A 72,089-nucleotide genomic window follows, 5' to 3' on the forward strand; every position below is an offset into this window, starting at 1 on the left:
TTCCTAAAAAATTTCACTATCGTGGAGCAATATAATTTGTACACACTGTAAGCCATTATTAACTATTTAACCTATAACAATTTACATTGGAGTTTTAGAAAAAAAAGGGTAATTAGCATATAATTTGTGGAACTTGAAAAGAACAAAAATATTGTCTTAGATTCAAAGAGTGAGCCAAGCAATTAAATTTTTTTTGCTGGATCCCCTCTTTCTAGATTTTATTCTGTATCTTACATTGTTCTAATCCCAAAAGTTCAGAATCCTCAGAGTTTTGACAAGTTTAGGCCTATTAGTCTTTGTAGTGTTATCTACAAAATTTTTTCAAGGATTATTGTTGCAAAGATGACAGATTTATTGTCTGCTTTGATTTCTCCAGAACAGGGAGCTTTTATTTCTGGTAGAAGTATATTTGAAAATATTTCTTTGGCACAAGAAATGGTTCATTCTCTGCATAAGAAGTCTAATGGTGGAAATGTAATGATTAAAGTGGACATAGCTAAGGCACATGATAGGGTCGATTGAGATTTTTTAAACTTAGTTTCTGAAAAGCTTTGATTTCTCACGAAGATTCTGTGGTTTAGTGGCGGAATGTGTTTCCTCTCCTTGGTTCTCCATTATGATGAATGACACTTATAAAGGGTTCTTTAAACCTTCTCGAGGGCTTCGCCAAGGAGATCCTTTATCTCCTTATCTATTTATTATTTTACAATAAGTTCTCTCTCGTCTTCTAAAGAAAAATTTTATGGAGAATAAGATAGGGGCTTACTATCATCCTCGTGGGGCACCTTTGGTATCTCACCTTCTCTATGCGGATGACATTCTTATTTTTGCCAATGGCAAGAGAAGTTCCATTCGAATGCTTATTGAGACATTGAAGTAGTATGAGGATTGGTCTGGTCAATTGATAAATAAAGAAAAGTCAAGTATTTTTTTGTCAAAGAGAATTGCTTTTACTCGGAAGAGATCTCTGTCAAGGACGACTGACTTTGCGGAAGGAGGTTTTCCTGCTATATATTTGGTTGTTCCTTTGGTATCGGGTCGGCTTACGGCCCGTATTTTAGAGCCCCTAGTTGATAAATTGAGGAAAAAGATAGCGGGTTAGAAATTTAAGCTTTTATCTCAAGGGGGCTGCCTAATTTTAATTAAGCATGTATTATCATCAATGGCGGTTCATCAATTGGCGGTATTGGACTTTCATACTACTGTCTTCAAAAAGATAAATTCTATGTTATCAAAATTTTTTTTAAGTAGAGTAAATGACAAAAGGAATTGGTGTTCCGGGTCTAATATATGTAAGCATGTTTGTGAGGGTGGTTTGGGTGTTAGGGATTTGGATGAGGTAAAAAAATCATTGCATATGAAGTTTGTGTGGAGATTGTTAACTATGGATAATCTATGGACTCAATTCTTTAAAGCCAAGTATTTGTATAAGAAAAACCACTTGAGAGAAGTGAAACTAGAGAAAGGAACCAGATTTTGGAGATCGATTGTTCGTGTGATTCTTGAAGTTTTAGAGCATGTCCGTGTTCGAATTAAAGAAGGGTCGGCTTCTTTCTAGTTTGATCGTTGGTTAGCCTCCGGACCCCTTTGTGCTAAGGTTCAGGAAATCAGTAACCATAAGCTTCGAACTTGAGATTGTTGGGATAGAGATGGGTGGAATGTTGATTTATTAGTGGACCTGTTGGGTGAAGATCAAGCTAAGGAAGTAATGAACTCTTCTATTTCTTGCAAGGAAGGTCCATATATAGTAATTTGGGAACCTTCAACTAATGGGAAATTCACCACGGCAAGTGCTTGGGAAATTATAAGGGAGCATAAAGAGAAATTCTCAGTTGCAAAATGGATCTGACATCCTATGTTGCCAAAAAGGGTGTCAATTTGTATGTGGAAGTCTTGGTTCACTTGTCTTCCGGTTGATACTCGTATTAAAGAAGTAGGTGTCCAGATGGCCTCTCGATGTGATTGTTGTTCAAATGCCAAGATTGAATCTCTAGAGCATGTGATTTGCACTGTATCTCTTGCTCAAGAGGTATGGAAAAAAGCAGCAGCGGCGTTGGGTGTTAGTTGTATGGCAACGAGTATATGGAAAGGCAGAGTTAATGTCTAGTTTAGTTGTGCAAGACGGGCCTCACAGTTAGGCATTTTGGTAGGTCTTATACCTAGTCTCATCATTTGGAGACTCTGGATTCGTCGATGTAGAGCCAAGATGGAATCAATTCATGATTCGGTGAGAACTGTGTGACTTGATATTAAATATTGGCTGAGATCCATTTCAGACAAGTTAAATAAATGTGTACCTGCTTTTTGCACGAATATTACAGTATTTCGTGTTATGGATATTCAAGTAAAAAAATGTGGGGGTTCGTCTTCCTCGTGTAGTCAAATGGTGTAAACTTGTGATAGGTTGGGTTAAGTTGAACGTGGATGGGAGATGTAGAGGTAACCTAAGGAATTGTGGTGGTGGAGACGTGATAAGAGATGAAAAAGGTTTATTTAAAGCAGCTTTTTCCTCATTATTGGGTTATAGAACAAATAACATGGTTGAATTGAAGACAATTATTTTAGGGATTAATCTGTGCAAAGATCTCGGATTTGAACAAATGGAGATTGCATGTGACTCTGCTTTGTTGGTTAAGTGGATAAATTATGGGAAGTGCTCGGTTCGGAACTTATGGGAATTGTGGGAAGAACTTATGCCAGCATTAAGAGGCATACAATTCAAAGTGGAACATGTTTACAGGAAGGCGAATAAAAATGCAGATTTCTTTACCAAATAGGGTGAATTTGGTATTTCTCGATCATATAGTTGCCAAGATGATCTCCCTCAGCAAGTCAAGGGAATGATTCGATTGGACTTGTTGGGTTTTCCTTCTTTACGATCATGATGTTTTGTGTTATTGCACTTTTAGTGGTTTAGTTTCTTAGTTTTTTTGATTGCTGGTGTTTGGTTTTTTGGTTTGGTTTATGTTGGTTAAGTTAGTTTTAGGGTCTTGAAATTTTGCTTTTATTGTCTCAAAGTCTCAAAATTGTAACCACGGTTTTCATCTGCCATAAGTGAGGGGTTTTCTAATAAAGTTTAGGATTTGCCGTCCTCTTTTACCCAAAAAAAAAAAGAAGAGCCAAGCAATTAGTGCTTAGGGTAGCTAAATGGATCAAATCCAACAAGTAACATGTTACCCACTTGTTTAAACCAGAATCGAGTATATGAGGAGGTGACCCATTTATAAATGGATCAATCTAAACCCGATCCAATTAATAAATGAGTTAGGCAAGTTAAAGTTAGGAGTCAGTCTAGCCACCCATCTAAGTTTTTTATAAAATAATTATTACATTTTTCTCGTAAACATTGATACATATTTTTTAGGAGATTTGTCTACAGCTTCAATTGCATTCTCATTTTCACAGTCGCAGATGCAGCCTTTAGTGCTTCACCATTGCTCAGCCTTCATCAATCAGCGATTCATGGCCTTCAGCAATCACCATTCACCCCTTACCTTCACTACTATAGCTACGGCCACCGCTTGCTAGCCCGCCGACCACAGCTACCACCAAATGTCCAAACCTTACAACTAGAACAATGGCTCGCTTCTTTTTTAACATAACATCTCTTCAACCCATGGCCATGACTTGTGAACAGAACAATGGCTAGCTCCTTATCTTCATCTTCTTCTTCAATTTAGAACCTCCTCTAATCCTCCACAATGCCTAGCTGCCTGCCTCTAGTACTAGCTCACCTCCTCTGGGCTCTACCTTACCCCTCACCTCTTTAGCTATTCCCCAATAGCCAACACCTATGGCATCTCTCTCTCTCTCTCTCTCTCTCTCTCTAGGTCTATATATTCCTATTTTAATCTCTGCAAGTGCACAGATTGTTCTCTCTTTATATATATTTCAAAATTTAAATTTGTTATGCATGGGGTATCTAATGAATCAATTATTCAATCAAAGAAAAGCATTTAAAAAAAACATAGTACGTATTTTTTTATGCGTAGCCATTTATGACCCGTTTATTAATTGGACGATTTGGGTTTATAGTTTCTTCACCCATTTATAAAGGGTAACCCAAACCTGTTTAAGTCTTACCCATTTGTGACCATCCCAAACCTAACTAATCAATCCACTTTGCCACCCTTTGAAGTGGTAAAATTTTTTTGTCCATCGAAAAACTAACATGTTTACACCACCTCATAAAGGATGATGAATCCCCTTATACCGAGCCTTCACGTTGATATATTGCCTTCCTCACTTCTTCTATCATGGTGTCCACATTTCATAAACCAAGGGTAAAATAGTTTATCAATATTAGTTGCTTGAAGCATTATTACTACCCAAGCAAACCTAGTATCAACTATTGCCAACAATTTGAGTCGCATATACTCCTTAAAAATCAGTAATCTCATGGAGTGATTTATGGCAAAAGTGCGAACGAATTAAGCATCTCCTCCACATCAGTGATCGAACTACACCCCCCATAAGTATTTCATTTTTCTAGATATTTGTTTGCTACACATATACTCTTTAAGAGAGATTTAGTGTGTGCACCACACATGGAGCCCAAAAAAAAAAAGAGAGCGGATAATTAGACTCTACAATTGATTCATTTTCAATAATAATTTGGATCACATTTTCAAATCCATCATATCTAAAAACATCCAACATCTAAGCAATGTAATTCTTGTCCTCACATTCTTTAGTGCTACCGACAAACTTCAAGAAAATTGGATCCCCTCCTTCTACAGCCATAAAATTTATCAACAACCTTTCGTGGATGAATCCACTTATCAAACACAAGACCCACCCCTTTTTCCTTTCCAAATCTCCCTAATTAATTACAACTTCCTCTTAGAGTGTGCCTCCTCCTTTTTGTAAAAGAGTTATGCTCAAAGAATAATATCCTAGAGGAGCAAACCAATAATATTATTGTTAGTGGCTTAACTAAATGGTTCCACACAATATTGATTTCCATAAAATCTGAAGGATAAACCACTCGAATAAAACATCCTTGCAATCAAACAATTCGAACGTGTCTCTTGCCTTTATTTGAAATTTCTTCTCCAATGGAGAATTTTCAAGTGCTTTTTTTGCTCTTAAATGATCAAGACGAATCCAAGGTTCTAGTTTGGCCAATAAATGGTGGGGAAGTTGGACAAGACGACAACACTTGCTTAGTGTTTTTCCTATTTTCTGCTTCAGTTTCCAATCTCTCAATCTCAACAAGATACTCCATAGACACCTTAGGATATGCCTCTATTCCTATCCCTGAATTTTTCAAATGAACTTTTACTTTAGAATACAAGTCATTCTAAGATTTCTGGTAGTAGTTGCACCGAAAATTGGATTTTCCTACTCCCTCACCGAATTTCCCTAATTTAGTAACATAAGCCCGAAGAGAGACATTATCATCCAATGCATCAGTTGTAAATTTACTGGTGATAGAAGTAGAGGATAAGAACTCTCTAAAGCCACTATTGTCAAATAATATCCTCTAATTCGGTACACTCTAATCACAATCAAATAAAGGCTACAAGAAGTGAAACAAATTAATTTGAAAGATCATAACTAATATCATATTATGATCAATATCATCATCCACCAATTTTTTTTTTTGTAAAAAAAAGTTACACAAAAATTGGTAGAGTGGCAGAACCATGTTCCAATTTTCGCGTTTTGTATTTAACCATCAAAATAGGCAAAGCCATGGCAAAACCATATTCCAATTTTGTTCATCATTCACCCCCCCCCCCCCCCTTTTTTTTTTATATTTGTATTCAACTATCAACTACTCAGCCTGAAACACCACACCACATAAACAACTGACCAGCAAAAAGAAAGAGATTCTTAAACAATTTGAAAAGTAATTGTTGGATTGGCTTCAATGGTATTTCTAATGCAAACTTATTGAAACTACTAATGAGATGGAGAAGAGGGAGGGAAGGAGGGGAACAAGGAAGAATAGAACAAGAAATGCACTGAGAAATATTTCATTAATTGAACATACTGAATACAAGACAAGAGGGGAAGGCAAGAGATCACTTGTACAAGAGGGGAAGGCAAGAGAACTATTACAAGAGATTCTTAGTTCTTCCTTGCTCTGCCACTTTTGGGCTAGAAAACACCTCATATAGAATGGAGAAAGGGTATACTTTAGTTGTAGCATATTCCATTACAATACATGTGACTAAAGCCACTTTTCTAAAGCTATTATTTTAAAGCTAAAGCTGACAATACAAGACCAATGACATAAAGTTGAAAATAACAATACAGGAGCATTTAGAACATGTGATCAAGATACAAGAGAACAAAGAGCCGAGCTAGTGCTGCCATGGAATCTTATAAATCATATCTTACCTTGTATTCCTCTTCTTCCTCTATAGGATAAAGGGTCATGACTTCAAGGACATAAATAGTTCCATTATTGCTAGTTTGGTCCACATAATACAATGTTAGTCTGTTTGTTATATAGGTTTTATAGAAGTAGGGGAACATGATTGAGAAATGGGTGGTCTTGTCTCTTTCATAATCTTGGTAATGCACTGGGTTGAATAGGTCTTGTGGTAGCTTCTCTGGATCAACATTATTAAAATAACACATATTCTTTCTTGTTTCAACCCAAGTGAGAAGATGATAGGTGAGGGTCTACAAATGGATTTTCTTTGAAACTTCTTATCCTTTCACATATGGGAAAGATGTTGACACATCTCTCCCCTCCTTGAGTTTGGACTTCGCCCTTGAAATATAAAGTGACCAGTAAATATGGAAATCCTATCATGAAATCAAGCAAATTTATGCACTCTTCCTCAGTTTTAAAAAACAAGAACCAATCTTTTAGATAGTTGTACTGTTTGGGTTTTTTCCTTCTATATTTGTGATGAAAGCATATGTCCATGGCTTGTGCAAGACCATAGCAATACGACATAATCTGGCGAGATACCAAAGGAAAAGGATGGCCTATTTAATTTATGGAAATTAATATACGACAAGGTGGTTACCTATAGCCCATTGAGGTAGGGTCAGAGTGGGTACTAGTCATGATACTTAAGTGGGGCGACAACCAAACCATAGTTGGAGAGAAGAATGGACTAGAGCCCTTGTATCATTTTGGTGTTTCCTTTATCAATGGTATGACAAAAATATTGTCCTGGATATCACTGGAGAGACTTTGGATTCTTTTTATGAAGTTGGATGATTTTGAAGAAGATGAGAACGCCATGACGAAAAGAACTTGGAGGTTAGTTGGTCTCGAAAGGAAGTCGTTAAGGATGTTATGTTTTCCTTTAATGTGTTTCACCTCGAATTTATACTGTGAGAACTAATTAGCCCATCTAAGAAGTTATGTTGACTTTTTGAGTTCGATCCCTATTTTGATGTTGACAAAACACTAGTTTCTCATGTGTGTGCTTAGCACTTGCACATGTTCATATTTCAACTCACACAAAAGGATAAGGGGAATGGAAGCCAATGAAGGACTTAAAGCTCATACTCCTGGCGTATTCCAAAAAGACTGAAGAGCAAAAGAAAAGAAAACTTATGTTTTTATTTGTAATGCATTTAGAATTTGGTCTGTAATAATGCATTTCATGCATGGTGTGGATGGATGCTCAGAATGACCATAGACTAACCTTAGGGAACCAACCTTTTGACGAAAAACCTTTCACATGATTTGTTAAACACTTACAAAGGTTTTAAAATAAACTTAGGAGGATATTGGATGTATGATGCATATTTTGTGATGTAATGCTTTGCATTCTTGAGGGGGTATGTATTCCCCCTTTGCCTAGGTATGCCCAGCATAGTTGTATATATTCAATTTGATCAATATATTTACATTTACGATAAAAAAAAAAAAAAAAACATGGCTAATCTTAGTTTTTAAGTAACCTTGGTCGACTGACCCTTACTAGTTAAAATTAGCTTAGTCGACCGACCATGCCTTAGGCCAAAAATCAAAAGAATTCCAAAGCTCAGTCGACCAACCATTTTAGGCATTTTTTAACCTCAGTCGACCAACCATCAGATATCAACTGACAGATTATCAAGACAGTCGACCGAGTATCGAAGGGTTGAAAATCGTCTTTGGCCAGCCGACCAGCTCTTTCCTCAATCGACCGAGCTCCTAAGAAATTTGAATTTTGGCTTAGCTCAGTCGATCGGCCAATGCCTTAGTCAGGCAAACCCTCTCGAGTTGCCCAAATTCTAAGCGCTAAAACGTCGTTAAATTTTTATTAAATAATTTTAAAAATACTCTCCGTGTCCCTAACGGTCATATCTCTTCAAGACTCTATAAATAGCTCCTCATTACTTATTTTTAAACAAATGCTTAGATTGTAAATCCTCCCAAAATATTTTGTGCTTAAATTTTATACTCTCTTACTCTTTTCTTTGAAAATCTTTTTTGTAAGAGCGCATTTGATTTCTCCTTCACTCTCTTATTTAAAAATTAATTGCTCTTGAGGGATTGTTGAAAGGAACATTTGTTAGCACATTTATTCTAGCATTTAAAAGGCATTTACTCTTAATCACTTGTTCATTTTAAAAATCATCTTGTGAGAGTAAGATTAAAGTCTCTCCCACATCTTCTTTGATAAATATTTTTGTGAAGAAATTGTTTATAACTTGTAAATCTTTGCACATTCATTGCAAGATTCAAAAGCTCACTTATATTTATGTGCAAAAATCCTTTGAGCATAAACTCTAACCCCAAAAAAAAATTAATTAATTAATTATTAAATTATTATTAATTAAACAATAAAATATAATAATATAATAATATAATAATATAATATAATATAATATAATTATATAAGAATATAATATTTTATATATACATCAGCCTCTAGATGCTTTGAGAAGCATCTTGAGCCATCCAAATTTACTTCCCCTCCTGGCCGAAATTCTCTCTCTCTAAAATATCTCTCCATTTCCTGGGCAAATCGAAAAACAAACATCATTTTCGGGTCCTAACTCCGCTCCTGAACGTTTTAATCAGAATGATTTTTTCGTTTTGATGTCGCAAGCACCACTCCAGGGTTAAGGTAAGGGGAATAAATTTTGTCAAGTTTATTTTAAAATATTCCCGATTAAATTTGAGTACGTGAATTTAATTAGATATATATATAAGCCTTAGGATGCTTTGAGAAGCATCCTAAGCCATCCAAATTTCCCCCCCCCCCATGGCTGAAATTCTCTCTCTCTCTAAAATTTCTCTCCATTTCCCGTCCAAATTGAAAAACAAACATCATTTTCGGGTCCCAACTCCGCTCCTGAACATTTTAGCCAGAGTGATTTCATTGTTTGAACGTCGTAAACACCACTCCAGGGTTTAAGTAATGGGAATAGATTATGTCAGGTTTATTCTAAAATATTCCCAATTAAATTTGAGTACATGAATTTAATTAGATCTATGTTAATTAAAATATGCCCAATTTAAATTGAGTATGTGAAATTAATTATATCTATATTCAAATTTTATTTTAAAAATATGTCTTAGTTAAATTAAATTGTAGGGATTTGATTATATCAGATTTTGGGAATATTTTGGAATTAAATTAAACTGCAAGGATTTGATTATATCATATTTTTGGGAATATTTTGGAATTAAATCAAACTGCATGGGTTTGATTATATCGGATATTTTTTTGAAATATAATGGAATTAAATTAAATAGGTGAAATTGATCATACCCGCGTTTTTATTTAAATTTACTAAATATATGTTTGTGAAAATTTTTGGGGTACTTTATGAAATTATAATTATTATATAAATTGTGCGGCATGAGAATGATTTATTTTTTTTTTGTGTATAATTAAACATGTTGGAATTTCTATGGTATTATATGGCAAGAGTTGTGGTATCATACTGATTTTTGGAATTTTTTTGGGAATAATGCAGATATTGTGAATTTGATGGTTTAATACCGTTCACGTGGAGGGTTGAAAAATTTTGAAAAGATTATTGTGAATTATATGTTAAGAATTATGTTCATGCTATCAATTTTATGATGAAATTGCAATATATGGTTTAAACACCCTGAATGATCAATTGTATGGAAAGCTCAACGTCGTAGCTAGTGAATGAGTTAGTGCAGCCACACTGTTTTAAGAGTGTTGATGTATGGATAGTCAATTTGGCCTAAGAAGGGTAGTGCCCACCTATTTCTAGACCAGGATGGGGAGACAAATCATACTTACAGACATGTTAATTTGAATTAGCATTGGTGGTAGGTCAGCCAAGGCTAAGTCCAGTCTTCAGACTGTACAACCCGATCATGGGGATTATACATGATGTTAGTTCATTCATGGGGGTGTTTCTACGCATATATGTAGATTTATGTAACAGAACTATTGAACCAAATTATGTTCTAAAAAAAAAAATACGTATTTTCAAATAAATAGGCAAAGGGGGACGGTAATATGTAACGCCCCAATCCTCAGGACTTTAGCACGAGGGCTTGCTGAATTAGGGAACAACGATATGTAACGCCTCAATCTCAGCGAGTGCTTGATATGTACGGATTATGTGATTTCTAGATTTATATAAATGGGACCAAGTATGGGCCGATTTTTACAAATGAAAAGGAAAAATGTATTTTTTTTCAATTAAATTGGTGTGAGTACAATTTTATATGCTATCTTAGTTAAAGTTTAATTTAATGGATATATTTTCCTACATAAAAACTTATTTTCTACACACTAATAATAACATATTCTATCTTACTGAGAGGTGTCTCAACCCAATAAATATTTCAACATTTTAGGACCGCCAAGAAATCAAGCCTAGGAGCTTCGAGGTGGAGTGTAGATAATATAGTTCGGATAAGTGCTGATATGGAGCTGTGTATATATGTTTTTGGTAATTTTTGGGTTACAGTATTGTTTTGGGAAATTTTATCATAATGGTTGTGAGATAGTACTCTGGTATGTATGGTTTTGGGAGGTTTATTTTGCTTCCGCTGGCTGTTGGTTGTTTATAAATTCTGTTATGGAAAGGTTACACCCGAGAGCCCCCTTCTGGGTTCGGATTGTTACAGATGTGGTATCAGAGATATTATGTAATTATATGTATTACTGTTACTATGTTATGAGAATTTTTGGGGCGTTACAATTTTACTCCACATCAAAGATCATATATATTTATTTTTACAAAAATCTCATTGAGAGCAAAACCCTAGGTTTTCCTACTTTATATTGAAAAACTTTTTGGAGAAAATTTTATTAGGGGTTAAACCTTTGAAGTGCTTATCATATATATGTTTTTCAAAGATTGCAAAATATTATTGAGGAAAATACCCTTACTCTACTGAGCAAAATTCACATCATACGAGAGTGCATTTTATAACTTTCATATCAGACATCTATACTTATTTTCAGAAGCATTTATTTGTACAAAAAATTGATATCTTTGTATTCCCGACATGTGGTATCGTCGAAAGAGGAGGTCACCATCTTGTAACTTGTACTAGTTTGGCTCAGCCTGGTAATTGAGTTAAGGTGACCCCGCCTTCGTTTGGTTCCGCCCGATAAGTGAACCAAGGTGACTCTGCCTCATAAGGAAAAACCAGTTTAGCTCATCCTGATAATTGAGCCAAGGTGGCTCCGCCTCATGAGGAGAACTGATTGTGGCTTAGTCCCGTAATTGAGCTGAGGAGACTCTGCCTCGTAAGGAGTATTGTAAACAGTGTCACTCTACCTGGTTAAGTGAGCAAATAGTGGAATCCTCTTGCTGGTTAGCTTGAGGCGGGGTCGTAGGTTAGTTTGGCCGAATCTCGATAAAAATATTGTGTCTCTCTTTCTCTTGGCTATTTATATTTCCTGCACATGTATGTTTATATTTGACTTATTGTGAATGATGTGCATGATTTATATATTTCCATATATTGTCATTTGAATTGATAAATACTTAGAGAAACCCTAGATTGAGTTCTTCTAATTATGGATTTTAAAATAGAGATAAATTGACTTAAAAAGTATATTTATAGTGGTTCGATTAAACATGACCTACATCCACTCCTAAGGTAAACTCTGTAACGACCTGCTCCTTTTTTGCATATATTTTTTTTATATATATAAATAAATTATCATCACATCATACATTCCAGCTCAACAGGTCACAATCCACCTGGGCCCGTGGGCACCAGGGATATAACAAAACATACAGCAGAAGCCTACGCAGCAGAAAGTACAAAATCATATACATCTCATCATAATGTGCATAACACATACCAGAGTCACTATAATTACTATCTCACAGTATATACATCTCAAAAATGAAATCTAGGGACAATCCCCACAAAACCTAACTGTCCCTACCAAAAACTTACCCTTCCGAAGAGGGCAAACAACTGATCTAGATCAGCGGGGCTTTTCCCGCTCTCCTATTAGGGGCTCCTGAAAAATGTATAAGATTTAGGGGTGAGACACCTCTCCGTAAGGGAAATAAACTAATACTAGTGTGTGGCAACATGAGTATTCTGTGTTCTACATATACCATACATAATATATTCAATACTGTTTATCAAATCTGGGAAAACATATGCATATCAAAACATGGCAGAACATACTGCATTTTCATAAACATTTATCATCTCATATCATAATAATAATAATAACATAAAAACAATCCTGGTAGGTTAGCTGGCTGTTGTCATGTATTACCCCCACATGACTGGGTTGTGTGGCCCGAAGGCGGGACCTGACAATGGTTGGCCGACCACTGCCAAGTCAAACAGTAGTCTGTAGGTCCGATGGGTCTACCCAGACTGGTCCATACACCAGGAGCGATAACAGCACACTTCTTGAAAATAACCACATCGACCATCCAATCTCACACCATTCCGTATAGCGGCGTTAACATAGATATCATGATCACGAGGACCATGGACACATAGCAACGGTACCGTGCAAGTGCTAGCCTAGACCAAGCTAACCAGGTTCTGATATCATATACATATACTAAAACCATGATACATAAATATCTCATATCATTTATTTTCACATCAATCATATCATTTCACATATATACGTGTATCATGAAAATCATCAGCTCGTACGCCAGTATTACACATTTTATCATAGTTCGGCCCGTACGCCGGCAAATCACATTGCACAGCCCGTACGCTGGCAAACCACATAGCACGGCTTATACGCCGGCAAATCACATAGCACAGCTCGTACGCTGACAAATCACATAGCACGGCCCGTATGCCGGAAAATCACATAGCACAGCCCGTACGCTGGCAAATCACATAGCACGGCCCATACGCCGGCAAATCTCATCCACATAGCACGGCCCATACGCCGGCAAATCACATATACATATAAAAATATCTCAGCCCGTACGCCGGTTTTCCATCATAGAAATCCATATCGTCCCCATTCAAAAAAAAAAACAGTATTTCACAACATTTTTATACTCATGCCACACTAAACAAATTTTCTACGTATTCAACATATCATCATTTAAACAGTATTTTCCAAATATAAATCATATATATAAATATATTTATTTTTCCTGAAACCAGATGCTACATATATATACATACATTTTCTCAAAACAAAACTAGCTTAGTTTATCCCCTTACTTGATTCCTGAAAAGCCCCTAAGAAAATCTTCCCCGTACCCACAAGGTTCTTAACTCAACACCCTGAAAATGAAAACTCGCAGAATTAAAGTTTAGTATTTTCGTACGTACAACATTTTCTATAACTACCATTAAGTCAAATTCGACTTAAAAAGTCTTACATCAACTTAGGGATGATTCCCAATGTTCTCAATCAACACCTTGGAACTGAAAATTTTCAGTATTAAAGTTCAGTATTTTTACGCGTATATCACTTTCTTCAACTGTCAAAAATCCAAATATTGAATTTAAAGCCTTACCTTGGATTTGAGATGAAATCCAACTTCGTTTCCCTGACGATCCACTCCGGCAGACTTGTAGAGAACTTCGCCAAGAGCGTCGTGGTGGCTTCGGTTTGTCGATCCGGCATAAAATTAGCCCGAAATCGAAGAGAGAGAGAGAGAGAGAGAGAGAGAGAGAGAGAGAGAGAGAGAAGAGAGAGAGTGAGAGAGAAAGAATGCACTCACGCACACAAAATCCAATTAAATTTGGATTGACTTTCAAAGCTTCTTAAAGAAGCTTGTGCTAGTTTATAAATATATATAATAATAAACCTTAAGTAAGGTAAAGCTTCTTTAAGAAGCTTTCATACTTTATATATATATATATATATATAGACACACACACACACACACACACATATATATATATATACATGCTTTAATATTTATATATATATATATATATATATATTTGTTCCTTATCATACTATTCATTTTACTTGTTAATTCAATTAATTAATTTTATTTATTATTATTATTATTTTAAATTTTTATTTTTTTCCCGGTTACTACATTCCTCCCCCCTTAAAAGAATTTCGTCCTCGAAATTTACTGTTTCCGTAACTCGCCATCCTTTAATTAGGAAAAAGGGTCTACTCATTTTATTACCTACCCTCACTTATGGCGGAGGAATACCGTGGTTACATTTCAAGTCTTGGAAGATTACATATACAAAAGAAAACCATTCTCCCAAAACTAAAGTACTATACTATTCAAACATTACATGTAAATGCAACAGAAAACTACTTAACTATTTACATTTATTCACTCAGACTTCTTGAAATAAATGCGGATACCTCTGCTTCATCTGCTCCTCAGACTCCCAAGAAGCCTCTTCTACTGCATGATTCCTCCATAAGACTTTTACTTGAGGAATCGTCCTGTTACGTAGCTCTTGCACTTTCCTATCCAGAATCTGTACTAGTACCTCCTCATATTCTAGTGAATCACTAAGCTCCAACTCATCATAATTGATGACATGAGAAGGGTCTGGGACGTATTTCCTCAACATAGCAACATGAAATACTTTGTGAATCCTGGACAATACAGGTGGCAAAGCTAGCCTGTAGGCTACCGGTCCCACTTTATCTAGAATCTCAAATGGACCGATAAACCTAAGACTAAGTTTACCCTTCCTCCCAAATGGCATAACCCCTTTCATCGGAGCTATCTTCAAAAATACGTGATCACCTACATCAAACTCTAAATTCCTGCGGCGATGGTCGGCATAACTCTTCTGTCGGCTCTGAGCTGCACTGATCCTATCCCTGATAAGACGAACTTTATCACACGCCTGCTGAACCAGCTCTGGTCCCACTACTCGCCGCTCACCCACTTCATCCCAAAACAAATGAGAACGACATCTCCTACCGTACAGAGCCTCAAATGGTGCCATGCCAATGCTAGACTGATAATTGTTATTATAAGCAAATTCTACTAATGGCATGAACTGAGTTCAACTACCCCCAAAGTCTAGTACACACGCTCTGAGCATGTCCTCTAATATCTGTATCGTCCTCTCAGTCTGCCCGTCTGACTGAGGATGGAATGCCGTACTAAACGATAACTGAGACCCCAGAGCCTCCTGCAAACTCCTCCAAAATCGTGATGTGAATCGTGGGTCTCGATCCGATACAATAGATACAGGCACCCCATGAGAACGTACTATCTCCTGAATGTAAATCTCCGCTAAACGGCTGAGGGAGTAGCTGATCTTGATGGGAATAAAGTGGGCGGTCTTCGTCAATCGATCAACAATCACCCAAATGGCATTATGACCATGTAACGTTGTCGGCAGTCCTGACACGAAGTCCATCGATATGTGATCCCACTTCCACTCCGGGATGAATAATGGCTGCAACTGCCCTACTGGTCTCTGGTGCTCAGCCTTTACCTGCTGGCACGTCAAACACTGCACTATATACTCGGCAATCTCTCTCTTCATACCACTCCACCAGTATGACTCTCGCAGATCTCTGTACATCTTCGTACTACCGAGATGAACTGTATACAAAGATCTGTGAGCCTCTTCTAGAATAGTCTTCCTGATCTCAGTATCGGCAGAAACACATAATCTGGAACGGAACCGCAAAGTTCCGTCATCTGCGATACTGAACTCCTCCCCCTGCCCACTCTGTACTCTGTCAATCACCTCCACTAGCTCTGGATCTTCCTTCTGGGCAACTTTAATTCTCTCCTGCAGGGTAGGCTGTACCACTAGGCTGGCAATACATACTGGGAGATCACTCTCCACCAACTCTATGCCGAGTCTCTCCAGATCCATTATGATCGGATGCTGGATCCCCATAGCCGCCAACACTGGCTCCCTGGATTTCCTGCTCAACGCATCAGCTACCACGTTTGCTTTCCCTGGATGATAACTGATGGTACAATCAAAATCCTTAATCAGCTCCAACCACCATCTCTACCTCATATTCAGTTCTTTCTGCGTAAAGAAATACTTCAAACTTTTATGGTCGGAGAAGATCTCACACTGCTCACCGTACAGGTAATGCCTCCAAATCTTCAGTGCGTGTACCACTGCAGCCAGCTCAAGATCATGGGTAGGGTAGTTCTTCTCATATTCTTTCAACTGCCTGGATGCATACGCCACTACCCTGTCATGCTGCATTAATACACAGCCAAGTCCCTTCAAGGACGCATCACTGTAAATGGTATACCCTTCACCCCCACATGGGATGATCAACATTGGTACTGTGACTAGTCTCTGCTTCAGCTCCTGAAAACTCTGCTCACAACTATCGTCCCACTCAAATCTAACATTCTTCCTCGTCAGTCGTGTCAAGGGCCCTGGCAAAGCTGAGAATCCCTCAACAAAACGACGGTAGTAGCCTGCTAGCCCCAAGAAACTCCTGATCTCCTGGACATTTCTCGGTCTAGCCCAATTCACTACAGCCTCAATCTTGCTAGGATCCACAGAAATACCGCCTCCAGATACAACATGCCCCAAGAACACAACCTTCTCCAGCCAAAATTCACATTTACTGAACTTGGCGTACAACTTCTTTTCCCGAAGTGTCTGCAAAACCTGCCTCAAGTGTCTCTCATGCTGCTCATAGTTCCTAGAATAGACCAGTACATCATCAATAAAAACAACAACAAACTGGTCTAGGTATTGGTGGAAGACTCTATTCATCAAGTCCATAAATACCGCAGGAGATTTGTCAAACCAAACGGCATCACTAGAAACTCGTAATGCCCATACCTAGTCCTGAAGGCCATCTTTGAGACGTCTTCTGCTTTCACCTTCACCTGATGGTAGCCAGATTTGAGGTCAATCTTCAAATACACCCGTGTACCCTGGAGCTGGTCAAACAAATCATCGATACGGGGTAGAGGATACCTATTCTTGATTGTCACTTTATTTATCTCCCTATAGTCTATACACATCCTCATAGTCCCGTATTTCTTTTTCACAAATAAAACTGGAGCTCCCCACGGAGATACACTGGGCCGTATGAAGCCCTTATCTAGCAGATCTTGCAACTGATTCTTCAATTCTGCTAACTCCACTGGCGCCATTCAATAAGGTACTTTAGAAATCGGTGCTGTATCGGGAGGTAGATCAATAAAGAAATCCACCTCACGGTCGGGTGGCAAGCCTGGTAACTCATCTGGAAAAACATCCACAAACTCCTTCACTACAAGCGTGCTAGCAAGTTTTGACTCATTCTCTGACATCTCTTTCACAACCGCCACAAACCCCTGACAACCACTCAGTAGTAGTCTCCTGGCCTGAATAGCTGAGACTAGCTGAGGTGGGGATTGTACATGCGACCCTACAAACTTGAATTCTGCTTCCCCGAGGGTCTAAATATCACCTCTCGTGCACGACAATCTATGCTGACAAAATTAGTTGCTAGCCAATCCATGCCAAATATAACGTCAAACCCATGCATGTCTAACACTATCAAATCAGCAGACAATGTTTTCCCCTAAATCTCTACTGGGCAGTCGCGGAGTACCCTACCACACCTCACTACCGCCCCAGTCGGTGTAGATACCAACAGTTCAACATCTAATGATTGTGTTTCAACCTCACATAATTTAATACACCCCAAGGACACAAACGAGTGTGTAGCTCCTGAATCAAATAATGCAACAACTTTAAAAGAAAGCATAAAGACCATACCTGTCACCACGTCACCTGACGCCTCAGTCTCACCCGGTGTCAGAGTAAACACCCTAGCTGGAGCCGTATTCCTCTGCTGGCCCCCTCGTGATGCCTGATAACCTCCCTGGTATGGTCTAGGAGCTGAAACTGCATCTGGTGGAGTAAGACAGTCTCGTACCATGTGCCCCGATCTACCGCAGCGATAGCATACCGGAGCTGCATCTGGCGGGGTAGAACAATCTCGCACTATATGTCCCAATCTACCGCAGCGGTAGCACACTACACCACCAGCTCGACACTCTCCCCAGTGTCTCCTACCACAAGTCTGACAAACTGGAGGACCCTGCCCTGTCTGCACCTGGCGTCCTCCCTTCTCCTGTCTCCGCCCTCTACCATGATTACCTCTCCTCCACTGACTCGGCCTGTGACCCTGCTGGTAGTTCGTAGATGCAAATCTCTTCCTCTGTCCCTGCTCATCCGCATCAAGACGCTCACCAATCTCTGCCAAGGCCGCCCTGTCGACCAACTCAGCGAAGTCCTGGATCCGCAGCACCACCACCTGCCTAAATATACTCCGCCTCAAGCCTCTCTCAAACTGCCTCGCCTTCTTCACCTCATCAGGAATAATGCATGGGGCGAATCGAGAGAGCTCGATAAAACGTGCTGCATACTGCTAGACGGATAGCTGTCCCTGCTTCAGACTCAGGAACTCTTCTACCTTAGCCTCCCTCACAGTAGCTGGAAAATAGCTGTCAAAGAACAGATCTTTAAACCGGTCCCATGTCATAGCTATTGGAGTCGCCCTTTGCTGCTCTAATAGTCTCACCGCAGTCCACACCTCTCAGCCTCTCTTGTCAATTTATAGGTGGCAAAGAGGATCCTCTGTTCCTCAGTACATTGCAGCACAGCCAAGATTTTCTCAATCTCCTGCATCTAGTTCTCAGCGGCTACAGGATCAACTCCACCTGAGAACGCCAGAGGATTCATCTTCGTAAATTTCTCTATAGTGCACCCATGGCCTGTAGATGGACCACTCTGCTCCCTCGAGCTCCTAGCAATCTCAGCCATAACCTGCTGAGCCACGCTACGTAATACCGCATCAGAGTCGGTCCTAACTGTACCTGATGGTCCTGCTCCATCACTGCCACTCGCATGGGCACTATGTCCTTCTAGATCCATCCTGGAAAATAGCAGTTGCAATTCAGTAATCCTATTCTCATAATTTACCCACCTATCCTCACCACTCATCTCAATATTTCTAACTCATTGTTAATCCCCAGTCCTACATTCTAGGAACACAACCGGACAATAGCTTACTATGGTTTTTCCTGAAATCGTCACCCTAGGAAAAACACAGAAACTACCACGGAAGTCCTGCTTCTAGACTGTAGAACAAAACCTCAAATCATTTCCTAAACTCTGGTATTGTTCCTGCTGCACTTTAAAGTCTACAGAACCTAGCAACCTAGGCTCTGATACCAACTGTAACGACCTGCTCCTTTTTCGCATATATTTTTTTTTATATAAATAAATTATCATCACATCATACATTCCAGCTCAGCAGGTCACAATCCACCTGAGCCCGTGGGCACCAGGGATATAACAAAACATACAGCAGAAGCCTACGCAGCAGAAAGTACAAAATCATATACATCTCATCATAATGTGCATAACACATACCAGAGTCACTACAATTACTATCTCACAGTATATACATCTCAAAAATGAAATCTAGGGACAATCCCCACAAAACCTAACTGTCCCTACCAAAAACTTACCCTTCCAAAGAGGGCAAACAACTGATCCAGATCAACGGGGTTTTTCCCGCTCTCCTATTAGGGGCTCCTGAAAAATGTATAAGATTTAGGGGTGAGACACCACTCAGTAAGGGAAATAAACTAATACCAGTGTGTGGCAACATGAGTATTCTGTGTTCTACATATACCATACATAACATATTCAATACTGTTTATCAAATCTGGGAAAACATATGCATATCAAAACATGGCAGAACATACTGCATTTTCATAAACATTTCTCATCTCATATCATAATAATAATAACATAAAAACAATCCTGGTAGGTTAGCTAGCTGTTGTCATGTATTACCCCCACATGACTGGGTTGTGTGGCCCGAAGGCGGGACCTGACAATGGTTGGCCGACCACTGCCAAGTCAAACAGTAGTCTGTAGGTCCGATGGGTCTACCCAGACTAGTCCGTACACCAGGGGCGATAACAGCACACTTCTTGAAAATAACCAGATCGACCATCCAATCTCACACCACTCCGTACAGCGGCGTTAACACAGATATCATGATCACGAGGACCATGGACACATAGCAACGGTACCGTGCAAGTGCTAGCCTAGACCAAGCCAACCAGGTTCTGATATCATATACATATACTAAAACCATGATACATAAATATCTCATATCATTTATTTTCACATCAATCATATCATTTCACATATATACGTGTATCATGAAAATCATCAGCTCGTACGCCAGTATTACACATTTTATCATAGTTCGGCCCGTACGCCGACAAATCACATTGCACAGCCCGTACGCTGGCAAACCACATAGCACGGCTCATACGCCGGCAAATCACATAGCACAGCTCGTACGCTGGCAAATCACATAGCACGGCCCGTACGCCGGAAAATCACATAGCACAGCCCGTACGCTGGCAAATCACATAGCACGGCCCGTACGCCGGCAAATCTCATCCACATAGCACGGCCCATATGCCGGCAAATCATATATACATATAAAAATATCTCGGCCCGTACGCCGGTTTTCCATCATAGAAATCCATATCGTCCCCATTCAAAAAAAAAAATAGTATTTCACAACATTTTTATATTCATGCCACACTAAACAAATTTTCTACGTATTCAACATATCATCAATTAAACAGTATTTTCCAAATATAAATCATATATATAAATATATTTATTTTTCCTGAAACCAGATGCTACATATATATACATACATTTTCTCAAAACAAAACTAGCTTAGTTTATCCCCTTACTTGATTCCTGAAAAGCCCCTAAGAAAATCTTCCCCATACCCACAAGGTTCTTAACTCAACACCCTGAAAATGAAAACTCGCAGAATTAAAGTTTAGTATTTTCGTACGTACAACATTTTCTATAACTACCATTAAGTCAAATTCGACTTAAAAAGTCTTACATCAACTTAGGGATGATTCCCAATGTTCCCAATCAACACCTTGGAACTGAAAATTTTCAGTATTAAAGTTCAATATTTTTACGCGTATATCACTTTCTTCAACTGTCAAAAATCCAAATATTGAATATAAAGTCTTACCTTGGATTTGGGATGAAATCCAACTTCGTTTCCCTGACGATCCACTCCGGCAGACTTGTAGAGAACTTCGCCAAGAGCGTCGTGGTGGCTTCGGTTTGTCGATCCGGCATAAAATTAACTCGAAATTGAAGAGAGAGAGAGTCGTAGGAGAGAGAGAGAGAGAGAGAGAGAGAGAGAGAGAGAGAGAGAGAGAGAGAGAGAGTGAGAGAGAGAGAGAGAGAGAGAAAGAATGCACTCACGCACACAAAATCCAATTAAATTTGGATTGGCTTTCAAAGCTTCTTAAAGAAGCTTGTGCTAGTTTATAAATATATATAATAATAAACTTTAAGTAAGGAAAAGCTTCTTTAAGAAGCTTTCATACTTTATATATATATATATATATACACACACACACACACACACACGCACGTGTATATATATATATATATATATATATATATATATACATGCTTTAATATTTATATATATATATATATATATTTGTTCCTTATCATACTATTCATTTTACTTGTTAATTTAATTAATTAATTTAATTTTTTTATTATTATTATTTTAAATTTTTATTTTTTTCCCGGTTACTACAAACTCACTTGATAATTTTCACTAATTCAAGATACATTAAGACTCTCCCAACAAGATAACCTATCCATTACAGTATCCCCTTTCTCTCTCTTGGAGATCTGCAAAAATCAATACACAACTTGCAATTTAGGCAACCTCACAAGCCTAGGGCATCCAAAGCTCTACATATGTGGATATAGCTTCTTCTTTTTTCTTTTTCATTTTTTTGAGTATAGGAAAATGATTAACATCTCAAGAAATCCATGTTGGGATATTCAGATAAGATTTAGGAGGGTGAGATTAATGTGGATGTAAGACCTATTCCTACGTCTGGCCCGAGATACCATTTTTGAGACACTAGATGTGATCTATATATGCACTTGTCAATTCTAATTCATTTGTACCTTCATGAATATTTATTTAGTTTTGTCCCAAATAAATATTTTTTGTTAAATGCATGCATAGTGTGTAATAGAGAATGGGAATAAATTAATGAATTAATTACTGAATTCATGCAAGATTACGTCTTGCAATTAAAGGACTTAGTTGGTTAAGAGTAGTCTTATGGTCTCACACCCATAAGCATTGTAATATTTTAGCTTGGGATGTTTTTGCTAGGATATTAACCATTTATTAATAATGGAATCAAATATCATAATAGGAAACAAAAGTATTGAAATTGATTCACCTTGGGTAGGGCTTTTATATGTACACTTTTTTTTTATATTTAATTTTCACAATAAACATATGTGTTTTAGTAGGATTGACCTTTGGTTAAGTCCGAGTTAAGTTGAAAATGTCAGTGTTAGGAGAATCCTCATAAATAAACTTCATATACATGGGTGACCCAAATGCTTAAGCGTTAGGTCTTGGACCCAACCGTGTGTGTGTGTGTAAGACACTCATCCTCCACTCAAGTTTCCATTTATGTGAGGACAAACTCACAAGTGGAATTTCTCAATAATCTACCTATCACTTGTGAATTCAAACATTTTTCCTTAACAAAAGGTCATTCTTAATCACTCAATTGTTACACAACCAACCGTGAAAAGGTCAAGAAACCATGATAGCTCATTCATCTAAGTAATTAGCATCTATAAGATCCACTACTCCACTTGTCTACATCCGCAGGATCATAGGTATGAATATTCGAGCCTTATTCAAACCATCGCTCTAATACCACTTGCTAGTAATAGAGAGTGCTCATATATAAAAGTGAGCACTAGTGACCTAAATGCTCAAAACCATTAGATGTTGGGTCCATCATGCATATAAGCAACTCATCCTTCATTCAATTTTTATTGAGAAGTGTTTGAACAAAAAATAAATTGAGAATTATTGACCTAGTTTGGCTCCTTATTTCTATTTGGATAAGTCAAATTAAACAAGAATATCGACAATGCTTTAAACAGTTTTGCTCTTTCTTAAAAACATGAAGCTTTTTTTACCGGGGACAGCGGGATTATGGACCGTGACAAGAACTTTTCCACAAGTTATGCAAATAAATTCATGTGATGTTGAGTGTGAAAATGTCAAATAATCATGAGAGGTCACATTATTTATTATAAAATCTTGTAAACATTTTTTTCTTAATTATGATGAACAGAATAATTTAAAAATTAAAAAGAAGACCCACATCTCTTATTGGTTAACATGTGTCAAATATACCACAATCTAAATGTTCCCAAAGGAATTGAAGCTTTAAAATACCAAAAACTAACGATGAGTATAACTCATATTCATAATGTCTTTGTGTAGAAGTCCACAAAATGCAACGACTACTGTAACAATTGGTATAATGCATAAAAAGTTCATACAAAGGGTGAGACTCTCAATTCCATGGGGCATAGTTAGAGATATTAGATGGCAAGCTGGGATGTTTTTGCTAGGAGGTTAATCATTATTATCAATAGAACTAAAACTAAAAATAGGAAATTCACCTCGGATAGGGCTTTTGTGTGCTGTAGTTATTGACTTTTTTTTTTAAGTAAAAGACACTAACCTCTCTTGAGGTTTAACAAAAATATAGAAACCTCTCTTAAGGCTTCAAATATCTCATGAATCTCTTCTAAAATTTGAAAAATGCTACAAATCTTCCCTAACAATTGGTTGAAAATAGTAAAAACAGTGATGAATATATTTCATATTTCAAATCCTCAGTGCGTCCATTCTAGTCCTCCTAGAAGTCCAAAAATGCAGCTGTAAAAATTAATATAATGCATAAAAAGTTTATACATTGTCCCCCCAAAAAAAAAATCCCCTTTAATGTGGGTAAGATGAAATATTAAAGTCAAATCACTTGGTAGGCCATTGGTTTCAATCATAATATGATTAAATCCCAATAAAAAATAGTCAAATTTTAATAATTTCCCAGTCAACTTCAAGACTTGCATACAAATGTTTGTAAAGTATTCAACTAATTCTCTGCAACTTAATTATAATTTTTTATGAGCAATTTTTCCGTATTTAATTACTTTTTTTTTTAAACTATGATCAAGAAATTTTCAATTTTGACTATTTTACTTGCCAAGGAATCGTGTGATCAATCAAATTGTAAACTAAATAACATATATGCGCATAAATGCCTTAAGCAAAACAAAAACAAAATAATTTCCGCAAATAACAGAAAGCCTAGATGTTTGACGATATAACGGCAAAAATCATGAAAGACCCAAAGGCAAGGTTCCATTAGGAACAACATTTTGCCTTCCTTTTTTTTTTTTTTTGAACAAAAAATGAAAATAAAAATGCGTATTTTTATGCCTTATGCTTTTTATTTCTTAAAAAACCTTTGATGCACAACCACATTCAAGGACTGCATTTGCTCAATCCAGAAGCATCAATAAGAAAGGAAATCTCTTGCAATACACCAAATCTTACATGACTATTGAGCGAATAGATATCATTTTTTGAAATCTCTCCTCTTTTAAGTCAAAAAGAGACTAACTCCCTAACCTCAATTATTCATAGAGTGAATAGATAGAGGAGAATTACTTTGTTGACTCCCCTCCCCTCCCCTCCCCTCAGCCATACATCTCTTTTTTGTCCTTTTTTTTTTAGCTCGCTTACACCAAGTATACCATCTGTGGGAACTCAGCTCGCTACTATGACGAAATTTTCAATACTTTGTAGTAAACACCCAGGTGGTTCGTTTTGTTTCCATACGCAATTCCAGATTTCTATTCTTCTGTACTACTCTCTTCCCTGTAGGAGCAGGAGCGAACGCAGAATCTAGAAGTGGATTTCTAGGGTTTTAGCTAGGGAGGAGATTTGAGTTTTCAAATAAGGGTTGAACTGAAGGAGGCAAAGAGGGAACAGTCCTAAATTTCGGTTTGGCCAAGAGGAAAAGAGTAGTAGGTGCCAATGGCAAAGGATGGGGTGAGAGGAATTGGAATCTAGATCAAGGCCCATGACAGATGTATGAGGGCCAATGGAAACATAGCAAACCATTATAGGAATTTTTTTTTTTTTTTTTTTCTTTCTAGTGATTTCCAAGTGCCCCAATTCAAACTCGGGACAAGATAATAATCAAAGCAAGACTAACTCAATACAAAAAATAAGCTTGTCTTATAAATATTAACCATCCAATCAAATTGGGTCCATAAAAACCTAAACTTGGACTCTCTTCACTTCGAGATGCATAAAATTCAAAATTTCAAAGGTTTAACAATGATGATGGTTGTGACATTCCTATGACCGAAACCGCAAACCCTTCTCCAAAACAATGCTTTTTTTATTTCTATGAAGAATTTCTTCCCCTTGGCTTCTTATGTTTTGTTAGAAAAAGTAATAAAAATGAAAAGAAAATGAATGAATGGTGAAGAAAAAGACCGTCAACACAAACCACCTTTAATAGAAGAATGCAATGCAGTGTGCGGCATTCTGAATAGGACATTTAAAAATAATGAGTAGCCTCAAAGCTGAAGCCCTGAATCTCTATTCAACACAAATGTAGTGATAACTCTCATTGCTGATTAAAAAAATGAATCCATTTCTATGTTTCTCTCCCGAGAGAAAAATAAACCAGCAAGAAGACTTAATCTGCCCACAACCAGTTTAACCATAACAGATCCCAGTCCAAGCCAATGTAAATATCATGTACAGGAAATGCAGCACAGGCAAGAACTCCAAAGAATGTTCAGAACCAAATGAAATAAAAGCATTAAAATCCAGTATCTAATAATCAGTTAATAAAATCCATAATCTATTAAAACATAGTTCTTCAGTTACTGCAGCCCCAACTTATGTTGGGGTTATACATCCAGGGCAGTCCAAACACTGAAACGACGAACTCCCTATCAAAATCTCCTTCCCAAAGTTAGAATTTTATGGTACATCCTACATACCATCAGGACAGAAAAAAACAGCCTGCTTTCTCATAACCATACACTATAATTTATAGAAAGGAGCAAAAATATCAAACTCCCAGCCACTACTAGCAAGCCAAGCACTCTCTTACCCTACTTTGGGGCTTAGGGCTTTTCCAGTTTCCTCAAAGCATTTCAATTCTCAATGAGCCTTATTATAATTGCTCTCCTCCCACAGCACTTTTCCACTTTATTTTCTTATTTGCCCCTCCCTCCTTTTGTATTATCATAAATAAACAAAAGACAAACAAGAGGAACTGCCCAATTCAACTTGCCATTTGATCTCTACAAATCCAAGCAACTTGAACCCTAGGGCTCATTCACGTACCAACATGAGTTGACCTTGTCATGTAGGGCGGTAGTGCTAAAAAGGTTAGATACTTAGCAAAGTAATTTTTCAATTATCATCTACGGCTGAAGAACAGGAAGTCCGGGTGATTGACCTGGTGCGACCTTAACCAGTTCTCAGCTTCCTGCAAGAGTGAGTTCGACAATTGGCGCTCATGTCCTCCATTAGGTGTCCACAACGATCCCTTGAACTTGTATGACGCAAGACCAAAAACAGGCAAGGAAATCTTGGGGACACCATCCATTTCACTGGGGCATGTAACAACAGGAGCCTGAGCATTTTGAGCACCTGCAATAAGTCAAAATGCTAAGCAGTTGGAAAGCAGAAGGCTTAGAATGATGATGCAGTAGAGTTATTCTAAAAAATATGTGCATCATTAGTGCACTGGGTAGTTACAATTTTCACCACTTCAACTTGGTCTAATACCTCGCAGGACTGAACCAAAACAATCAAACCTCAGTAACTAGGCACAGTTGTCATGCAGCCATCGATCCATCCAGATGACTGATCCTCATATAACTCTAGCATGCAATATCATTGCAACAAATGCTTCATTTTTTTCAAAATACAAATCCTAATGCCAATTTATTAAATATGTTTTTCCCCCTCATCCTTTGGTTTTGCAACGCATAAATTATTACAACAGATTTTACAATTTATACAGTAAATAAGGCTATTTTGAAAGGAATTACTAGGGTAATTTTGCTTAAAAGTCATTTCAAACGAAAGGGCATTAACCCAAATTTTCTTGCTTGGCTGCTTCAGCAAGGATCATCCATCCCATCCCCACCCCCTTAAAAAATAAATAAATAAACAAACAGATAAAAAAACAAAATCAACAGCAGCAAGAGCCTTATTTTCTTCATTACAATGACAGAAAGCCACCAACAATTAGGTTTCCCGTGTTAAAATCTGAGCAAATTCAGCCACTAGTGGGCAGTTTGCATATTTACTTGCATTAGTTCATCTATTTCATTTTTAATTCCAACATAATAAATGGATACACAATTTTAAAAAAGATATATAGGTCAACCCAATCCCCAACTTGCCCCACACTCCACTTTTACCCATCTACCATGCTTTCATAAAGCAAGTTCACCTATTACATTTGCAATTCTTTGTAATCGCATGATCAAGCATGAAGAAAATTTGTGTTTCGAATTTTTTGAAAATGGAAAAGCCCACAAATAGTTTTAGCCCACACTGAAAAATGTTTCATCATAGAATCTTAAAGTCAAAGACTATACACGTAAATAAGAACACATGCATGTCTAGTATGAAAATGCATCTACTTTTGCATAATAAATAAAATTATACTGATAAAATTTTCTTAGTTACCTCTCATGGGAGCATGAAGATAATGGAAGGTTAGAAAGCAAGCATCCAAATCTCTTAATGTTGGTCCTGTTGGTATTCTGTATATAGGATACCTACATCAACAACTCCTTTAGAACCAATCATGCGTGAAAACAGAAATTAAGAAGCAAATACAAAATGATAATGATTAAATACCAGGCCACAGATATCCAACTGGAAGACAATAAATCACAACTTCTTAAAGTCTTGAGCTCGGGGAAACGGCAGGCAAGATCAAATATCTGCATCAATAAAATTATCAAATGAAGTACCCAAAAAAGGTGAAAAGGCATCCAAACTTTGGGTTTTTAAGATTTATGCAAAATCATGAGAGAGAGAGAGAGAGAGAGAGAGAGAGAGAGAGAGAGAGAGAGGGGGGGGGGGGACAAGAGGAAGAAAGACAGACCTTGTCAGCTAAAGGTTCCCGACTGTAAGGAGGGTCTTGTTCAAGGTATTCAAATAGCAGGCAACCTTGTGAATTCCCAGATTCGCCATCATCACTAGAAAAATCTTCTCGGAGTATAGTATGCTGGTCTCTCAAAGACATTCTATCCAATCTAATAGGAATCTCACCTGCTATATGGCCACAATTCCATTGCTCCGATGAGCAATTGAATCTTTCAGGTTCACAATCACTGCTACCATCACTACTTGAGTCCCTAAAATAGTCACCATCACTGTCTTCAGCCAGCCGCCTAGCACATGATAGGAATGTCAGGATTTTTTTTATTACTCCATTAAACAACAAAAACAATATGAGCAGAGAAGATAACAAGAGCAAATGTCATGAAAGTATTGACAAGCCAATTACAAAGCCTATATAATATTTTAAAAACAAATAAAGTACCCAACAACCACCAGAACCATCTGATTTTTTTGCGGGGGCAATCATGATATTTGCTGAATAAAATAAGACAGAACATTATAACTGGTTTCATTAATAAAAGAAAAGCTAGCTGATAGCTTGAGCTATTTGCAGACTTTCTTGAAGAATATTCATTAGACATAATGGTAATAAATTATTTATTTTTAGGCATCATTAAAATACATGTTAAAATATTTTGGCGAAACTAGTTAAAGACACACTTCATCATAACTTCCAATTATATCCAAAATAAAAATAAAAGATTAGAATAACTTTAACTTGTGATAGGGAGAGCTTTGACTAATCTGTAGAAGTATTACATAAAAATCTGAAGGCCATATAAGACTGTACATCTTGCCCTCCCTAGAATTCCAATGGCATGTGCTTCTTTTTTTTTTGGGGGGGGGGGGTGGAGGGGGGAGTGCGGTGGTGTGAATAATTTGTTAACATTGAATTTAATAGTAAAATAACAAGTAAATCTGTAGTGATGAAGCGCATGATTAAATTTATAAACGAACCAAAAAAAAAAAAACGATGAAAACCAAATCAAGTTAATTAATTAAGGATCAACTAAACAGAAACCAATTATTTTATTGTGCAACTTGAATTCTAAATAAAAATCACACGTACAAAAAAGTATTGTACAAGTTAAAAATTCTAAGGAAAAAAACAGAGATAATAAAAGATCAGGACACAGTATGATTTACAATAAGTGAACCTCATGAAACTCAGTTGGAACAAAACATATACTTATAAAAAACAAAATGGAATAAATTAAAATTTTGAAACAATAACCAACAAACAGTAAACTGTCTTCAAAACAAATATTAACAAAGTGACAACAATGATAAATGACAACAAATATGAGGAAAAGCAGGAGAAAATTACTGGCAAAAAGGAAATGAGTGAAGAAATATAGCTGCAGAGTGCAGAATACAAAGTCCCTCCATCTGCAAAACTCAGATGGCTCATGGTTGACAAAAATGCCTTGGTTTAAGGTTTCCGAGTGAAATGGAGACTTTAATGGCAAGAATATTTACAACTAAATTTTTGGAGCATTTGATTTACAGCAATCAAATCCAATCAATCAGAATCCATTCTAGTTCATTAGATTAGGACATTGGTTTGCATTATGGAATTTTATGTAATACATGACTACTACCAAAATCCAGTTCTCAGACTCCCCATGAGAGAGGGAATTCTGGAGAAACACTTTCTCATAGAACTTTGGAGAATTGCCTATAATCCTAGCATAAAAATCCCAATTTTTTGAGAGTCGCAGGCATTTTGTTAACCACTTTGTGGTTGCTGCAGAAGGTTTAAATAATGGCTTAGACTGTTATGAAACAGATTTTTTAGGTCTCAATACTGTTGTTACACCCCAAATTAGCCATATGACTAAAATCAGTCATAGCAGCTGCCACGGACCACTATTGCTATGTAACAGCACGCTATAAGCCATTATGGGAATGCCACAAGACTTCTATGGCAAAATAACTATTATCTTTTTATTTTTAACTCTTACCATTTTTCTTTTTTTAAATCAATCCCAGTCAGCTATGCAAAGAAGAGATGGAGGACCATCATCACCATTTAGGAGGATTATTCTGCACACATATCCACAGCAACTTCTTCCTTCCGTCCTCTCTCTACTGTCTGACATTAATTTGTGGTCTAGGCAAGTTCAAACCACATCCACAGAAATCGCTGCACTGATTCTCACTGATAGAAAACAAGAGAACTACAATTGTGCTCATGGTCTTAAATTTTCACAAAATTGTCAAAATTTCCATCGAAATTTCCAGTTTCCGTCACCCTCGAAATTGAATTGGCATTCAATTTCCATCTTGCATAATTTCCATCGAAACTCAACGAATCATCCGAAATTTATCACAATCTCAAAATTTTAGCAAAACTGGTCAAAATTTTAACTATGCAATGAAATTTCCTCATAATTCAAATGAAATTTAAGAGTGAAGTGAAATTCCTGTCTTAGTTTTTTCTATTTATTTTTATCAAAAAAAAAGATTATTAAAAGTGCTTTTGAAATTATAAGAGAAAATAAACTTATAACATTTTACTTAACCATTCATGTCTAAATTATAATTATTTGTATAATAAATAATAAATGATTTATGAATTTCATTTGTAACTGAATATGTTTAATGCACATTATCATACAAATACGTTTGATGCACATACTATATTACAACTTTTCCACCTTATACGCAAAATAGATGTATTTAACTTGTATTATGTCTGTTAACCATTTCTAAAGTTCACAAAGAATTTCATGCTTTACTACTGATTTCCATTATTTTTTCAAATTGAAATCAAAATTGTCATCAAAATCAAAATTTCCATCAAAATTTCAATACTTTTGGAGCTTCAAAATTTGAGTCAAAATTGAAATTTAAGACCTTATATTCACAGCAACTTCTTCCTTCAATCCTCTCTCTGTCTACTGTCTGACATTAATTTGTGGTCAAGGAAAGTTCAAACCACATCCACAGTAATCGCTGCACTGATTCTCACTGACAGAAAACAAGAGAACAACAATCGTGCTCCACATCACTAAAAACCACTTCATCCAAGAAATTTTGTGACCCCACCCTCAACATCGTCAACCAAACCACCCCGACCTCACCCTGCAAGGAAAGAACCCTTACAAAAATTCCATCATCATCCGACCACCGCATGTGGCCTCAACCAGTCATAGAAGCTCCCACCACCATCCCTTTAATTTCCCTCCTTTGCCTGAGTTTTCTTCTTGCACTGCAATAACTATTGCAGTCATGGCCCTTCAACACATCAACCCACAAAAGGTCATTGCCAGAAAGCAGCTGCCAACAGCTCACATTCAGTGACGCTCCTTTCACCATTTTTTACTACATCCAGAACTGAAATATATTCACCCTTATTGCAATAAATTAGCCTTTCTTCATGAGATTTTGACACTGACCTGATGAAATCTAACTGTTAGTGTTTGCTACGTATGCTAACATCAATCCTGCCACCAATTGATAGATTAAGAGATTTAAACAAAAGATTCAAGAATGCAACAGGAATAGTGCTGCCCTTTTCATAATAACTCCTTCCTATAATTATTTGCTTGCATCCTTATTCATGTTATTCGCCGCTGTATTGCCTCATGGGATGTGGGACTATGCTGATTGCTGAAATTGTGCATTAAGTTCATTAGCTCTAATAAGTATGACTTGTAGTAATTTTAGGATTCATAATACCTGTTGTACAGTTTAATCTTCTTTAGCATCATCGATTCAACTGCATTTTAATGCACTTTTCCATGGCCACTAACAATACCACATTAAACCTGTGCAATTGACCCTCAACTGTCTATTCATTTATACATTCTTCAGTTAGATCAAAAGTTTGTGCAACTTAACAAACAATTTCTGCAAGTGCTAAAAGTTGTTGGGTAAGCCTGATATGGTGGAAGACTCACATTAGTCAATTAAGCAACTTCAGGGCTCCATGTTCCTAGGATCGGTCTAAGGTATTCTTTCAACTTCGGGAGTTCCTGTTCACAACACGATGAGTCAGGCCCTAAACCTCCTAGTAGACCCCTTCAATCTTTGCATCCTCAAGTCAATCTAGAGCATAGGTTTGAAGAGGGCAGTTTTGATGAGGTTGGCCATGCAGGGGGACCAATTACTTCTAGGCTTCTCACACACCTACCTAGGCATGACCAGGATCAAGGCTACTGTGCACATATTTGATGAAAAGTTGGATAAGGAAAGAGGAGATTGAGGACTATTTCAAACAATATAACACAAGAATTGAGACAAATACCTTTTTCCAAAATAAAGTTGGCTGGATAAGCTAATAAATATAGACAAAATGAGCAATTGAACCTCCAGCGCCTAGGGGAGCCCCCTATCACTCAATGGGGGTCCTGATGCAGATATTAACGGGAAGTGTCTTCCTTCCATCAATAGGAATCGGCTATTTGGACAATTCTTGAAACATAAACAAGCCTCAACTGTTGCTAGTTACATTAACCATTTTGACGAGGATACATGCCATGTCACTCACTGAGTTTGTGAATGGTCTTAAAGAGGAATTGAGAAAGGCTGAGCTGTGTCCTCCTGAGTGTTGAGGATGCCACCAAAAGGCCCTGGCATTGAGAATTTTAAGGGTGTACTTATAGGACAACCATTTAGGCTAACAAGTCACAGCATATTTAAGACTTTCAAACAGTCTAAAAACCATCTCCAATTGCAGCTGAGAATCAAGATTGAGGTATTTCCTCTCATGCTAGAACAATATTTTATGTTATGGAATAAAAATTTTATTATGAAAATAGGAAATTATCTTCAAAATGGGAAATTAGCTTTTGAATGTTGAATTTTAAAATCAATTCATTCCAACAATACCAGAAAATTTGGGTAGGTTGGAGGTGGGGTGTAGAAGGGTTTTGCCTCTTAAGCTATTTAATCAAAATAAGGAACATAACATATTGCCAACAGCCAACCACACAGCATATAATAATATCTCTAATTCATCTTCCTAATTTTAAAATTCTTCTACTCATGTTTTTGAAACAGTAACCAAACAAATGGTTCCACTAGACCCCCTAGTATAGGAGACAGCTTATCATAATAAGGAAGTGCTTTAATAACATGATAAGTTGGTATTATGAGTTATGACATGCCACAGTTAATGATGGATAGACTAAGCACCTTAACTTTCCTTATTTGGATGGGAAGCTACAAATGGTGAAAATATTATAATAAAAGTTGTCATAATTTATACTCGTCTTGATTTCAAAAAATAAGATCTAGAGTAGGCAAACAATTTATATGGAAAAAAGAGAATTTTAGAATCAATCGCTTATTTTGCATAATATTGTGTGTTAAAAAATTTTTTGTTTTGGAAAAAAGAAAGCTTAAGAATCAATCACTTATTTCCATAAATTTTTTTGTTTTTTAAAAAATTTAAATTACCTAAATTTATCTCATGTATCACGTCCTACAAATGCATGAACTCATACATCTCCTTTCCACTCAATATGGGTTTCACTGTAAATTATATTTTTGTTACAGATCACCAAAGTAATTTGATGATAAGATATTTAAGAAGTTCCAAAAAAGTGATAATAAAGGTGATGGTATAAAAGCAGTAGATCAAATAATTAAGAGTTAGATCAAAAGCCCACATCCAAAAATTCTTGGTATGAAATTTTATATAAATAATATTATTTTATTTACATGAGTAAACACAGTTTTCAGGGGGAAATTGACGTAAAACTTTCATGGCTTCATCATGGTATGCAACAAATGCAACAGAGAGAATATGTTGATACGATTGTGTATGCTATATGATCACATAATACATTTGATACATTGATTCTTATTTGCATGAATCAGCTTTTTATTTCTTTATTTTTGCATTCCTTTAGAAAGATGTCATGTCCAAAAACAATTCTATTGTATTGAAAATAATGTATGGAAAGATTTTACAACCTAAACAAGAAGAAATATTCAGTTTGTGAAGTTCTGTAATAAGTCAAATCCTTATTTACTACCAATAATACATAGGGCCTCCTCATGTTAGTACTCTTCCATCTAGGAGTAATGTTTCACTATTTATGCCTGTATTACAAAAATAATAAAAAAATTCAGGAAAATGCAGCAAAATAGAAGCAATAGATTCCTACACTAAGGATACAGCTGTGGTGATCTTACATAATTTTACAATTTATTTGGAAGAAAACTCGAAAGATTTGTAATACAAGGTACAGTGTTGACCACCTTCAAAGAACTGCAAACTTATCTTTTTTTGCTTTTCAGAGCAAATAAACGATGAAAACATTGAGGTAGTGTTTGGAAGCACAAAATTCAAGGCTTGGATTTTGATTTGTGTCAAATTTTATACTATGTTTTGTCCAAATCCATATAAATCCAAATCCTAGGCCTAAACTCTATGCTCCCAGATGCAGGGTGAATTCATTGACTTTAGTTTTAGGTTTGGACAAACACTGGATTCATTTACTTAGTCTTAGGTTCTTATGCTAGGAAACCTAACTGAAGACTGAATGAGGAAGGGTTTTTTTTTCCTTTTCCTTTGGTTTAGTAATTAAAAAGACAACAATAAACAGTAGCCTACCATAAGTATTATATTTCCTGTTTCACTTGATTAACAGTGATTCATACATATTTTATTTCACTTGACTGACAGTGGTTTATTTCTAAGTGCATTAGTATGCTCACTCCATCCAAAATGATGCATGGTGTCATTACTTACATAATACATTGGTTGGCTGCATGTTATAGTTTTTATCGTAGATTGGGCATTGTGATAAACTCTTCTATCTTCTCTCTCAATTTCCATTAGCAGTTTGAAAGGTCATGCTCGGTGCAGTTCCCCTTTTAGTAATGCATTTCATCTAGTGGCAAGATAACGTAACCACAAGTTGGAGTATAAAATTCGCAAATAACCGGCATTGGGCCGCATTTACTTGGTACCTAGTGAGATATATGGAGCACGCTTATTCTAGACCATGGTGCTGTTGTTGTTATATATGCCTTGTCATGGAGATACTTATTGTTTTGAAAAAACTTCAGATAAGTTAGCTAACTTTTGGCTCATACTGGTTTATGCATTAGCATCTAGTGCTTCAACTTTGAAAATGTACTTTCTTTTGTAAGTTAATGAAGATAATAAATTTTGAATCAAAGAACACTGAGATTTTGAATGAAAGGAGGAAAGGCTTGCCAACCGATGGGTTGATTAATCTTTGAAGAAGTTGAAAGTATAATGAGGATACACATCTGAGCTGCTACCAATTAATGTATTTTAAGACATGTAAGCATAGTTGCCAAAAATCATATAGTTCTAGATTTGAACTCTATGATTTGATTCAATTCACTAGCCTATCGATTTGATTCTAGAAGGAGAATCAAATTAAGCAAGAATTGACCTTGAAGGCTTGAATGACTAATGATTGGAATTTCGAGATGAGTAATTATTCGCATCTGACCCAAATCCAACAGATCCAGTTGGTTCCCAATCAATACCCATCCAATAAAAAATCCAAAAGTTCACTACATTTCAAAACAAAAACCCTCAAAAGCAAAATTGATCTACTAATATATCTCTTTTGAATTGTTTTCAAAATTTTAGTTTAAACTTTTTATAGAGTTTGACAGTTTCATGAAGTTCCCTTTTGTTTGATTCACTTGAAGAATAATTTATTTTGAAACTAGAATTGTTTGGAGATGATTTAACATTTTTGAGAATTCAAAATTGAGTTACTTTCACTTTCTCAACCTCATAATAAATAATATACTTCTCATCCATACATAGATTTGTATTTATAATAGGTTACATGATCATTCAATTTTCATTAATATATATCATTTTTAATGTATTCTGTTTGTTTGTGTCTTTTAGATGTATACATTTACCGCACAACATAAGTTTTAGAATTTTATGCTGATTCGTTTCTATTCTCAATTCACGATTTAGATTTGATTTGAAAACTATGGATGTGAGCATGAAATCAGAATTCAGAAGACAAGCATCAGAGAGACTATCAAGTCACCTAATTATCACTTTACAGTGTCTGTGGTTAGTTGCTTTTGACAGAGAAATCTAAAGCAGGAGAGAGATCCAGTTTGCTGAGAGAGTAGTGCTGTTGTTCCATGGGACTTTTCTGTCATATAGCAAGCAGCGCTGAGAGCAATCGAAAGTGCCTTTTTTTTGTGTGGGAGGGGGGGGTTGTTCTACATTCTCTGCATATCAATTAAGAGAGACCTTACACTGGGGAAAAAATTAGGGAAGTTAAAGGATGTATTATATTTTAGGAACTAAATAAAAGAACGAGAGCAATTAGAGGATGATTTTTAAAAGAGGAAGGGAAGAATTGCCATTATATATGGGGAATTTGAGTCTTTGTCCCAAATTGAGCAAAAAAATTTGGTACCTCAAAGGATATATATTTATATTAAGGTGAAAAATGAGGCATGACTTATTCTTCATTTGCTGCACCTTTAATTATTAATTTTTTTTCATTTAAAATTGTAAGAGAGATTCAAAATTGTAAATGTCTGTCATGGAAATAAACTTATGAGGCATACAATAATATTGTAGGAAAGGGTAGTTAAACAAAGATTAATAGAAACGAGAATCTTAGAAAATCAATTTGGTTTCATGCTTGGGACTAGGAGATCTACTACAAAAGCTATATATCTTTCAAGAAGATTAATAAAAAACGCTAGAGAAAAAAGCAGGGACTTGCTTATTTTATTAACTTAGAAAAAACATATGATAGAGTATCTAGAGAAGTTTTATGGAGGGTTTAGAAAGAGAGGGCATATGAAGTAGGTATACTGATTTCATTAAGGATATGTACGATGGAGTAATCACTAGTATTAGGACCAAGGTGGAAAGGCCAAGGAATTTCTAATCACAATAGGTGTACATCAAAGATTTGCTTTGAGCCCTTATCTTTTTTTTACTTTAGTGATGGATGAACTTATCAAGAAAACCCAAAATGAGGTTCCATGGTGTATGTTGTTTATAGGTGATATTGTCTTGATTGATGAAAGTAGGGGTAGAGTAGAATTTAAGTTAGAATTATGGAGAAAAATTTTAGAATCTAAAGGTTTTAAGATAAGTAGAAATGACACAGAATATATGAAATGTAATTTCAATCATAGTAGGAGGAATATTGGAGAAAATATTAAACTTGATGATTAAGAAATTAATAACATTAGAAGATTTTAATACCTTGGATCTATTATGTATGCTTAAGGAGAAATTGAAAAAGATGTGATGCACAAAATTAAAGTAGGATGGATAAAATAGAGAAGTGCTTTGAGTGTGTTGTGTGATTGTAGAATACCCTTAAAATTAAAAGGGAAGTTCTATGGGACAGCTATAAGACCACATATGTTATATAGATCATAATGTTGGGCAACTAAGAAATAACATATCCAAAAAAGTAAAAGTTGACGAGATGAGAATGCTAAGGTGGATGAGTAGCTATATTATATGGATCAAAATGTTGGACGATTAAGAAACAACATCCGAAAAGTAAAAGTTGCCGAGATGAGAATACTTCAGTGAATGAGTAATATAACATTAAAAGATAAATTAAGCAATGAACATATTAATGATAAGTGAGGCATAGTGTTACAGTCCCACATCGGATGTGCACTAGGGAGATCTTGGGCTTATAAGGATGGTTTAGACTCCAACTATGTGAGGTGCCTTTTATAGGACAAATTCATGAGGCCAATGGGCCAAAGCAAACAATACCTCGTCAAAGTTGGATGCAGGATCGTTACATTTGGTATCAGAGCTACTCTAGAGGTACTATCATGTGGGTGGATCCTATACAAACGTGTAAGTCACTCTAACGAGGAGATCAGAGATCGGACGGGAGAACATGTCACGGTCCCACATTGGATGCGTACCAAGAAGATCTTGAGCTTATAAGGATTGTTTGGACTCCAACGATGTGAGGCGCCTTTTATAGGATAAATCCATGAGATAAGTGGGCAAAAGTGGACAATACCTCACCAAAGTTGGGGTCCACAACCATTACACTTACACGTAGCTCTTGTAGAAGATAAGACAAGGAAGGGATGACTCAGATGGTTTGGGCATCTGCAATGTAGGCTAAATAATGCATTAGTGAGGAGAAGTGAGCTAGCTATTGTGAAGGATAGTAGAAGGGTTAGGAGTAGACCTAAAATAACTTAGAATGAGATGATAAGGGTTTAATAGCCCTAAACACTTATTGGAGCAAATTGCTAATGATCGTGTAAATTGGTGAAAAGAGATTCATTTAGTCTACCCCCCTTTGTGGGACTTAAGGCTTGGTTATTAAAATTAACAGCTATTACAAAAATAGAATGGGAGAATGGAGGTTTTTTGAAACCTCCTTGTACCTCCATTGGTGCAAAATTATATCAACATAACATTAAATATGCTGTTCTTATTTTTGTATTTTTAAAGCTTATGATGTTCTAAGTACTAGGAAGCCTTTAAAGCTTTAATTAGTGACGCAAGATGCAAGAATTTCTTGTTACTTATTGTTGATGCTATAGCAGTATGGGTATGCAAATATATATATTTGTTATCTTTGTAAACATAGGATGATACGGCGGATTGCTTTCTGGTGAAATATTGAGCCATATTGTTAAAAGTGAATAAGTTTTCAATTATTATTGTTATTATTATTATCTCCAAAGTTTATCTAAGGATACTAGGATTTTCATTGCTTGGTTGAATGCCTTTTAAGATTCCCTTGAGTATACATCTGAAGACAAGATGTTCTTTTTGTAATTGTCTTTGCAATGTTTTTAAAGGTTTAGTTGCAATGATATCTGGTGAGATGCGCATACACTATTCTTTTTACTTTATGTCTTAAGCTATTTAGCTAGGCGTATCATGCATTATGCATGTTCTTGCTTCGACCTTGGGTGTGTGTTTTGTGTGGGCATTTGTATGCATGTGTGTGTGTCTCTCTCTCTCTCTCTATCTCCTTATTGCATGCATTCATTCTCATACATATTAGCAAATATATGTATTATGTAACACAATTTTTGGTTCTGACTTCTGTAATACACTCTGTTATTGTGTACATTGTACAACTGTGCTGTGTTAGAACGCAGATATCATGAGTCGGGTTGTGTTATCTTGCCATTTCATTGATGCTAATATAAATATCAAAAGTTGCAAATTGATGGGTGATGCAAGGCCAGCATCCAACAACCTTTAATTCTCAATTCCAATTTCGATGAAAAACTAATAAATAGGGACCTTTTATGGGCTCACATTGCTTGGAAGAATGATTCACCCTAGAATCTCGAATATATGATCCTAATAAAAATACCCAAATAAAAGAAACAAAAATGCAATGAAAATTAGGAAAAGTAAAGTAGCTCTTGTTTGCATGCTGCATCATCTACCATAACTAGAAAGAATTTAATCTTGAAATTTAAAAACTCAAGGGTTGAAGAACCCAGTGAAGCATTCAGAGAATCTGAAGTAATTATCACTCCTCATTCAAAGAGATCTTGGCAGTGAAAAGAGGAATTAAAAAGTTGGAATTCCATCTAATAGGACATATCTTTACAGTTGAAATGGAAATGTCATCTTTTCCAAAGATGATACAATTCAAGCAAAAGATCCTCCCGTAGGGACAACTTCTCAGATGGGCAAACTAGTTCTCACAATAAAAATTCGATCCAAAACATATCAAGGGAAAGCACAACATCTTAAGTGACTTTCTCTCGAGGCCAACCAATCTCCAAGCCTTCTCTATCATGGTTTCCTCATCCTCTTCAAGTTCATTCAATTTCACAAAATGAGTCTAGAGCCTTCCTAGCAAAATTCAAGACAACATCCTTTGCCACACCATCAAAAAAGCAACAACAAAATGATCCGGGGCCTCCAATCCACCCTCCTTTTCAATTATGGATTGGTTGATGCACCATTAAAATATCTAGATGGGCATCCACTCTGCCCATACATTAACAACTTCTGGGTCCCCACACTGTCCTACCTAACTTCCCCAAATGAGGCTTTCCTTCTCCTTTGGTATCTAGTTAGAACATATCGTATTAGTATGATTCTCTACAAGCCGTGGACTTATGCATTCATCACAAACCGAAGGCAAAGGCCTCAGCTCTATAGTTACCTTAAAGATTGATTCCTATTCTTCAAAACTAAGGATCAATGGGTTGAATTGAGGGACCCCGTCTAAGGAACGCTATCTTGGACTATGACCATGCTTGAGGGAGGCCACAATATTGCTGCTTTAAATGAAATAAGAATATTTGCAAGAATAGCCTGTGGTGGTACCAATAAAGAAATTATGTAGGATGATGAAATGACATTGTTGGGCATTGGGCTCCAGTTTTGAACCATCTCAATTTCCTGCAGCAATGTCAATTGTAAAATTCTCAACCACTTCTTCTTTTTGAACTACTTGAATGGGCTTGGGCCTTGGATTTGGTATCAGTTCCTGGTTGAGAAAAATCCTGATTCAATGTGATTCAATCTTATAAATTTTTTTTGGGTGTTTTTGAACTCATGAATGTACATATTATGTTTGTTTGTTTAACCAAGTATGGAAAGGGTACCTGATTTTAAGATTTATTTGAATATGTTATGATTATGAATGGTAAAGATAAAATGTTCCTGTACTTTATAAATGTTGGATTTATCTTGAAAATTTTAGAATTAATGATTTAGAGGATTGATTGATCCTTTGTTGTCATTAGAGTTCCCACATTTGATCTAATTCTAAATGTTAATGGTACTAGAAGAGTCAGGGGAGACCTAATTAACGTGAAAGGAAGTGGTGAGAAAGGGTTTCACAGCCCTCAAGTTAGTTGAGGAAAATGCCCTTGATTGTGTGAATTGATGGAAAAGGATTCATATAGCCAACCCCACATAGTGGGACTTAAGGCTGGTTGTTGCTTTTGTTGTGATCTAATAATAATTGTTGTTTGAACCAAAAAATTATGTAGTGCCACATCAATTGGATAGGATGTGGAAGTCATGTCTCTGCCTAGCAAAAAAAGAGGGTTATTTCTTGTTAAATCCCATCGAAGGTGTAGATTTACTCAACCCTTAAGTAGGTTACCTTTTTTCAATTTGCTGGTTCGTTTGCATCAGATATGAAGTCAGCTAACTATATTTAAGGACTTTAATTTGTTAACTTTACCATATACTACCTCGAGCGAATATGATCTCTACCAACTCTCACCTTGGGTGAATGCAGTTCCCATTCGCTCTTCTAAATCAAGTTATAATCAAAACTCCACCCTCCAATAATTATTGCGTGCATGACTGCGTCCACACACGCACACACTATAGCTATCAGCAAAGCTCCACAGCCTAAAATTTAAGGTTTTTAGGGGAAAAACAGGGGAGTAGAGCAGTTGTGGATAATTTTTAAGAAATGTAAATTTATTAATTTACCCATAGTTGCATACTTTATTTGATTTCAAACTTGTAGAAGAATGGCATTTTAGGAAGAATGAGAGGAAAAAACACAGGTCAAAAACTGTCCCTTCCTCCCTGCACCATACATGCACTATATATACCCACTCTTTGATTATCAAAGGTAATTTTTTTAATTTTAATTTAATTAATCAAACACAAACCTAACTCTAGAATTTTTTTAAAAAATTTTAAAAAATACTTGGCCTCATAAGGACTCCATTAACTTAATAAACTATTTCCCAAAAGACTTGTTTTTTGACAATTTTGAGTTTAATAAAGTAAAACACCATGTGCACAAAGCTCACCACCATAGGGAGGGCATCTTAATGTATTCCAAAATTCTCTCTCATTTCCTCAAAGCAAATGTTTTTAATTCTCAATCAATTTTGAAGTTCTCAATACATTTTTCAAAATACTTACTCAATCGCACTACTTGCATGGATAAACATCGCAAATGAACTATACACACATGCACACGCACACAAAAAGGAGAGATGAAATTAGTGGTTGTTAAGAATCCAAATCGAGAGCAAAAACCAAGTTAGAATATCTTCATTGAAATTACTCAGAGAAAAATGCTAAGGACAATAATGAATATCCATCCAATATACAAAATTTAGACATCACAAACACACAAATTGCAGGCCTTTACTCATATAGTATTATTATTCATGCAATGCACGGAAAGTGAAGATACCAAATTACGGAAAGTGAAGATACCAAATTACAAAGACGAAACATTCTAAAAAGAAAATTCATATTTTAATTTCAAACAATTCATCTGTACAAAAAAAAACTAGTGAGCAATTTTATTTTTTAACTGCAATTCTTTTATATTAAGGTTTCCTGCTATATCTAAAAATTGTAAGTTATTAAATACTAGTAAGAACCAAGAAATCCACCTAAAATCATTAAAGTACTCTAAAATGGAAAGGGCAAAGTTAATATCCAGGCCATCACCTACTGATATAATAATTATAAAATTCATTGAAACACAATCGCGGATTATAGAATATATGGTGTTGACAGATCATACTATGAAACTTTGAAATCATGGCAATGGATATCATGCAGTACTATATAATCTGCAGAAAATCAAGCAAAAGGCCAGCCACATTACTAATCCTAAAAGGAAATATAATATCAAAACAGTCTCCAAGTGGCAGATGAAGAAATGCCCTTTTCACACCAAATGAGATGAAGAGATTAAGAATAAAACTCAGTCACCAAATGACAAAAGAGCAGAAACCCACAACATATTAATGCATCAGTGTAGAAAATTTCTTCAATGATAAATCGACTAAAGCAAAAGTTTTATACCATGAAAGAACATTAGACCACACACCAAAATGAAACAGTTGAGCCCATACAAATGCCTACATTTTTTATATATATATCAAGACAGGGGAAAAAAAAAACTGTACGGGCGGTGAAAATACCTAGATTTCACGGAGGCCTCAATAGAGTCGCCATAAATTTGAATGCCGGACAAATACGGGACATAGTACTGAACAACGCAATCACTTCCATTCAAAACCAAAGGAACTCCTGCCCCATAAGCACTCCACTCCTTAAAAGACTCCCACAGATCACCAAGCACAAAGTACGGTTGATATTCAACATCACAAGTCTTCCAGCCCCTCATAGTTGTCTGCAATTATGTAAGCATAAGTAAACGTCTGCGGATGACAACAAACCCTTTTGACGAATGTAAAAAATAAGTATATTTGATTTGATAAAAATGGACCTTAGAGAGATACTGAGCCGGAACAGAAGGCCGAATGGCTTCCAAAAAACGTTCCAGATTGCTCAGAGGTGACACCACCGGCTCAAAATCTGGCACATCTACCTGCTTCCTAGGCTCTTCAGACCCCGTCTGATTCTCCGACTCCCGACGCCCCGAAATTACAAACTTGTTTTCCCTTATTGCAGGAGAAAGACTCTCAGTTCCATCACTCTGAGCTCTACGGAGTTGATCATGCTGCTGATTCCGGTAAGTCCTCGCCTTCGCAGGATTGTAGAACCGATCCTCCCCGCGAGTCCGACCGAACTGCAATCCAGCCCCCGACATCTCCACACCCAAACAAAGCACCAGAAACCCCTAATCCACGCTCCTATAAACCCTAATTGGACTCAGAAGAAGCGTAATCAACAAAATACTACAAATTCTTCGATCTCTCTAAAAGTCCAATCGATACGAATCGAATAGCACCAGAAACGGTTAGAAAATTAAAATGGTCGTTCCGATTCGCGTCCAGACCAATAAAAAAATAATCTGAGACCTTGAAGAAAACCCCAACAATGTGAATCCAAACGCAACAGAGGATTGGATACGAAGACAGAGTCAATTAAACGAAAACCAAACGAAGATCAAAACAGAAGCGATCGAACGAAAAAGATACTTCTGAACAATACAATAATACAGGGCACGATAGGCCACGATAGAACACAACAGAGCAATTGCTTGAGAATCCACAGAGAGAGAGAGAGAGGCTTCAAACCAGTCTGAATAAAAGGATGGGCAGGGGAAGAAGAAAGCAATTAATTTTTATTTTTATTTCTTTTATTTATTATTTTTTAAATAGAAAACACCTAAAAATTAAACATAGTTGATTGGGGCGCCCAGATTGATAATGACCGATGCCTATACTACGAAATGACAATATTGTCTCCGCCGGACAAAATCCTATGGTGCATGGTAAGACGAACACGTAGAATTTTTTTAATTCACGTCGGGTTTATTGGAACAAGAGGGTGGGTTCATCACAAAAGGAAGTGGCGGTGTGCCTCTCCGGCTTATAAGCATTATCTGTTTCTGAAAATCAAAATCACAGACTAAAACAGCGCTCTGATTGGTCCAAATTTGGGCAATCGGATCAGTCTGTTTTTGGTCGACACGCGTACTGAAGACGAGGTTTGGACACGTGTACGGAGAGATTGAGATGTGAGGGAGAGGTGTCTTTTTCGCAGCTCCTTGGATTGTCCCGAGAACTGGGGCGCTTAGCTTGTCGAGGAAATGATACAGACTCTGAGCCGTGAGGTAACGAGGAGACGGACCAGTTGGCCCGAGAAGCTAGCGGACACGACACGGTCGCGTCCCGAGGCCGCGGCGTGCATTCCGCAAGGGATTCTAAGACACCACCGATCTTCACCTTCTAGCTTGGACGCGATTCTCGTCTTAGATTTCAAATATTTTTTTATGTAAAAGAAATTTTTTTTTTTTTTAGATTTAGTGAAAAATAAATACTTTATCTGAATTTTTAAAAATTTTATTAAAATTTTAAAGTTCTATAAATCTCTCCTCTACATACTTATATCCCTAAAAAAATTTATCTTTTTGTTAAATTTAAAAGTAATATACACCAAGATATCCTCATTAAGGAGAAATGGTTTCGAATGCATCATTAAATCTCCTTACAAAACCAACAGACAAATTTTAATATATACATTGATGAAAAAGATGGTTACAAAACTATACTCAAAACTTCCACATAAATGCCCATAAAAACTATGTAACCCCCCACAAGCACAATAATGTCATTAATGCCGGATTGATGGAGGGTCAACCTCCACCATTATAAAAAGAGACTTGAAGAACAGGTAAACATTTCATTCATATCCACTTTTTTCTACTGTTGTAATTCATATCCTCTCATTAATTTCTTGCTTAGCCATCAGAGTGATCCTCCGAAGTACACCCTAGGTACGGCAAGTCATTCTTACTTTATCTTTTTGAGGTAGTCGTGATCAAGGAGCAATTCACAAAGATCGTTCGACTTTTAGGTAGCAATAGTTGATGTCGTCTGTGGGAATTTCTTAAGGGGTTTTTTTTTTCAATGTTTGATCATGACTACATTACACAATTTGAAGTCAAAACCTACTATGGGTGACCAATCACCCCAATCCATACATTCCGCACCAGTTGACAATTTCGACATGACGAGAGGAGAGTTTCTTGCATTCCATAAAAGTATGGAGGGCATGTTCAATATGATCCTGCAGCAGAAAATGGATCATAAGGAACTTGTCCCTTACCTTGACCGAGTAGAACTTAAGTCACATAGAAAGGTTGCAATCCCACGAATGACTGTTGATAAGGCTTCTGATCCAGCGAAGAAGGTTGAAGATGCGAATTGTGTGGATATCTATGAACAACGATCACACAAACTGGAAGAAAAATTCAAAAAAAAAAATGATCAATTGGAGAAAATGATTAAGGAAGCTCGCACAACCCGTGTCATGGGGGAAGTAAATGGCGTGTTAGTCATAGGGAGTGTCAAATATACATATTTGTTAATTTATGTGAATATAAATAATTAATAAGATAATTTCAATGGCTTACTGAGAAATGTGTGTATCTTAGTAGCAGTAATGGTATTAGAGCAGAGGGAAGCTACTTGTATTGTAACAACCTGCCTATTTTGCTATATATAATTTTTTTTTTCTAACATAACCACATACATAATAACTCTGATATCTTACTAAATTGATATAGTCATAATCAACTCGGACTCATGGATGTCAAGGATATACCTATCATACATCTTTGATACCTAAGCAGCGGAAAATATAAATTACATACATATCATACGACAACGGGCACAGTATTAGAATTCTACTGAACCTGTCATACATGTACAATCATCCATCAAAAGGACCAAAAAGTACCCTAGGGTCATAACCCAAAAACTATTCTGACCCTAACTCAACTACTTACCCTTCTAACCGGGTAGTTCGGTCAACCTCTACTACTGCGGAGCTTTATTCGCCCTTCTATCTTGATTTCCTGAAATATTTATAATGCAGGGGTGAGAGACCTTTTAGTAATGGAGATAAATTAATATCAGTGTGTGGCAACATAAGTATTATTATGCTTAAACATGAACGCACAAACTACAAAGAGTCCTCTCAAAAGGAAATTGAAAGCTTGAAAAGTCAATTAATCGAATTTCTTCAAGAAAACTCTTCATTGAAAAAGAAGTTGGAAGATCAAAGCAATACTATATATAAATTTACAAATGGTAAGGAAAATTTCGATAGGTTACTTGGAGCTCAAAGGTTTGGAATTTTCAAAGAAGGATTAGGATACGGCCTATCATCTTCAAAATCGATAGGATTTGCAAACCTATATGCCAAAAGGAGTTCTGCATCAAAGAAAAGTCATGCACCTAAACTAAACCCCTCACACACTAATAAAGTCTGCCTATATTGTGAGAGAAAAGGTCACGTATGATTTACTTGCCCCTTCAGGGGATATAGAGGAAAAAATATGAACTACAAATGAGTGATTAAGAACACTAACCCAATAGGACCTAAGAAAATGTGGGTACCAAAACAAATCACTTGATGTTGTGTGCAGGTATGTTTGAAGAGCGACTCCATAGAGAACAAATGGTTTCTTGATAGTCGATGTTCAAGGCACATGATGGGAGACGCAAGCAAATTCCTCTCCCTCACCTACAAGAAGGAAGGGCTAGTCACATTTGGAGATAATGCCAAGGGAAGAATCATCGGTAAAGGTAAAATAGGTAATTCATCCTTGGCTATTGAAAATGTTGCTCTAGTAGATACTCTCAAACATAATTTGTTAAGCGTTAGTCAACTATGTGATAAAGGATTAAACATTACTTTCCAATCCACAAAATGCTTAATAAATGATTTACATGGAAATACCACCCTTGTAGGAAAACGTGAATCCAACATATATACAATTGAGTTTGATGATCACAAATTGTAACATTAAATGTTTAGCTGTTACAAATGAAAATTATTGGTTATGGCATAGGAGACTAGGTCATGCAAGCATGGATCTTCTTCATAAACTTTTATCCAAAGAACTAGTAAACGGCTTACCAAAAGACAATTATGTGAAAGACAAAATATGTGATGCATGTCAATATGGAAAACAAGTTAAGACCTCCTTCAAAACTAAGAAAGTAATTTCTACCTCAAGACCCTTAGAGTTAATTCATCTTGATTTATTTGGACCTAATGACATAGCTAGCATTAATGGAAAGTTGTATGCATTTGTTATAGTTGATGACTTCTCTAGATTTTCATAGGTAATTTTTCTTGGTAACAAAAGTGACACCTGTAATGCATTTATCCATTTTTGTGGAAAAATCCAAAATGAAAAGGGAATGTCAATTATACACATTAGGAGTGATAGAGGAAGAGAGTTTAGAAATAAAGAACTTGAAGATTTTTACAACGAAAATGGTTATTCACACAACTTCTCCGCACCAAAAACTCCACAACAAAGCGGAGTAGTTGAAAGAAAAAATCGAACACTCTAAGAAATGGCTAGGACAATGCTCAACAAACATAACTTGCCAAAATACTTCTGGGCAGAGGCCGTTAGCACAACATGCTATGTTAGTAACCGAGTCATCATTAGATTCAAGTGAGGCAAAACCCCATATGAAATATGGAAGGGTAAAAAACCCAACATCTCACATTTTAAGGTTTTTGGATATAAGTGTTTTATATTAAACGATAGAGATCATTTAGTTAAGTTTGATTCAAAGTTCGATGAGGGAATTTTCATAGGATATGCCATGAATAGCAAGGCATATAGGGTATTCAACAAAAGAATTCAAACTGTTTAAGAATCAACCCATGTTGTATTTGATGAAACAAATCCTCACGCATCCAAAACAATTGTTGAGATAGATGAAGAGAACCATGTCACTACCTTTAGACTTGAAAGAGAATTAGAACAACTCAAGTTAAATAATGATCAAGACACTAATTGTCAAGATACAAATATTGATCATCTAGAATCTTCTCCTTAAGAGTCTAACCAACCAGAAGAAAAAGAAAATCATGAACTACCTAAAGCTTGGAAGTTTGTAAAAAATCATCCAACTGATCTTATCATAGGTAGTCCATCTCAAGGAGTCAGCACCCGATCTCACCTTAGAAGTGGATGTAATCACATTGCTTTCGTATCTCATCTAGAACCTAAAAACTTTGAAGAAGATGAAAATGATGAAAATTGGATAAATGTCATGCAAGAAGAATTAGATCAATTTGAAAGAAACAAAGTATGACACTTAGTTCCTAAGCCCAAAACTACTACAATAATTGGCACTAAATGGGTTTTTAGGAATAAGAAAGATGAAGATGGAAACATTGTTAGGAACAAAGCTAGATTAATAGCCCAAGGATATAACCAACAAGAGGGTATTGACTACGATGAAACTTATGCCCGGGTAGTTAGACTAGAAGCCATTAGGATGCTCCTTGCCTTTGCTTGTTACAAAAACTTCAAATTATTTCAAATGGATGTTAAAAGCGCTTTTTTAAATGGATACATAAATGAAGAAGTATTTGTCAAGCAACCTGCTGGCTTTGAGAGCCACACTCATCCCGATTACGTATACAAACTATCAAAAGTCCTTTATGGACTTAAGCAAGCACCAAGAGCTTGGTATGAGCGCTTAAGAAAATTTCTTCTAGAAAATGGGTTCACAAGAGGAAAATTCGATACCACTCTTTTCTTAAAACATAAAGAAAATGATATGCTTGTTATACAAATTTATGTAGATGATATCATTTTCGATGTCACAAATGAAACCTTGTGTCAAGATTTTGCTCAAACTATGCAGGAAACATTTGAGATGAGTATGATGGGTGAGCTAACCTTTTTTCTAGGATTACAAGTTAAACAAATGAAACATGGAATCTTCATAAATCATGCCAAATACGTTAGGGACATGTTAAAGAAATTCAACCGTGAAATGGGTAAATCTAAAGTAACTCCTATGAGCATCACAACAAAGTTTGACGCTAATGAAAAAGGGAAAAACATTGACCAAAATCTCTACCGTGGCATGATAGGTAGCCTATTGTATCTCACTTCCAGTAGGCCTGATATCATGTTCAGTGTTTGTCTATGCGCTAGATTTCAAGCTTGTCCCAAAGAATCTCATCTTCATGCGGTCAAATGAATCTTTAGATACTTAGCAGGCACTAATGACTTAGGACTCTTCTATCCTAAAAATGCTCCCTTTGACCTCACATGCTACTCTAATGCTGATTACGGTGGATGTAAAATCGATAGAAAAAACACTAGTGGAACATGTCATTTCCTTGGATACTCTCTTGTGTCCGGGTTTTGCAAAAAACAAACCTCTGTAGCTCTCTCCACCACTGAGGCTGAGTATATCGCAGCCGGCAGCTGCTATGCTCAAGCACTATACATGAAACAACAACTTGAGGACTTCCGAATCTTAGTTAAAGGTACTCCAATTCATTGTGACAATACTAGTACCATCAACATATCAAAGAATCCGTGCCTCCATTTTAGAACTAAGCATATTGAAATTAGGCACCACTTCATTTGAGATCATGTCCAAAAAGGAGATGTTGAGTTGGTTTATGTTCCCACCGAAAACCAACTTGCCGACATTATAACTAAGCCTCTCAATGAAGAAATATTCCACAAAATTCGACATGCCCTAGGAATGTGCACTCCTTCAGACATACTATAGGATCCTTATGTCAGCTCCTACCCCCTGGTCTTGCTCACCATACTCTTAAACTTAGTTTTTCCCCTTCTTCCTACTCTCATCGACAAACACAGGGTATTCATCGTCGAGAATTCTATTAAATTCATCGATGAACACAGGGGTCTCGTCGTCAAATTTGCCTTAAATTCGTCGACAAACACAGGGATATCGTTGTTGAATTTGCCTTAATTTCGTCAACGAACACAGGGCCTCGTCGACGAAAACTGTCAGGATACTTATTTCTTTCCAGTTCAACCAGACAAACCCTAGCCCCTTCTCCTTTCTCTCAGCCCTGTATCCCTCCTCCAACCCACCTTGCGCCACCTCCTACCTCTCTCACCACCATGCACGACATTCTCCACCACATCCTCACCTCATTCCCTCCCTCGGCTCTCCCATTTCCTCAGCTCTCTCATCTTCTCGGCCATACCAGCTCTCTCCATCACTTCGTCCCTCAATGGCTCCCTATCCAAAACGCCGCAACCTCCAAACCGAAGCCGACGAAGGTTCATCTCATCGCCCTACCTCCGATCCTCCTACGCCTGCCCTAGCCAATCCTGACCACCGGTTCATCTCTCCCGAAGCTGCCTACCGCTATCAAAACGACATTCTCAAGCGGCACCTTGTCTATGGAAAAATCATACCCTCCAATTTCCTCCAACTCCATTTCCCCATTCTTCTCTCCAAGATAAAAGCCCTCGAGTGGGATGCCCTCTTTTATCTTGATGAACTCATTTATGAAGATCTTGTTCACGAGTTCTACACAAACTTCGTTCCCTCACATCGCGGCATTACCGCTTACTCCACTGTTCACGGCATAGTTATTCGGCTTTCCGAGGATACATTCTCCACCATGCTCGGTTGCACCCTTTATCCCCTTCGAGGCCTTCCCAAGTCCTCTTGGCCAACTCGTTTTGACTGGTTCGACTCACACATCACCCTTAAACTAATTACTGGTAATCCTCGCATTCCCGCAATGGCTCGCCCGAAATCCAAAGACCTCACTATAGAATTTCGGGTCCTCCATCACATGATCACGTACAATTTGTGCCCTCGCACTGGTGGCAGGGACTAGGTCACCCTAGGCGATATCTTCAGCATGTATTGCCTATGGGTTGGACGTGGTACATATCTTCCTTCTATCATTGTTCAGAACATGGAGGAAGGCCTCAAAAGGCAGCGCAGTTGCCTCCCTTATGGTCGTCTCCTCACGACCTTTTTTGATCACTTCGACCTCATTCGCGTCGGCCTGCCTTGCATTCGTCCTGCGCCAGAAGATATCTACATTGAGGCGACCCTTCGTCACATGCACTTTGAAAAGGACGAAGAAACCAACACGTGGGTCAAAGCCCATGAGTAGGGTCATATCCTATCGATGAGGTTGAGGTCGGCTTGGAGGCTGAAGAAGAGGAAGGCGAGCACGAGGACACTGTGTATAACCACATCCTAGAGTGCCTGGACGGGCTTCAGCACGCCATGACACAATCAGAAATTCGACACCGACATCGTTTTGACTCCTTAGAAGCGTCTCTTGCTCAGCAAGAAAACGCTAACTGCGCTCGCTTTGACTCCCTCGATGCTTCTTTTGTTGCACTCTTTGATCGTCTGGGTTGCCCATGCGAGTAGCGCCTTTTTCGCTGTCCCCCAATTTTGATTATGGCAAAGGGGGAGAAATAGACTTAGGTCTCTATATTCAGATGTATTCAGATGTATTTAGAATATATTTCCAGTTGATAGTATAGCCTTGTAATCACTACTTGTAATCATTTCAAAAATTTAGTATTGAAACTTAGAAAACTTTTGAACATAAATGCTCTATCTGTGTACCAGCATGCTTGAATGATTGATATACTAGATTGTCATGTTTTATGCAAGATTAAATGGGAAATGTCTTATTTATAAACGACATGCTGCTGAAATTTTAAATAAAATACCCTTTCATACAATGTAAACATTAAGGGGGAGAATTTTATTTAAACTCTAAACCAATCCATTTAGTAAGGGGGAGCATTTATCTTTCAAAGAGAACACTAATGGATTGCCATCATCAAAAAGGGGGAGAATGTTAGACCAAGTAGTTTAAGGGTCTTTCATTCCTACTATGTTTTGATGACAACAACCCATTAGCAGTTCCTCAAGGCTACTAACCTTTCTCTCTAAGTCATGTTCAGCTATACAGAATGGCACCAAAACCAACAAGTCTCAAATCAGTCGAAGCAACTTGTGCCATGACCAAAAGCACAGCCTCTCAACGCATTCATGGACGCTACACTATATACAAAGTGATCTAAAGGACGAGTGTGAGAATGAGAGAGAGAGACTATCTTGTAAATCCCTTGTATACAGAAGTAAACTCAAAACTAAGAGCAAGAAATGTGCATATCACACACACACAACAAAAACAAGTAAAGTTATTGAAAGATGTGTAAAGAAACCCCCAAATGGACAAGAACCTTCTTAGAACTTAAAAGAAAAATTCTTAAGAAGAAGGGACTTGTCGACGAACATAGGGCTTCGTCGACGAGTGTAACACATACCTTCGTCAATGAACACAGGGTTCTCGTCGACGAAAAGAAATCGAGAGACATTTGAATTCAGAACCATAACTCGTCGACAAACACAGGGCGTCGTCGACGAATGTTATAAAGAACTCGTCGACGAACACAGAATTCTCGTCGACGAAAAGATATCGAGAGGTACCTGATTTCAGAAACAACAACTCGTCGACAAACACAGGGCTTCGTCAACGAAAGTCGGGCAGCAACGTTCATTAAATTCTACAGAATGGCTAGTTTGACCCTTGTCTTACATTAATAAATGCCCAATGACTCTCCAGCATTCCCCTAGCCCATTTGGTGTTTAAATAGGAGCAATTGCATTTATTCCTCACCTAGAAAGTTAATATTGTAAAACGATCATTCATTGGTGCTTTCATTTCTAGGGTTTGCTCATACTCTCACTTGCCCTCTTCTTGCTACTCTTAGTTTTGCTTCTACTTTATTGACAAGAGGACATTGAGTAAGGATTTTGTTGTAATACTCAGCTCAAAAGGGAGCATTCAAACTCATATTTATTTCTCATCTACTTCTTGTAAAGAAAGGCTCTTTGTGAGCCATTATAGGGTGTCTCTAAGTGAGCACCTTGTTAAAGTTCTTTATGAGCAACCATGTGTATTGGCTTCTCCGCCCGAAGGAGGATCATAGTGGATTTTGGGAATCCTTGAGTTCGTCTCAAGGCGTGGACATAGGCGAGGTGCCGAACCATGTAAATATCTTTGTGTTAAGTTTCTATTATCTCATATCTCTTTCATATTGTTGTTGTGATTTCCTGCATCTTTACATTGTGATTTTATGCACTTGTTCTTGGTAAGATTTCTGTGTTTGTAGAAAGTCTACACATCTGCAAAAAACGTCTATTCATCCCCCTCTAGATGCTCATCTGGGCCAACAACCTCCTTTAGATAGGCTATAAACCACTGACATCCGTCTAGGAGTAGTCTTCTCGCCTGTATGACTGACACTAATTGAGGCGAGGAATGCATCCGTGACTCGACAAATCTGAATTCCTGCTTTCCCAGTGGTCTAAATATCACCTCTTTCAGATGACAATCGATACTAGCATAGTTAGCTGCCAGCCAGTCCATACCCAGTATTAGATCAAATCCATGCATGTCTAGCACAATTAGGTTAGTTGGTAACACTCTCCCCTGAATATCTACTGGATAACCTCTGAGCACCCTACGACACCTCACCTCTAACCCTGTTGGTGTAGCTACTGACAATTCAACATCTAATATTTATGTATCAATACCAAACAATTTAACGTATCCCATAGACACCAAAGAGTGAGCAACATCCAAATCAAATAAAATAATAGTTTGACATGATAAAGTAGTAAGGGTACCAGTCACGACGTCGCCTACGATCTCAGTGTCTCCTGGCGTCAATGCGTAAACCCTTACCAGGGCTACATTCCTTTGCTGGCCTCCACGGGGCATTTGATAACCTCCCTAATAAGGTATGGGAGCAGGAGCGGTACCAGGTGGTGTAGGACAATCTCATGCTAAATGTCCTGGTCCACCACAATGATAACATACGCCTCTCCCTGCTCGACACTCTCCCAGATGTTTCTTTCCACTCACCTGATAGATTGGGTAGATCTTCATACCCTGAACCTTATGGCCCCTCATCTCCTGCCTCTGTCCCTTGCCATAATTACCTCTCCTCCATGGGCCACGTCTAGATCCCTATTGAAAACCTGAAAGTGTGGACCTCTTCTTCTATCACTGCTCCTCTGTACCCATCCGCTCACTGGCCTCTGCCACAGCTGCTCTATCTACCAACTCAGCAAAGTCCTGCACTTTCAACATCACTACCTGTTTATATATATCTTTCCTCAAACCTCTTTCAAACTGTCTCGTTTTCTTTGCCTCATCAAGAATGATATATGAGGCGAAGCAAGACAACTCTAAGAACCTCGTCACGTAATGTTGGACTGTTTGTTGTTCCTACTTCAAATTCAGGAATTCCTCTACTTTGGCCTCCCTGGTAGTGGTCGGAAAGTATCTATCAAAGAACAACTCTCTAAACCAGCACCAAGTCACAGCCATAGGTATTGCTCTCTGTTTCTCCAATAGTTTTACCATAGTCCACCATCTCTTGGCCTCTCTTGAAAACTTATAGGTGGCAAATAAGACCCTCTGCTCCTCCATGTACTACAACACCACCAATACTTTCTCAATTTCCTGTATACAGTTTTCAGCGACTGCAGGATCAGATCCTCCTGAAAATTCCATAGGATTCATCTTGGTGAATTTCTTTATCGTACACCCGTGACTTGCAAACGAACCTCCCTATTCCCTGAAGCTCCGTGCAATCTCAGTCATGGTCTGCTGAGCTACACTGCGTAATACCACATCTAAATCACCTCCGCCTGCACCCGAGGATCCTACACCCTCGCTACCACTCGCATGAGCACTACCATCCTGAAAAAGACAATAAACATGGCTTAGGAACCCTATCCTTGAAATTTACGTATCTAACCACTACCTTGACATCCTTATCTTAAATCAAGATTTGGTCCTACACTATAAAAACACAACCCGACAATAGTTTACTATGACTTTCCTGAAATCGTCACCCCAGGAAAAATATAGAAACCACCACGAAAGTCCTACCTCCACACTACAAAACGAAACCTTGAATCCTTTTTCCTAAACTCTAGTATTGTTTTCGTTGCACTCTAAAGTCTATAGAACCTAACAACCTAGGCTCTGATACCAAACTGTAACGACCTGCCTATTTTGCTATATATAAGTTTTTTTTTTCCAATATAACCACATACATAATAACTCTGATATCCTGTTAAACTGATATAGTCATGATCAACTCAAACCCATGGATGCCAAGGATATACCTGTCATACATCTCTGATACCTAAGCAGTAGAAAACATAAATTACATACATACTATACAACAATGGGCACAATACCAGAATTTTACTGAACTTGTCATACATGTACAATCATCCACCAAAAGGACTAAAATGTACCCTAGGGTCATAACCCAAAAACCATTCTGACCCTAACTTAACTACTTACCCTTCTGACAGGGTAGTTCAGTCAACCTCTACTGCTGCGGAACTCTATCCGCCCTTCTATCTAGATTTCTTGAAATGTTTGTAATGCTGGGGTGAGACACCTCTCAGTAAGGGAGATAAACTAATATCAGTGTGTGGTAACATAAGTATTATCGTGCTTGAACATGAACTATACATAATACATATATAGCTGATGAAACTGGCTGTGTAAATTCTGAGTAAAACATGATTCATCATATCATCATAAATATCACAATAAATATCGTACTAATTTCTGTAATCATGTAAAACATCTTATATAACTGTACAATACTAAAATAATACCCAGGATGGATAGCTAACTGATGTCATGTCTTACCCCCAACATGACAGGGTTGTGCAGCTCGAAGGTGAGACCTAGCAATTGTTGGCCGACCACGCTAATTCAACATAAGTCTGTAAGTATGATGAGCTTGTCCCACCTGTTCTGGACTACCGGGGGAATATCTGCCCTACACTGAAGCCACATCGACTGCCATCTCTCACACTTTATCTAAGATGTGTGATAGCACTAACATAAACTTGAACTTATACATATAACTATGGTACCGTGCTCTGAAATACAAACCTAAGCCATCCTGGTTCTGATAACATATAGTACAATTCATATTTTTGATACATAACTGTTTCGTATTTCTGAGTAATATCTGACATGATCATACTTTCATGAATTCTAACATATCATACATAATTACAGCATCTACGCCAATCATAAATCATGGCATCTACGCTTTCCATATCATATCATATAAATCACGACATCTACACTAGCCTTATCATAACATACTGAACATAAAATTTCTACACTGTTTAACATAATATTTTCAACCATAGTTCATATACTGTTTTTATGATTTTTCTGAAAACTATTGTAACATGCTTATTCTGGAAAATCATAATATTCTAGTATAACATAATTTTCATGGAAATCTATACTCATGTCGCACAAATATGAATAATATTCTAAACGTAAAATTTGATCTGAAATCATATTTTTTTATAAAATATATTAAATCTATTTTCCTATTCAACAGTAGTATTTTTAAACCCTATACTATACATATATAATTTCTAAAAATAAATGTTGTATATTCATAAATCATTTCACGAAAAATGTTGACTTAATTTATCCCCTTATCTGGATTACTGAGAAGCCCACAAATTTAAATAAACCTACTCCTGTGTGTGTTGCCAGCTCAACACCCTGAAATTCACATTTCCCAACAATTTAACATATACCAGTATAACACTTTCAAACACATTTCCCTCTGTCCATAAATACCCAATAAATTATAAACTTAAAATAATCAACTTACCCAAAATTTGGGATGGTGCCCAAATACTCCAAATCAAAATTCTGATCTGGCAGTATTGTGGAGAATCTTCCCAAGAGTAACGTGGCGGCTTTTGATCGTCGAACCAGCGGGAATCGAAGCTGGAAACCTAGAGAGAAGTCAGAGGGACGAATTTTTATAAAGAAAGAGAGAGAGAGAGAGAGAGAGAGAGAGAGAGAGAGAGAGAGAGAGAGAGAGAGAGAGAGAGAGAGAGTGTGTGTGTGTGTAACGACTTGCTATTTATTTTCCAGTTCTATTTTTTTTTTATATACTATAAAATTTATAATGCTCTAATAACTACTAGATTAAATCAAACCATCAACCTAAGCAGTGAGAAGCGGAACTCATATAAACACAATCAAGAAAATATACAATACTAGAGCACTAAAATGTTTCCAAAATATACATATATGACTGTTTCCCAAAATACCCTCAACTGAGTAACCTTCCAAAAATACTCACTCTACTGACAAGCCTGAACTATAACCTCATCTATTTGTGAGCCTGATCTACTCGCCTAGCTGGATCACCTGAAAAATATTAATTTAATGGGATGAGACGATGCTCAATAAAACAAAATATGTTATTGTTAGTGTGTGGCAAATGAGTTACAATACTATGAAGATCTGTTTCTATATAATCATGTATAACTGAAATCTGTAAATATAGTACAAATAATATGAACCACCACCCTTCCCATGTTGCTTAACATATCTGTAATTTAGGTTTCTATACATAATACTTTTAATATATATACATATATACATACATTCCCTGTTTCAGTGAAACTGTACATACATTATAATAACTGAAAACTTCCCTAGATGGATAACCGTATGTCATGATTTAACCCCTCATGATAGGGTTGTGCAGCTCGTAGGCAGGATCAATCCTGGTTGGCCAACTAGAATAAACCACTATACTCCATCAGTCTGATCAGCCCTCCTCAACCCATATCTGATGGGGAGCCTGTCCACTTGTGGGCATGCGATCGACCTACCTACCACGTATTATCTAAATAGGTGGTTGCACTCTATACTGTATGTAGCTACGGTACCATGCTTTGTAAACTATATTTGTAATGTTCCATCAGGGTCTGATACTATATAATATATCTCTATATACAAGTATCTGTTTTACCATGATTCTATAGTAACTGTATTAACCATAACGCTGTAGTAAACTGTATCTATCACAATCATGTTTCTGAAATTAACTATGAATTTGTATGTCATGGTACTGTAAACTGTATAATCATGGTATTTTGTAATTTCTATAAAACATATCCACTATTTGTATATTATATAAAACATAACTCTGAAAAATACTATAAAGTATGTTTCTGTACTATATCTATATTCTCAAGCCACACAGTAATTTTAAACATATTATTCATAATTGATAAACTATATAAAGTTCTATTGTGAATAATAATCTGGTAAAAATATACATTTCATACTGAAAATCATTCTAGAATTTCCTAGCATAGCATATTTCCCTTACCTGATTCCTGCTAAAAATCCCCTACTATGATGGGTCCTACACCCGTAGGGTTCTCCACTCAACACCCTAAAAACCATATATCCCAGAACAAAATATTACTATTTTTACGTCTACAACATTTCCTACAATTGCTGGAAAGTCAAATTTCAACAAAAAGGTCTTACCCTGAATCTGGGATGAAATCCAACTCCGTCCCACCGATGATCCGCTCCGACAGACTTGGAGAGAACTTCCTCAGGAGCGTCGTGGTGGTCTCAGATCTTCGATTCGACGACTAACAGGGCCGAAATCGAAAAGAGAAGGGAGAGAAACTGAATAGGAGAGAGAAAGTAAAGTTTTTGCTGAAAATTCTACTTAAAATATAAGTTTAACACTATTTATATACTGGCCTCGAAGAGCCACGTCATCTCTTCGATGAGGTCATGAAGAAGTTCGTCGACGAACACCATCTCCTCGTCAACGAATTTTAGAGTTTAGATAACAGCCTCTCGGTATCTTCTCGTCGACGAAACTTGTCTTCGTCGACGAGGCCCTCTTGTACCCTCGTCAATGAATCCCTTGTGTTCATTGACGAGGACCTGATAAATTTTCTTGGGTCATTGCATTGTAAAGTGTAACGTCGTCAACGAACGCTGCCTCCTTCTGTTACTATTTCTATTTCCCTCCCTCTTTATTATTTAAATACCATTATTCTTTGGGTCGTTACAAAGAGAGCGAGAGAGAGAGAGAGAGAGAGAGAGAGAGAGAGAGAGAGAGAGAGAGAGAGAGAGCTTACATGAAAATAATCTCGATGAATCCCAATTTTAGGATATTTATAAAGTGCGGCCTTGTCGACGAGACACATCACCTCATCTACGAGTCCAAGAAGAGATTTTGTTCTAACGAACTTGTAACCTTCATCGATGAACTTTAGGCTCTGATATAATCTCTCTCAGTTTCTCTTCATCGATGAGACACATGCCCGCGCTGACGTTCCCAAGAGGCCACTCGTCAATGAATATTCTGTGCTTGTCGACGAGTCCTTGCTGAGCCCCCGTGGAAAAATCCTTTTTCTCTCTTTTCCTTTATTATTTAATTACTATAATTCTCTGGGCCTCTACATGTAAGGGCGGGTAATCCTCCCTATCCTCGGCTAATTGTGTGTGTGAGTGTGTAAAATAAGAATGATTTCATAAATGTGTTTATCTACTTAGTGAACTGGTTATTTTCTGTACACTAAATGCATGCTGGCCACACACTGACATTAACTTAGTCTTTTCCTTACTGAGCTGTATCTCAACCCTACTTTACAAACTATCTTTTCGAGAAATCCTGGGGATCAGGTTTAGCAGGCTAGAGAAGTCAGGCTAGTGGTTTAAATTTATGTAGGTGGTGTGTATGGATAGAGATTTTATTTTTGTATAGTTTTATGGGATGTAATTATGTGAAAATGAAAATTTTATGTATAAAGATAGTTAGAACTTTGGTAATGTAATTTTAAGATTTTTTATTTTATTTCTGTTGCGTATATGTGTTTCTTATATGATGAATAAGGTATCAAGTACATAGACGTCACTAAAGTAGCACCCTGGCCCCCACGTGGCGGGTTGGGATCGTTACAGGTGGTATCAAAGTCTAGGTTTGCTAGGTTTTGTAGACTTTGAGAGTTGATGATTACCAGAGTATAGGTTGAGATCAATTTAAGGACAGGAATGCGTAGGTTAGGTTGGGTTTTGGTCTTGAAGCTTGGAGGTGGATATCCTTGGTGGTTTTCTGTGCTTTTCCTGGAATGAAGATTTTAGAAAAATTATGGTAAATCCATTGATGGTTTCGTTTCTGGGTCAGAAGACTGGAACTTAGATACTTAAGCAGAAACATTGAGTAGGTTGGGTATGTGTGTAATGATAGGGTCGTGTTTAGGAGTTGACGATTTTGTGACAGAACTAGGGAAATGAATCTTTAAACTGAGAATTCATACGTATTAGTATTTTCTTCATTTCATACTTGCTTCAATTATGATAAATGAGGAGTTTCTAAGTTGGTTTCTATCCTATCTTCGGGATGAATTCTAGGGGAAATGACATCGTAGCTGGAGGGGATAATCACGTGGATACTTTCAGTGAGGATGATGTCGATGCTTTGGTAATGCTATGAAGTATAGCACGGTAGGCTAGGAAGGAGAACTAGAGGGACTCTAGAGAGCGAGATCAGCCACCGGTTGGTCAGGGCTGCACTTTTCAATAGTTTACCCGGACGAATCTAATGATTTTTGTAGGAGGAGCAAACCCTTTCGTAGTTGAAGATTGGGTTCAGGAAATAAAGGAATTGCTGGGCATATTGAAGTGCACAGAGGAGCAGAAGGTGCAGTTTTCCAGCTTTAAATTGGTATGGGAAGCGAAGAGGTGGTGGATATTGGCGAAGATGGTTGAGGAACAGCGTCCAGGGCATATATTTATCACATGGAGCCGTTTCAGGGAGGTCTTCTTCGACAGATACTTCCCTACCGCCACCAGAGAGGTGAAGGCTCAAGAGTTCCTACATATGATCCAGGGACCCATGACTATACAGTAGTATGCAGCCAGGTTCATGGAGGTATTCCATTATGCTCGTTATATGGTCCCAGATAAGCCGAGGAAAGCTCAGATGTTTGAGAGAGGTTTGAGGCAGGGAATAGGCGCACAGGTGGTGGCGTTGTTGACTCAAAATTTCTTTGAATCGGTGGACAGGGCCATGGTAGTTGAGGCTAGTATTCAAGAGAAGGAGAGAGTCGCAAGAGACCCTTGCCTCAAGGGTTTCAGACCACCACTAGTCAAGGCTCATGGAGGCGACCTGGTGATTTCTTGGGCCAGCGACAAGATACGGAATCTCAAGGCTGTTAGGGGAGTTCGCAGCGTCCTATCTATTCCAGATGTCAGAAGAGGCATTAGGGCAAGTGTAAGGGAGGACCAGCTGTCTGCTATCGGTGTGGTGGGGCTGGACATATAGCGCGGGACTGCCATGCGATATTAAACTATCCACCTCCACAACATCAGTATCGAGCAGGTAATCAGGCGCCCTGAGGGGGTCACTAGAAGGGGAGTTGAGATTAGAGGATATCCCGGTAGTGAGGGATTTTTCTAATATATTACCCGAGGATTTGCTGGGACCACCTCTTGATGGTGAGGTAGATGTTACTATTGATCTAGTTTCGGGGATAGCACCGATTTCTAAAGCGCCGTACAGAATGGCACCGACAGAATTAAAAGAGTTAAAGGGATAGTTATAAGAATTATTAAATAAAGGTTTATTAGGCCCAACGTGAAACCCTGAGAAGCGTCGGTATTGTTTGTGGAAAAGAAAGATGGGTCGATGAGAATGTGCATCGACTGCATATTTTCATATTTCCATAAGTCGGCCAAAATAGTGGGAATAGTTTAGTCCTAAAATTAAGATGTCCATAAGAATGTAAGATACTAAGTGGGCAACAATTGGACTCCTATGTTTTGGGAAAATTCTTTATTTCTTGGGAAGTGATGTTATCACCATAATCTGGAAACAAACATGAGAATAAGATGTCATGGGCATCACATTGCCAAGTATTCCGAAGGGTCCTGTGAACCAAATAACACCAAACTGAATCATCTTTAGCAATTTTCCTTAGCAATTTGCTATCCAAAAGGAAAACCATACATGCTAGAAACTAGAGCTTTATCTTTTTCCCTTATCCTATGTGAATCCTACTTGGCAATGGGACACTAATTTAACCATTTGGGCATCAGCTCGGTTGAGATTTGATTCGTATATAGCTTAATGTGAAATATTCTGTGGTGATCTGCAGTTGATTGTAGTTTTTTCAGCTATCTTCATACCGCTAGCAACACTTTAGTACAAATAAATGTCACCATTTCCTTCATGGTCCATTTCATATAAGATTTATGCTGCCAGATAATCTCTGATCACTAATCATAGCTTACTAAACAACTTCATTAGTATTGTATTATGTACCAAAAACCAAGACGCGTGTTTATTGCATATTTGTCCTGTCACTGGAGCAAGATCAGGGTTGACTTGAGTCAGTATACCAGGACTTAGACTTGCCATAATTGCAATCCATGTTTTTCATTGAGGATATTTTCCAACTATGTTTTGATATTCAACATGTGCCACCATAAGTTAGAAGTTGAGCCTTAAAAACTATTTAAAGCAAGAAAAAAAAATCTAGAAACTAATTTGGTAGGAAAATGATACTTTACCTTGATTTAAAAGTGTAATCATGTGTGATGACCTCATTGGTCACGCCCGGTTTTGATTATGACAAATACTCATTATATCTAATGAGCGTTTGAGGTTTTGTGCAGGAACTAAGGGTAATAAGATCAAGATGTGCACAAAGCAAGAAAAGCTTGAAGACCAATTTATAATTCAGCATTGTAATATATTTATATTGGTCTGTAATAGTAAGTAGGTATTTGGCTTGTAATAAGCTCACACACATCACATGTATGATTTATTACATAAGCTCAAACAAACCATGAATGAGAAAATGACCATAGAAAGACATTAGGGTTTTCCCTTCGGTCGACCGACACCGGACTTTTTCGGTGTCTTCAAATTGGACTCCAAGTGCTCTAGGACACTCACACTTTCACATATATTTGTTAGGCACTTGAATAGGGCTTGTTTGTTTCAAAACGGGACCGAAATGCACACATGATGCACTTTCGGTCGACCAGCCAAGCCAGTATATTTTTAGTCTGGTCGACCGAAACCGGTTCGAGTCAACTGTTGACCAAGGCCCTAGTTGACCAAGCCCTTGCAGTTCATTTGACCCCGGTCGATCGAACCACCTGGGAGTCAACATTTTGACCTCCCGGTTGACCGACCACTTTTGTACTCCAACTACCTGGTCGACCAGAGGGTCCTCGGGAGAATTCCCAGCGGTCTGGTCAACCGAACCATACAGTTCAAAATGGCCTGGTCAACCGAACCTCGAAAATTTGGAAAATTGCCTTACCCCGGTTGACCGACCACTCAGTTCAAATTATTCCTGGTCGACCGTACCACTTGAGTCCTGGTTGACTGAACCTCTCGGGTTGCCCTGATTTTTTGCCGCAGTTAATATTTTTTAAACAAGGTTAAAATGCTTTAAACATCATTAAACTTTCCTAATAATACCCAATAGGTCCCCAACGGTCATATTTTCTCCTATGCCTATATATATGAAATCATTTGAGAAAATTAGAAGAGATTAGCCACTTTGATTAGGGAAAAATTCTCTGAAAAATAAAAACCCTATACTACTCATTTTCTTACTCAAACCACTCATACTTGCCTTCTATCATTGCCTACATATTTTGTAAGTTGATTGAGTGTTTTGCTTAAATAGGTTTGCTCTCCTTTTGCTACTTGTTTGACACGATTTTCTTGAGAGCCAAACCTAAGGATTCTTAAGGGGCTTTTGCTAATAAGCCTTTCCTAAGAAAACTTTGTTAGATCTTCTAAGCTTGCACCTTCATTGCAAGATCTTGAGAAGAGTGCATTTGTTTTTGTTTGCAAAAACTTTTCAAACACTCCCAAATATCTATTGCACTTTAATCTTGTAAAATATTTGAAGAGATATTTGTTTGTGTAATAGTGGTCTTTGTTGCAATATTCTTTCACTCATATATTATTTGCTGAATACAAAGATTACATATCTTTTGCAAACCAAGCATATACATTGTTTAATACTTACATGCTTGATTGAAATACTAGAAACATGACATCTTTGTGTGAACTTATTTGTTGAATAGATTGTGATACAAAGATTGTTTGTTTGACACTCTCACGTACGCATTACACTGATAGAAAAATACTTTGAGAGTTGAACCATCTAGACCACATTGAGCTTACATATTATTTCATATTGTGGTGTATGTTTATCGCTCGCATTTGGGTACATATCTGCTTTACATGAAAGCTTATTCATTGTACCATTTGATTGTATTTCAAATACTGTTGTATTTTCAGGCACGGACCTGAAGAGGGAGACTAGCCCTGGAATAGTCTCGGATTGGCTTAGACCCGGTTAGGAAAGCTAGGTGCGTCGTCCTGTTAAGGCGTGTAGGTTGAGGTCAGCCCTGCTAATTGACCTGGTTAAGGTTGAGGTCAACCCTGTGTTAATTTGACCTGATTGTAAACGGTGCCGCTCCACCCTTAAGTGAGCTATTAGTGGAATCCTCCAGCTTGCGAGCTAGAGGCGGGGACGTAGGCACAGTTGGCTGAACCCCGATAACATATCGTGTGTTCATTTACATTTCCGCACTTTATATTTACCGCACATGTATGTTATGGGTGAATGATGCGTATGACTTAAATTCCACATTATATTTATCTACGCATTTGGAAATTGAATAGACTGACCCTAGGTTGTGTATAGATTAACCTAGGAGAAAAAGTTTTTAAATTCCAATTCACCCCCCCCCCCTCTTGGGAATACACCAATTCTAACAATGTGCATTAGTATGACATTAAAAAGGAATTGGGTGATTAGAATTTCAGAGAATGTTTGGAAGCTTATATAATTTTTACTCAAACGAATTACAAAGTTATTATGAGAGTTTTGAAGTGCCTTTCATACATTTGATCTGATAGGAAAATGATTACACATCCTGGTCTGAGATGTCCCAGTAGATATAGTCCTTGATGAGTATGAGTCATTAATGCAAGTTCTTTGTTTAAATATGAGGCTAACCATTGGTGGTTATCTATTTATCATACACCTAGTTGAGTGTTTTCAAAAGGAAGTAGTACTTAAAAATCGAAATAGAGTGATGGTTTCTTTCTAACTAACAAGCTCTCATATTTGACATCTCGAGTGCTTATGAAAGGATAGAATTTAGGCATATGTCTGGAATTGTAACAGTAATGAAAGAAACATACGAATTAACGAATTTCAAACTTTTTTACCTATAGGTGATGAATTTTTAGATATTATTCCCAAATGATTTATCGAGATTACTTCCAGGAGGAGATTGAAGTTAATATTGATTTGGTATTAGGAATGGAGTCTATGTCAACTACTTCATATAGAATGACATTAACTGAATTAAGACAACTTACGATGCAACTAGAAGTTTTTCTTGACAAGGAATTTGTTCGACCTAGTGTATCATCATAGGTTGCACCTGTGTTATTCACTAAGAAACATAATGGGTCCTCGAGGTTATGCATTAATCATTAGAAGTTGAATCGTGTTACATTAAGAATTGGTATCGACTTCTAGGGATTGGTGGATTATTAGATTAATTGGTAAATCCCAACATTTTTGAGGAATGATTTGTAATTAAATTACCACTAATTAAGATTTGGGAATTACACATCCCAAGGATAGAATTGAGTACACAATAAAATCACTAGAAGTTTCTGGTGTTACCAATTGGGGTTACCAAAGCACCTTGCATTTTCATGGATAGGATGAATTAAGTTATTCAACCATACTTGGATCAATTCATGGATGATTTTTGGGGTATTCAAAGACTCAAGAAGAGCATAAATAACATTTGTGGTTAATTTCATAAACATTCTGAGGGCATCAATTATATGCTAAACAGGAAATGTTGATGTTAAATCTTTGGAAGGCTGGAGATGGGAATTGAAGTTGTTGAGTGTTGGTGTTGAAGTATGGTGTATTAGGACATGATGTACAATTCATCGATTTATGTTAGTTACCAATTCTAATAGAGTTGTTTAAAAGGTTCACTCAAAACTTGTTAGGTTTACGATGAATTTTACTTGGGGTTGTATACAACAAATTTTGAGGATGAAATTTTTATAAGGAAGGGAGAATGTAACGCCCCAGAAAAGGATAGCTTTGGAAATGTAAAATAAAATAAAATAAATAAATTATTTAAGATTTAAAATTGAATTGAATAATAAATAAATTAATTAAATAATAAAAATTATGAATTAAGTAATATAACATATATATGTTAATATATATATATATATATATATATATATACAGGTTAACAATTATTATTATTATTATTATTATTATTATTATTATTATTATATTATTTAAATATATATGTTAACTATCACCTGAAGCTTCTTTCAGAATTTTTGAAGAAACAGACGCCCCCCCTAACTTTGCCTCCCAGCATCTCTCCTCTCGTATCCTTCATTTTCTCTCCCACTCTCCTCATTTTCTTGGCCAATATTTGGCCAATCGAAAAATTGAAGATACTGTTGGACTCCTATCTCCGCCATCGATATTCCTACTTAGCGGATTTGTCGTGGAAGCGAGATAGGACCACTCTTGGGGAAAGATATACTCCCTCTCTTTCCCTAATTTCTCCTTAAATATTCAGCTAAATCAACGATCAGGCACCACCATGAGATCCTAGTCTTGATCGTTGTCATTTTGGCTGGAGCAAATTTTCAATTCGGGGGTCTTAGGTACCAGTCCAAAGTGAGAGTGGGATTTAGGGAAGGAAGGAAATTGGTTGTTGTAGGGGGTTTAATTCTTATTTGAAATTTATGAACCTAGGAAATGTTCAAATAATTTTTTATTTAGGGTTGATTTGATTAAATTAGGGTTATTGAAGGGTTCAGGTGAGCACCGCAAACATCGTTTTGGGGTCACTGCTGGCCTAGTTTCGGGAAACCAGGTAAGGGGATTAAGTAAAATCAGTAATTTTATGGAATTTAAATCAATTTAATTGTTATGTTTATATATATAACTTGATTTGAGAATACGGAGGTTATTTTTGAAAACCACCGTTCGAATTGATTCATTTTACAAAATTAGGATATATGATATGTAATTTTGTATAAAATGAACGGTGGACAGTTATATATATTTATATATATATATATATATGTATATATATATGAGTGCGTTTAATGTGAAATCGTGTGGCAGATAATTTAATTGGCATGGATTATTGTATATCTGGATTTGGGATTTTGAAATACTGAACTGTTTGTGAAATACTGAAATTGTTTGCAAAATAATGGAAATGCTTGTGAATAATGCAGGGATTTGATATTACAGCCGAGGGCTGGGGTTTTGTTTAAATGGCTATGAGCCAGATTGTATTTGAGGTCGAGGGTTGGGTTTTTGGAATAATAGGAAATATATGTGAATTGATGTTTTAAATGGTGATTTCTATTATCTAAATTGCCTGATATGCTTTAGAAACCCTAGGGACCAGTGTATTGTGAGCACGATACCATTGTTAGGGATTTGTTATGTGGCCGTGTGTGCCCACACCTATGTTGAGAGGTGTAGGGTAGCCTTGTCTGATTTGCCTACGTGAGGTGAATGTACCTCCCTGGATAAGGGCAATCGGACCAGCAATTGGAGCTACATATACCTGCGGAATATGTTAGCAGAGAGTACAAATGACTATTGTCTGGGTGGATCCCCCAAGACATTAGTCCAGCCTTTGAGCCGAACAACCCGATCCATAGGGGAAGTAAATGGCGTGTTAGTCACAGGGAGTGTCTTATATGCATATCTGTTAATTTATGTGAATACGAATAATTAATAAGATAATTTCGAGGGCTTGCTAAGAAATGTGAGTGCCCTAGCAGCAGTAATGGTATTAGAGTTGGGGGAAGCTACTTGTATGGGCGGGTAATCTTCCCTATCCTTGACTAATTGTGTGTGTGAGTGTAAAATAATAATGATTTCATAAATGTTCTTATCTACTTAGTGAACTGGTTATTTTCTGTACACTAAATTTATGCTGGCCACACACTGACATTAACTTAATCTTTCCCTCACTGAGCTGTGTCTCACCCCTGCTTTACAAATTATCTTTTCAGGAAATCCTAGGGATCGGGTCTCGCAGGCTAGAGCAGTCAGGTTAGTGGTCTAAATTTATGTAAGTGGTGTGTATGGATAGAGATTTTTTTGTTTTTTGTATAGTTTTATGGGATGTAATTATGTAAAAATGGAAATATTTGTGTATAAAGATAGTTAGAACTCTGGTAATGTGATTTGAGGATTTTTTATTTTATTTCCACTACGTATATGTGTTTCATATATAATGAATAAAGTATCAAGTACACAGACGTCACTAAAGTAACACCCGGGCCCCACATGGTGGGTCGGGGCATTACACAAATTTTAATATATATGATTCGTTCAGAAAATCATATATGCAATTTAACCGATCCATATTTCAAAATTAACTAACATAATATAATCCTCTTGCCTGGCTTACTAGGAACCCTAAATCCACACCTTGGGGCGTTCGAAGATCAAAACCCTGAAATTTCATTTTTCCCAAATTGATCAACTCGACCCACATAATATTTCCCATTTAGAATTTCCTAGGCCCTATACACTCCAATTTAACAATAAAACCCTAAAATACCTTACTTACCTTGGTTTTGAAGTGGTGCCTAGAAAGCCCAGTTCAAAAATCTGCTCTGCTAGACTTGTAGAGAAATGCTCATAGATTCTTGTGGTAACCTTCGATCGTCGATTCAGGCGACGAATGGCGAGAAATCGTAGAGAGAAGGGGTGGGAGTTTGTGGGTTAGAAAGAGAGAAAGAGAAAAATTTGTTTCTTAATGAAGAAGCAACAAAAAAAATATATTTATAACCCTTTGACCCGACACAATTCATAGACGAAATGGAGCCTTTGTCAACAAACTGCATAAGGACGTTTGTCAATGAAAGAAGGGGTTCATTGACAAACCGTATGCTTGAAATTTTTCTCAGTATCCCTTCGTCGACGACCCTTGAATATCGTCGACGAACCACAGAAGGATATTCGTCGACGAAAGCAGGGGATTCATCGATGAACTGCTGCTTGCCTTGAATATTTTCCTTTTTCTTTATTTATTTCCTTATTTCCCGGGTTTGGGTTTCTACAAAAGACCTCTAAGGATTTTTCGAATCATCTCATATGTAGAGTAGTTTTTTCCTAAGGCATTAAGGGAGTTTATTATATGAGTGAACCTAATGTACATATTAGTAATAGTTTCATCTGACTTCATCCTAAACGCCTTATACTCGCTTGTGAGTATGTCGATTCTACTATCTCTACCATCAACAATTCCTTCATAGGTTACCTCTAGTTTATCCCATATTTATTTAGCCGATTTACATGCCATGACCCTATTGAATTCATTTATGTTAAGAGCACAATATAATGCATTCATAGCACTTGAATTTACTTGTAACATTTTATGGTCATTGTCGATCATTTCTTTTTCCTCTTCGGGTATTTCTTTATTATCTACGATTTTAGTGGGAATAAGGTCACCTTGTGTGACAACTTTCCATGCTTTCCAATCCATAGTTTGTAAATAGATTCTCATTCTTTGTTTTCAAAAGGTGTAGTTAACACCACAAAAATAGGAGGTCTAGTTAAGGATTGACCCTCGGCAAAAGGAGATATGCCTAGGTGTGTCATAGAGATATTTATATAGCTTCTTATTTAAGATTTGCTATAACCCTACTCTGATACCAATTGTAAAGTTAGGTATACTCCCAAGAGGCGCGCGGGGGGGGGGGGGGGGGGTGGGGGTTGCATTGGGTTTTTAAAATTTTCTTTGAAATCCCTTTATTTTACAAGTTCCTTTAGTTAAGAGTTAACCCCTTTTTCAACTTGAGTTAATTTGCAATCACACTCTTCAAACACAACAACTTCACAAGTATAATTGATATTCAATCCAATCAATGAAGTTAGCTTGATATCACAAAAATAGAAAATTCAACCAAGCTTCCAAAATTCAAATATCGATATCAAATAAGTATCTTGATTTTAAGTATGTAACCAACCAATATATCAATGAGCTTTCGTATTAATCAATCAACGTACTCCCTTGTGGTTTCCGCAATAATATTGATTAATCAACGTACTCCCTTACGGTTTCCGCAATTCCCAAAAGCAAATTAATATCTAGCAAATCAAATAAGCTTCCACGTAGTTTATATGTGTTGTAATTTAAAGAGACTAGGGAAGAGAGTGACACCAAGATTTTTACAAGGTTCGACTATACCCACCTACGTCCTCGCCTTAGGTACACCGCCCAATGATTCACTGCACCCCTCCCTTAACAGGGTGGAGCAAACCTTTCACGCACTCCTTCAAATAGGATAGAGCCCTCCTCTCCAAGCGATACCTCACACTTGGTAAACCAATGATTCAATAACCTGAACCGTCAAAACAACAAGAAACAAGAATAATTTTTTTTTTTTATATAAAGATACTCTCACAATAAAGCTGATTAGTACAAGTTAGAGTACTAATATACTTCAAATTAAATATCAATAAAAAATGAATTTGAAGCTCAAGAAATTAATCGCCAAGTTTTTCTTTAGATTGAATGAAACTTAGTAAGAGCACAAGAACCAAGTGGTTGTATCAGCATGAATTCAGTAGAACTTCAGCAAGGATGTGTGAGTAAGAGAGTTTTGAGAATTAGAGACTTTGGTTGCTAGATTGTAAGTAGTTATGTGTAAAAATCCTTTGGTTTTCCATGTATTTATAGAGTTCTAAAAGTAATTTCTTGTTTCCCAAGTTTACTTGGACTATTTTCAAGTTTTCTTGGAGTATTTCCTAAGTTTATACAAAGTTTGGAGTCCAAACAAACAATTTTGAAAGTTTCCCACGCTACTTTATCTTAAATTTGGAAAGTTACTCGCCTTTCAAAAAGAGGTGCTGTCAGCTTCAACCACCCTTCAGTATTTTAGTTATATCTTTCACTATACAACTCTGATTTAAACGTTCTTAGTATCTATAGAAATCTAAGAGAAAATTCCACAACATTCATGTTGGACACTTTTTAATATGAAGAGATTTTGATAGATAGAAATGCTTATCAATGGAGATATAAGGTGCTTTTCATTTCAAAAATAATTTTCACTTTTTTTGAAATAACTTTTGACCTTAAAAAATATTTTCCAAGTATTTTAAAAATGGGTTTCTAAGTCAATAATCATTCCTAAGAGCTTGAAAGCATCCATATTGATTTTTAAATTGAAGAACTTACATAAGACTTTTCTTAAGACTTAAACATTTGAAATGTGAAGTCTTCATGTATGTCTTCCTTTAAGTCCACCTTGACTTTGAGCTTCAACATTCTTTAAGTTTTCATAAGATTTGTCAAACTTTAATCTGCTAAGCTTTCTTTTGATCACTTGTTTGGAAAGTAGGCTATCAATGCACTCTTGATCTTGAACTCTAATGCTTAATTCCTGAAACATCATCACTTTAACCAAAACATGTTAAATTCCCTTGATTTGTTATCATCAAAATAAGATTCGTAAGCCTTGTTAGGCCAACATG

General features: G+C 37.0%; 1 protein-coding gene across 1 annotated transcript; it reads right to left on the minus strand.

The window, feature by feature from the left end:
• Positions 1 to 26,116: 26,116 nt before the first annotated feature.
• Positions 26,117 to 44,422, minus strand: LOC131153418 (uncharacterized). The gene is made up of 6 exons (XM_058105702.1): positions 43,601 to 44,422; positions 43,293 to 43,504; positions 28,408 to 28,696; positions 28,158 to 28,243; positions 27,984 to 28,075; positions 26,117 to 26,933 (listed from the first exon to the last, which is right to left on the minus strand). Exons 1-6 carry the CDS (start codon positions 43,922 to 43,924, stop codon positions 26,701 to 26,703), a joined length of 1,236 nt encoding a protein of 411 aa, XP_057961685.1. The 5' UTR covers positions 43,925 to 44,422; the 3' UTR covers positions 26,117 to 26,700.
• Between the last annotated feature and the right edge of the window lie 27,667 nt (positions 44,423 to 72,089).

This window comes from Malania oleifera, chromosome 4 (genome assembly GCF_029873635.1).
Source record: "Malania oleifera isolate guangnan ecotype guangnan chromosome 4, ASM2987363v1, whole genome shotgun sequence".
NCBI classification, from domain to species: domain Eukaryota; kingdom Viridiplantae; phylum Streptophyta; class Magnoliopsida; order Santalales; family Ximeniaceae; genus Malania; species Malania oleifera.

Bases quoted from the DNA above. Each gene is read 5' to 3' on its own strand.
- LOC131153418 (XM_058105702.1), bottom strand. From the start codon at position 43,924: ATGTCGGGGGCTGGATTGCAGTTCGGTCGGACTCGCGGGGAGGATCGG. The intron at 28,244-28,407 runs GTCTGTCTTTCT...TTATTGATGCAG, and splicing joins GGGAACCTTTAGCTGACAAG to ATATTTGATCTTGCCTGCCG. The intron at 26,934-27,983 runs GTAACTAAGAAA...GACTTATTGCAG, and splicing joins TCTTCATGCTCCCATGAGAG to GTGCTCAAAATGCTCAGGCT.